This window comes from Salvia splendens, chromosome 4, assembly GCF_004379255.2.
Source record: "Salvia splendens isolate huo1 chromosome 4, SspV2, whole genome shotgun sequence".
In the NCBI taxonomy this organism is placed as follows: domain Eukaryota; kingdom Viridiplantae; phylum Streptophyta; class Magnoliopsida; order Lamiales; family Lamiaceae; genus Salvia; species Salvia splendens.
The window spans coordinates 27430346-27502434 of record NC_056035.1 but is presented as its reverse complement, the minus strand read 5'-3'; the positions used below and the strand labels follow the sequence as shown (position 1 = coordinate 27502434).

Sequence of the window (72089 nt, the reverse complement as noted above, 5' to 3'; positions counted from 1 at the left end):
GTGCCTATCTGATGTGGCTTTATGCCATTATTATATAAATCGAATTCGGGTCCTCGTAGGGCCGCAAACCCTACTTGGATTAGTGTACACCTATGGTAGATCGTGTGCTAGCGTACGGGCTGGCCGGTCTAGTGGCTTGGTTTGTGGCCACATTACAAGTCATGTATTGGCAGATATGGCTAACGTCTATGTGAAAATGACTCATCAGTCGACTTTTACAATGGGAAATGATTTTGAGTGCCTCGGCCTTTCTAAAGCTAAACCCCGATGGTTACTTATGTATGGCATGATAAATAATATTTTTATTGAAAATGTTTTCGGCATGAGCCCACTGAGTATATTAAGTACTCAGCCCTGCATGTGTTTTCCCTATGTGCAGGTTGAGCGGCGACGAGGAATTGGTGGTGTTGAGAAATTTAAAAGTGAAGCATGGTTTGGTTAGTTGTGAACTACGAGTGTCGTTGTGTCTTCACACATGACGTCACTCTTTCTCTTGAACGCTTCCGCTGAGACATTGTTTTTACTCATAAATCTTTTAGCTTTGAACCTAATTATTTGGATAATGTCAACCTCTTGGCCCTTTTTTATTAAATATTAATTATTGGTCAAACTCTTTATTGAAACCCTAGTTTCCTTCGTGTGTTTACTAAGTTCTTTTAATCACGATCGCCCGTATTTCTTAACCCTAAAGGGCGGTCGTGACATCGCGGTAATGATCCAGCTCCTCGGCTCTCACCTTTGCACGTAATTCCTCCAACTTTGCATCACGTCGCTGGGCTTCTATGAGCTTGGTTCTCAAATCTGGCTCAATCACTATCGTCGCCAATCTTGCACCTACTGTCTCGGGCGCTTTCACTAATTCCAAACTCATCTTGTCGAACTCGTGAATCAACGCTTCCTCTTGCGTTAGGAAATAAGCCAGTTGAGGTTGGTTCTTCCTACTCAAGGCATCGGCGACCACGTTCGCCTTGCCCGGATGATAGTTAATACCACAGTCATAGTCCTTCACGACCTCTAACCAACGTCGTTGTCGCATGTTTAGCTCCCTCTGCTCGAAGAAATACTTGAGACTCTTGTGGTCTGTATAGATTTCGCATCTCACTCCATAGAGATGGTGTCTCCAAATTTTCAATGCATGCACCACTGCTGCTAACTCCAAATCATGGGTCAGAAAATTCAATTCATTCGGTCTCAATTGTCGGGAAGCATACGCTATCACCTTCCCATCTTGCATTAACACACATCCTAGTCCTACTTTCGACGCGTCCGTATAGATGGAGAAGTCCTTGTCGGGTTCGGGTACTGCTAGGACTGGTGCTGTAGTCAACTTCTCCTTCAATAGTTGGAAACTCGCTTCGCACTCTGGCGTCCAAACCACCTTAATTCCTTTCTTTAGTAGTTGCGTCATCGGTCTCGCAATCTTAGAGAATCATTCAATGAATCGTCGATAATATCCTGCCAATCCCAAGAAACTGCGGATTTCACTTGGCGTTTTCGATGAATTCCAATTCTGCACGGCCTCGACCTTTGCTGGGTCTACTTTGAAGGGGCTGGCAGCGGAAGCGTGCGTAACAAAACGGATCACATGAATTTGATCTATTTAGCAGATTATTTAGACAAAATCTATTCGCGTAATTATCACATGTATCATGCTCATAACTTGAATTAAAACATGCTTTAGCACATTAAATTCCTAAAACATGCTTACTACGGAATTAGCCAATTTACCTCGTTGATTCAATCAAGAATCGATGATGGCTTGCTCCGTCTCCACGTGAAGATCTTCAATACAAGACCTCGGATCTTCTGACTGGTGTCCCGGACTATACGCTGATATTTGTGTGGGCAAATCTCACCAACGTACTAGGACTCGAATAATGGAAGACAGAACTCAGCTCACGGAAGAGAGCACAATTTTTGAAAATTCTCTTAAAGGAGGGGGACAAAAATTTTATGAATAAATTGTTGTGTTTTCTGTCTCCTTTATTCTCCTATTTATATAAGTCACATATTGGGCCCAGTCAGGGATCTAAGGAAGAATCTGGAACAGGCCTCACCCAATTAGCTTTTTACTAATTAAATTGAACCCACAATTTAATATAAGCTTATATTGGAATATTACGAGCAGCCACTACAGAAGTAATATTGCACTGCCTTCCAAATCCGAAATTACAAGTATTCCGGGTTTCCTTTAATTGTGTTTGATTTATTTCCCCCGCTTAAGATGGAAACATCCATTAATTAATTAATGTCTGCTATAGACTTAATTAATTAACATATTTCGAATTCCAAGAGTGGACTTAGCAAGAAACTCTTATTTATTATTCATAGAGTAATCAAACTCCAACTAGCTAGGTTCCGAATAATAAAACCTCGTTTCGAGCTCCTCTTGTGGATGTTATCAAACGAGACTCTCCTCGCGCACGTTTCAACATAATAGCAATCCTAGCACCTCTAGATAATGATCACCACTACCCAATATACCTGGATCGTTGGGTTACGAAAAACCCGCACCTTTGGTAAGTCAAAGTAGTGGATACTCAATATCGTATGCTCAATGCTAACGTACATTGATTAAGAAATTAATTCTCAAGACCTCGTCTTTCAGTAGATAGCATAAAGACTCATCTTGCTGTTAGATCCATTCAGTGCTATACCACACCAACGTCATCTTATTTCAATAAGGTTTAGAAATAATCGGACTAACATTGCAACCTTTCGCAATAGGTAGTCTAGGCCTATCTAGGTTGTGAAATTCTTATTTTTCTTTGTTTAGAACTGACCGTGTTACCTTAAATTGGACGACGCCCACAACCGGTCTACTAAAACAAAGACTTAGACTTTGTTACGTTTGCTCATACATTTAAATATGCAATAAACAACCATTAAATGTAAAACATAACAACATTATGACAAAAATAATCTGTTGCATTTATTGGAAAATAACCATTAGAGTTTTATAGTATGCAATCACTCGAAAGGTGATTTCTAGTATACAAAACCCTAACAATCTCACACTTATACTCAAAACAGCTTTCGAGTATACAAAATGGTAGTGCACACGTCTTAAATATCTCCCACTTATACTGAAAGTGAGTTGAGGTCTTGAATGAGTCGAACTCCCATCCCTTCTACGTGGCACTCGAACGGTTTTACCGCCAAAGCCTTTGTAAAAGGATCTGCCAGGTTGTTCTCTGACGCAATCTTGACCACTTTTATGTCTCATCTCTGCACTATATCTCTAATGATATGATACTTCCGCTCTATGTGTTTGCTCGCTTTGTGAGCTCTTGGTTCCTTCGAGTTTGCCACAGCACCAGAATTGTCACAATAAATGGTGATGCTCTTGGGCAGATTCGAAACCACACCTAAATCCATAAGGAAGTTCTTGAACCATACAGCCTCTTTTGCAGCCTCTGAAGCGGCCACATACTCGGCTTCCATGGTTGAGTCCGCGATGCATTTCTGCTTCACACTCTTCCAAATTACGGCTCCACCTCCTAAGGTGAACACATATCCTGAAGTAGATTTTCTCGAGTCCTGATCAGCTTGAAAGTCTGAGTCAGTATATCCCAAAGGACAGAGCTCGACTGCATTATAAACTAGAGCATAGTCCTTAGTCCGTTTAAGGTACTTGAGTATGTTCTTTACGGCAGTCCAATGTCCTTGGCCCGGATTCGACTGATATCTTGCCACCATGCCAACAGCAAAGCAAATATCTGGTCTAGTACAAAGCATAGCATACATGAGACTTCCAACTGCCGAAGCATATGGAATCCTTCTCATTGCTTGTATCTCAGACGGCGTTTTAGGGCACATCTCTTGAGATAAATGGATGCCATGTCTAAAAGGTAAGAAACCTTTCTTGGCGTCCTGCATGCTAAAACGACTAAGTACTGTTTCGATGTAAGATTCTTGAGATAAGCACAACATCTTCTTATCTCGATTCCGAAAAACCTTGATCCCGAGGATGTGTCCCGCGTCTCCCATATCCTTCATCTCGAACTGGTTTGACAACCATGTTCGAACTGATAACAACATCTTTTTATTGTTTCCAATTAGAAGAATGTCATCTACATATAAAACTAAGAACACCACATTCCCCTTATCAACTTTCTTATACACGCAGCTTTCACTTGGGCACTTTTCGAATCCAAACTTGCAAACAGTTTGATCGAAACATTGGTTCCACGATCTAGATGCTTGCTTGAGGCCATAAATGGCCTTCTTAAGCTTCCAAACCATGTGTTCTTTGCCCCTTATGGCATATCCTTTGGGTTGTTCCATGTAGATGGTCTCCTCAAGACTGTCGTTTAGAAATGCAGTCTTAACGTCCATCTGCCATACATCCCAATCCATATAAGCTGCAATAGACAACAGTATCCGGATCGATTTGAGCATGGCCACTGGGGAGAAGGTCTCATCATAATCGATGCCTTCCGTTTGGGTATACCCCTTGGCCACTAGTCTTGCTTTGAAGACTTTAACTCGTCCATCGGGTCCACGTTTACGTTTATATATCCACTTGCTCCCAATGGCAGTACAACCTTCGGGTAGGACGGACAAATCGTAGACGTCTTTGTCTATCATAGATTGTAGTTCCGAATCCATTGCTTTTACCCATTCGCAATGATCGATATCTGCCTGCGCCTCCGCAAAGTTCCAGGGATCTAATACATTGCTGTCCGATGAGTGATCCATAGATTCTCCCAAACCAATGTATCTGTCAGGCTCATGTGAGACCCTCCCACTGCGGCGCGGCACTACAATATTTTGAGTAGAAGTTGAAGTTTCGGGAATTGTTTGTACACTTGGTACTTGTTCTTGGTTAATGGAACTTGTGACTGAAGTTAGCTCATCAAGAGCCACTTCACTGCTGGGTTTATGATTCATTACATAGTCTTCCTCTAAGAATGCCGCGTGAGTGCTCACAATGACTTTCTTGTCTCGGAGACTAAAGAATTCATACCCTTTCGTTCCTTTGGGGTATCCTATAAACAAACATACCTCCGTCCTAGATCCTAGCTTAGTTGGATCCTTTTCCAATACATGAGTCGGACAACCCCAAACCTTGAGATGTGCTAGATTGGGCTTACGCCCAGTCCACAACTCATATGGAGTTTTAGGTACGGATTTTGATGGTAAATTGTCTAAAATGTGACTTGCGGAAAGCAAGGCATGTCCCCAAAACGAAATAGGCAGACGTGCATAACTCATCATCGATCGAACCATGTTTAATAAGGTCCTGTTCCTTCTTTCAGCCACGCCGTTCTGCTGGGGCGTGCCCGGCACAGTCAGTTGGGATTGAATTCTCACTTCTGATAAGTAGTCCAAGAATTCGGCACTGAGGTATTCGCCTCCACGATCAAATCGTAGGCATTTGATATTCTTCTCATGATACTTCTCCACAAGAGTCTTAAAGTCTTTAAACTTGTCAAAAGACTCTGACTTGTGACGCATCAAGTAGACATGTCCAATTTTCGAGAAGTCATCAATAAATGTGATGAAGTATAGAAAACCACCTCTTGCCTCAGTTGACATTGGTCCACATACATCGGAATGAACGAGCTCAAGTACTTCCTTGGACCTATTGCCCTTAGCCTTAAAAGGCCTCTTGGTCATCTTGCCTTCTAAGCATGACTCACACTTATGAAAAGGTTCCTCCTCTAGACCTTTGATAAGATCTTGTTGAACAAGAGAATGGATCCTCCTTTCATTGGCATGACCAAGTCTAAGGTGCCACAAGAACGTTTCGTTTATTGAACTTGAAGGTTCTTTTCGTTTCTTTGAAATTTTCAATGTTGTATTGAGTTCTGATTTGCGATTATTAAACTGTGTAGAAGTGATTGTGTACAGATTGTTTTCCATGATACCACGACAGATATAAGAACCATCTTTCTTAATAACGCAGTTGTCATTAAAAGAAATCGAATATCCATCATAAACCAATTTAGAAACTGAAATTAAATTTCTTCTAAAAGAAGGTATCAACAAAACATTCTTCAAAATAAAAAATCTATCACTACTAAAACGCAAATAAATGTCTCCCACTGCAACGGCCGCCACTTTGGTAGCGTCGCCCAGCTGGACTTCGATCTCACGATCATGTAGCCATCTTGTCACCTGCAATAAGTCAGGATCAAAACAAATATGATCAGTGGCTCCTGTGTCAATAACCCAAGTGCAAATTGATGTCGAAGTCAAACAAGACTCGACAACTAGAGCCTGGTGCATACCTGTAGCCTTGCCCCGTTTAGGACAGTCTGGCTTCCAATGCCCCTTTTCTCCACACTTGAAACACTTCCCCGTGGGCTTCTTGTTAGCCCTCTTTTTCTTTTAGCTATCTTGGCCGGTCCTGAGTTCGGTGCCTGCCTTTTTCCTGCTCTAGGCTTCAAGCCAGAGGAACGAGGCGCCGAAATCATCATGGCCGCCTTAGCCTGGACCATAAGGTCCTCTGCCGACTGAAGTTCAGTCAACAGCTCTGCCAAGGTGTAATTCCTTTTGTTCATCTCAAAGTTGAGCTTGAACTGTTGGAAGCTAGGGGTAAGACTTTGAAGGATGATAGTTACCTGGGACTCGGGATCGATTGTCCCTCCCAAGACCTCAATTTGGTTGAGGTGGCCCATCATCTCGAGGACGTGGTCCCTCACAGACGAGCCTTCCTTCATTGTCTTCGACATGATACTCTGAAAGGCTTGAGACTTAGCCGTTCGATTCTGAGTACCAAAAAGATTTTTGAGATTCTGCATGATCTCGGCGGTTGTTTCCATGGCTGAATGCTGATGCTTGAGTACTGAAGACATAGATGCCAACATGTAGCACTTAGCCATCTCATTCGCCTTATGCCACCGTCTGTGTGCATCTCTGACTCCTGCTGCAGCGGTAGCCGCCGACACTGGAGGTCGCGGGGTGGTGAGCACAAAGATGTACTCATCGGCTGTGAGAACGATGTCCAAATTTTGTTTCCATTCTATGTAATTTTGGCCCTCAAGTTTATTTTCTTTGAGAATTGCGGAAAGAGGATTGAATGACATATTGACGATTTGATTTGCACTGCAAAACAAAGTATTTTACTATTGTCATAAACTTATGTAAGAAGTTTGATTAGATTAACCATAAAACTTTTCAAAATCTTACAACTGTAAAATTAAAATTTTGTACCCTCCAGAGGAAGTCAATACGCATTAAAATCTTACAATTTTACTGGTCACAACACCGACGAATAGTCCTGAGACCACAGAGTGGCATGGCCGCCTAATGTTTCCTAAGAAAGACCATCTCTTTAGGATTACAGAGTCTCATTTCTACAACACACTCCCATAACAATGCTTATGTGCTGCTAACAAGATCAAGCTATCTTATAAATTCTGTGTGAACTTCTGAATCTCGCAGTTTCTTAGGATTATTGTCCCCACAGAGCAGGTGGCGATAATATTCGAAAGTACATTCTAGTTCATACTATTTATATTTGAGAAGTCCGCCCTCATGAACTTGCTATTTTCTTAGGATTATTGTCCCCACAGAGCAGGTGGCGATAATATTAGAAAAAGGCTTCATGAATTGCAGACCAATTGATGGAGACCATATACAAACGTTGAGTTCATAATTATAGCTTAGATTTTTGGGTTATGGTTTTTCTTTAATTATCCTTAGCCTTGAGGCAGTTGAAGGATTAATTAAATTTTGTTGGTATTTAATCTACCGGATAATTAAATCTTTTATTAATTGGTATCTTCCATTAGGAATTATTGTTCTAGAATATAATTCTTATTCATGTCTACTATAAGATATATTTAAAATAATTAAATTACTTAATTCTTAATAAGACATGAAAATTTAAATTCAAATTATTTCCATGTTCAAGATTAGGAAGAGATATTATATTATTTAACGTATTGATACATATCTATCCTTATTAGGATCTTAGATATATAAACATTAGGAAACTATTATATTATTCTTATCTATATCATCTAGGAATCAAAATAATATTATTTATTTCCATAGATATAGAAAATAATAAGATATTCCTTAAATCTAGATAAAATATTAGGAAACTATTAAATTATTCTCATCCATATCTTCTAGGAATAAAATAATATTATTTAATTCCATAGATATAGATAATAATCAAAATATTCCTAAAATCTAGATAAATCTTCCAAAAAGATTTTATTTCCATTAAATAATAATATTTTAATGATATCTTCTAATAAAATAATTAAATAATCATTAAAATAATTCTTCATCGTTATCTCATCGTACGAGGTTCGCACGAACGATGAACGACGAAAATCCGACGAGTTCGTCGTTGGATCACGACGCGCATGGCGTCTCGGCCACATGCGCGCAGGTGGCGCGCCATCGTCTCGGCCAGCGGGTCGTCGCTGTTCACCATGCATAATAAATTAAACAAAACACCAAGAACATGTTTCGCAATCAAATAATACATGCATACATGAATTTCGCGAAATTTAAATCCAAATAATCAGAGCCAAAGACTGGCTCTGATACCAACTGAAGGGGCTGGCAGCGGAAGTGTGCGTAACAAAACGGATCACATGAATTTGATCTATTTAGCAGATTATTTAGACAAAATCTATTCGCGTAATTATCACATGTATCATGCTCATAACTTGAATTAAAACATGCTTTAGCACATTAAATTCCTAAAACAAGCTTACTACGGAATTAGCCAATTTACCTCGTTGATTCAATCAAGAATCGATGATGGCTTGCTCTGTCTCCACGTGAAGATCTTCAATACAAGACCTCGGATCTTCTGACTGGTGTCCCGGACTATACGCTGATATTTGTGTGGGTAAATCTCACCAACGTACTAGGACTCGAATAATGGAAGACAGAACTCAGCTCACGGAAGAGAGCACAATTTTTGAAAATTCTCTTAAAGGAGGGGGACGAAAATTTTATGAATAAATTGTTGTGTTTTCTGTCTCCTTTATTCTCCTATTTATATAAGTCACATATTGGGCCCAGTCAGGGATCTAAGGAAGAATCTGGAACAGGCCTCACCCAATTAGCTTTTTACTAATTAAATTGAACCCACAATTTAATATAAGCTTATATTGGAATATTACGAGCAGCCACTACAGAAGTAATATTGCACTGCCTTCCAAATCCGAAATTACAAGTATTCCGGGTTTCCTTTAATTGTATTTGATTTATTTCCCGCGCTTAAGATGGAAACATCCATTAATTAATTAATGTCTGCTATAGACTTAATTAATTAACATATTTCGAATTCCAAGAGTGGACTTAGCAAGAAACTCTTATTTATTATTCATAGAGTAATCAAACTCCAACTAGCTAGGTTCCGAATAATAAAACCTCGTTTCGAGCTCCTCTTGTGGATGTTATCAAACGAGACTCTCCTCGCGCACGTTTCAACATAATAGCAATCCTAGCACCTCTAGATAATGATCACCACCACCCAATATACCTGGATCGTTGGGTTACGAAAAACCCGCACCTTTGGTAAGTCAAAGTAGTGGATACTCAATATCGTATGCTCAATGCTAACGTACATTGATTAAGAAATTAATTCTCAAGACCTCGTCTTTCAGTAGATAGCATAAAGACTCGTCTTGCTGTTAGATCCATTCAGTGCTATACCACACCAACGTCATCTTATTTCAATAAGGTTTAGAAATAATCAGACTGACATTGCAACCTTTCGCGATAGGTAGTCTAGGCCTATCTAGGTTGTGAAATTCTTATTTTTCTTTGTCTAGAATTGACCGTGTTACCTTAAATTGGACGACGCCCACAACCGGTCTACTAAAACAAAGACTTAGACTTTGTTACGTTTGCTCATACATTTAAATATGCAATAAACAACCATTAAATGTAAAACATAACAACATTATGACAAAAATAATCTGTTGCATTTATTGGAAAATAACCATTAGAGTTTTACAGTATGCAATCACTCGAAAGGTGATTTCTAGTATACAAAACCCTAACATACTTGAATTCCATTTGCCGTCACAATATGACCAAGAAAGTTCACTCGAGTCAACCAGAACTCACACTTACTGAACTTGGCATAAAACTTCTCCTTTCGCAACGTTTCCAACACTGTTTGTAGATGACATCTATGTTCTTCCTCGTTCTTCGAGTATACCAACACGTCGTCGATGAAGACTAACACAAACTTGTCAAGATACTCGTGGAAAACTCGGTTCATCAAGTCCATGAAAACGGCTGGGGCGTTGGTCAGCCCAAAAGGCATCACGACAAATTCATAATGGCCATAACGAGTGCGAAAAGCAGTCTTAGGCACATCCTCTCGTCGGACCTTTAGTTGATGATACCCTGATCTCAAGTCCATTTTCGAGAATACGCCCGCTCCTCGAAGTTGGTCAAACAAATCATCAATCCTTGGCAATGGGTACTTATTCTTTAAGGTCATCTTGTTGAGCTCACGATAGTCGATGCACATCCTCATCGTTTCATCCTTCTTCTTAACGAACAAAACTGGCGCTCCCCATGGTGACACACTGGATCGAATAAAACCCAAGTCTAACAGTTCTTGCAACTGAACCTTTAACTCGGCCAACTCCTTAGGGGCCATTCGGTATGGCGCCTTTGATACTGGCGCAGACCCTGGTGCTAAATCAATTGTGAACTCCACCTGTCTGTCGGGTGGCGGTCCTGGCAAAGCTTCGGGAAACACATCGGGGAAATCTCGCACTACTGCCACGTCTTCCACTTTCAAGTCCTTCTTTTCTTCCCAATTCAAGTACACTAGATACGCAGGACGTCCTTTTCTTATCATCGTAGTTGCTTGCAAAGCGGAGATTATGGAGGTTCGTCGATTCATGGAGATCCCGTACAAGATAGTCGGTTCTTCGCCCGGGGCTTGAAAAGAAATTTGTCTCTCTTTACAGTGAATTGTTGCGTGGTTCTCGGTAAGCCAATCCATTCCCAAGATTATGTCTACATTCTCCAAAGGCATAACGTGCAAAAGTTGGGCCACTACTCCTAGTTCTCCTAACACAAACTCTATGTTCGAGCAAGTTCTCACAATGTCAATCAATCCTCCAACTGGTGAAAACACATTCAAATTCGATTCAAGCTTAGCAGTAGGGAGTTCTAAGGCATTCACACGTGGCAGTTGTTGGAGCTTTCCCATACCTGCCAAATTATCCTTTCCCTTGATGGCTTGGGGCCTGTCCTTGATTTCCCCTTAGCGCATATGCCCTCGCTTGCTGTGGGGCCACTTGTCGGATTGGTTGTGGCTGTTGGGGTTGCCTCTGTCCTTGCCCATTCTTCACTCCACCTTTGTTGTTATTTGGGCACTCTCGAGACATGTGCCCATTCCCGCCGCAGGCATAACACTGAATGCCTCCAACTCGGCACTCCCCAACATGATGCTTGGAGCACCGACTACAGTAGGGTGTCCTCTGCGGGTTTCCCCTCTGCTGTGGCACAATTTGGCGCCCATGATTCTGTGGTTGCCGAAAAGTGGGAAAACGCCTCTTGTTGTCAAAAGGAGCTCGGTTCCCCTCCCACTTCCTCTTGTCTCTAAAGTTCGATGGGAGTGCAGATGGTGTAGGATTTGTTATCCTCTCATTCTTGGGCAGCGCTTCTTCCACGTCTAGCGCGCAACCCAATACCTCAGAATAAGGAATTCCCCTGCGACTAGCCACAGCTACCCTTATCTCGGGCCTAAGGCCGGAACGGAACTTCGCAGCCATCTTCTCGTCGGTGTCCACCAATTCTGGCGCATAACGAGTCATCTCACATAAGGCGCGGTCGTACTCCATGACCGTCACGTTTCCTTGTTTTAGAGTGTGAAACTCCACTACTTTCGCCCACTGATAACTTATGGGAACATATTTGTTGTAGACTTCTTCCTTAAACTCTTCCCAAGTAAGCGCCTCACGGCGAGCGGGGTCCATGGTTCTCTTCTTGGTTTCCCACCAAAAATCAGCGGGTCCTGTCAGCTGATAAGTCACGCAGGCCAGGCGTTCCCTATCTGTGCATCCCATAAACTCAAAGATACGCTCAAGGTCGCGTACCCATGCCTCCGCCTTAGGGGGCTCTCCCAATCCATCGAACTTGGGTGGGTTCTCTTTCCGGAAGGCTTTGATGTACTCCCTTTCGTTTGGTTGGGGTAGAGGTGGTGGTGGAGGCGGTCTGTTCCCCCACGTTGTTCTCCACACGCGGACCACGTCTACGTCTTGGGGGCATGTTGATCTAAAACACAGGTTAGCATCGTTGTGAGAACATCGTTATTAAAACATCACCACTTTCATGCACGCGTGCGATACGATAAAAAACAAGCACGTAAAGTTATGCGAAAAGTGGAACTTCCATAGATAACGTGGAAAGGGAAAACATAGCATTCGTTCTAAAAACAAAAAGGTACTACTTCCATCGTCTTAACAACTTAAGAAAAAGAAAAAAAAAACACTCAGCTATCTAGCGATAAAATTCTTCCTCTTCCGGGTCCTTTTCCTCTTCCGGGTCTTCTTCCTCTTCCGGGTCTTCTTCTTCTTCGGGGTCCTCTTCTACGTGGTACTCGTCAACCATACGGAGAGCTTCTTTGACATCCATACTATCATCCACATAGTCACCCTCGAAACCCAGGACCATGCCTTCTTGTGGTACGGCTTCTCCTACTGCCGTGGGTTTAACCTCGATCACATCTTTGTCTTCCCATATTGTTTTATCTTCCACTTCCTCTGTCGACGGTGGTCGCTCAGAACGGGAGTCAATCAAGGCACACGCTAAGGCCTTTAGAAAACCATTTATGTCGCCAGCCATCCTCTGGTTTCTTGGTTCGTACCACGTGAACCGAATGGCTGTTGCTTCCATCCAAGACTCCTAATTTTCGGGCATCAACTCGATTAGTCTTCTTATGCCTCCATAGGCCGATACATGGTACCTGCTGGCGTCTCGCCATAAGGTTTCAAAACGGGCGACAACCTCTCTCAAGGGTTTTCCTTCTTCTCTCTCAAAGTGATCGTAATCGTATATTGCTTGTCGTTGTTTGGCACTGTATTGACTGCTCTTAAGCGCGGTTTGTTTCGTTCGTGCCATCTACGCGAAGACGAAAAGTTTCTTTTTCAAAACACATTTTATCGTTGTATGTTTGTGATGCGTCTTAAGTTTGTCACGTAGTTTGATGTTAAATTTTATCTTACGGTCTCATATCTTTTTATGCTAACGTCGTGGTAATCTCGCGCATAACACACATCTAGAAACATCACTAACTTCATGCTCACACATATTCATACCATATCAATATCACGTTTGTACATACAAGGCATGTTTTATTTATCATGTCAATCATTCTCGTATTCCATGCAATCATGATATTATAACATCATATTTACGCACATAGTATATGCTTAAGTTATCAATCCAATCATGCTCATATATTCATTCCATAACAACTCATCCTTATGCATCTCATATCATCATACATTTCATACATCAATCTCGCGTACTTCCAACGATTTAAACATACCTCACTTTCAATGGTTGAGCGTGATGCTTTGGATGTTGAGCCTTCGTGACACTTCTGGTCAATAAGGGTTCACTAACTTAGACTCAAAGTAAAAGAAGACTCTCGGACCAGAGCGAAAGAATAAGGCTCTGATACCACTCTGTCACGACCGCCCATACAAAGGGGTACCACAACCGCGGCGATCGTGACCGACATGCATGGATAACAGTTTAAAAGAAGACTTAATTAACTTAGGAAAGGAAAACAACCTAGTTTTAAGAAGTTTAAGGTTATAAAATTTTTTTAGAAGACTTAAGGTAAAATGCTTTTAAAAGAGCAACGGGAAAAATTAGACTTATGAAATAAAACAATTAATAACTAAGGTCAAACAAACATTTAACTTAAATCTCGGAGAACACCATTTTCAAAAGACAACGTAAATACTTGTTTGAAACCTAACACCACCATACATGTTCAAACAAAAAATATAAAGAGAAGGTTAAAATCTTGAGACATAGTTCAAATTATAGCAGCGGAAAAATAAGGTTTAAGGAGAGTCAAGGATAACGCCTATGTATGAAGACACAACGCATCCTAGGTACTTAAGCCAGCTCAACATCCACCACAACATCCCGCTCAACCTGCACATAAGAAAAATAATATGCAGGGCTGAGTACTTGTTGTACTCAATGGGCTCATGCCGAAAACATTTTAATAAGTTATATCATCCATACCAGTGTTCTCGAGTTTTATATAGTAAGAAATATCACGAGAAACACAAAAATTAAAGTCTGGCCAGATAATTTATCTCCCCACTTTTCACATCAATCCATCAATCACAATCACAGTGCGACGAAAGTGTGGCCACACTATTCGCCCACGAGACCGGCCGACTAGCAAGGACGGCTCACGATCCCACCAGTGTACACAGCCTGATAGGGTTAGCGGTCCTACTCAGACCCGAATTCGTTTCACAACACAGCCATATAGCCTAACGGAGTAAACTCAAACGAACTACGCATCAGGCACACAATCTCATAACAAAAACAACATGGCATGACATAACAAGTTAAACCACCCTTATAACTTCACATAGTATTTTCAGAAAAATAAAGAGGTTTGAAAAGAAAGCCCACCTCGTTCGCCTAACAATTCACACCCCAACTTATAGCAACTCTCGATCCTCGAGTTCACGAATACACAACACCCTTGTCAACGACAACACAAGTCAGCCTTCCACAACAACATTTTACTATGCATGTCCTAGCGCTTCTCTCTCGTCATTTTTCTCAAATTCCCCAACCCAACATACGTCACAAAGGTGTAAAGACACACGTAACACATTCCAACCTATCCCAAGTGATTACACAATTTAAACACGTTCCTTGGACATACATGCATCATATAATACTTTTAAACTTGAAACTAGACATCATTTTAACAAGGCAGAAAACTGGCTAAATTTTGGTCACAATACAGAGGACACATTCAAGTTCATCCATGAAAATTTTCACACCGAACTCACGTCATTTAGTCAGTCATATCACATATTAAACTCTCTGGTCGGAACATACAATTTCTGACAGCACTGCGCAGTTCATTTGAAAAATTCACCATAAATTCATCCAATTCCCAAAAAGGCTGAAAATTTAACACGACTCAGAAGACACTTCAAAATATCATATAGTTCAAGAATCTCATCAATCGGATGTCATTTAGTTAGTCGAACAGAAAACGAAACATTCCTGGCGAGAACACGAGTTTCTGGCAGATTTGCGCAGTCAACTTCAAACATTTATTAAAAATTCATTTTTCAATAAAAAGGGCTGAAATTCACACGAGACACAGAAAACACCTTGAAGTTTACTCAGTAAAAATTTCATGTCAAAATTCGTTAGTTTGTTGGGTCAATTACAGATCATAAGTTACTGGTCGTGCACCACAGATTTCAGGTTCATAGTTCGAAAATAGGGTTTTCATCTTCCATCAAACAAACACCAATTTTTCATGCTTGAAAACACATAACCATCCAAGTTCTTACGAAAACACACTTTTCCCCCGTTAAATCTTGCGATCTATCAATCCTACACCCACTACATGCATGTAGGACTCAAGAACATGGTTCAAACGCAAAGGATGAGGAAAAGTGAGCAAATATACCTTCTTTGACAAAATAAAACGGTAGGAGCAAAGAACGATGCGATCCGTCGGAGACTCTTGAAAATAATTTCAATGGTTGCAAGAATAAAGCTTGAATGGAAGATTTTTGGTGAGAAAGAGTGGGAGAGGAGGAGAAAACGTGTGAGGAGAGAATGAGGGAGAGGGAGGCGTGTGAAAAATAGTGGCTAGGGTTAGGGTTTAGTCTATTTTATGTACTAAGCTTAATTCACACCCAATTAATAATTAAACTGTGGGAGGAATAAAATAAATAAAAATCCCACAATCATGGAGCAAAGTAGGCGTGTGGTTTTGAAGGTGAGGAAGTCAAAATTTGTTGATTTAATTACAAGGAAATATAGCAATATTTACTTGGAGAGAATATATTCATAATTTAGGAAATAAAGGTGAATATTCCATAAACAATGGAACAAAATAAATTAAATCTCCAAGTAGTAAATATGGTGAGCGGGCCGAAAATTTAAGGGGGGTGTGCACAAGGAATTTATTTAAATCCTCAATTAAATAGAATAGGATTTAAACTTGGTAATTTCTTTTACAGGAAAAAGGCTCCCATCAAATAGGTAACAAATAATTATATTCCCACAAGGAAAAATAAGGCATATGGGCGTGTGGCATAGATGGGGAATAAAGGAAATATTCGCATCCCCAATTAATTAGACCTAGGTATTAGGATGGTATTTCATTGAATAAAAAGGGATTCCACAATTTAGGAAACAAATAAATTATCCTCCAAAAATTAGTGAAGGGGCCGAAAATTATTAGGCTTAAATAGCCAAGGAAATATTCCAACTCTCTCTTTATTTTGGGTGAAGAAATAAAATGTGACATGATTTAATTGGATTTAATTCAAAAGAGGGGGGGTCAATAAAGCACCAATTAAATCAACGGAAAATTAAATCATTCTCCTATTTTAAATAGGGGACTTTCGAAACTCCCAAGGGTAATAGAATAGAGTTTGAAATTCACGTAATACCATTTAGGAACCAATTGGTTTGGATTTAGTTTGGATAGAAGTCCCAAAGCAATTTATTAAATCCAAGAAATGAAATACTATTTCAATAATTAGCAGGGGCCAAAAATTTCAAATGAATTGACTCGGAAAATATAAATGCATGATCCTATTAATTATTTCCCCACATTGGAAAATATAAACTATTAAGCACTTCATTCCACATCACTCACGACAATTATTTCACGCAAATCACTTTAATCACATAGAAACAAAAGTTTCATAATCAACATTTCAAAAGCATAAATAAAAGAGTCACAAAAGTTTAGGATGTTACACTGTCTTTCGGTTGATGTGTCAACTGAATGTTCTGTTGTGGGGGTGGTTGGTTCGGATCATTGTCAGACCATCTAAAATTGGGATGGTTCCTCCAGGGTGCATCCCTCTGTCTCCCCGGATTCCAACTTCCATCTAGGTTCCAACTTCCCATCGCATTAACTTGGGCCTGGTAATCTCCCTCTTGAGGGCCATAGTATTGCTGGGATGAAATTTCTCCTGGACCTGGAGGTTTTTCTTTCTCTTGTGAGGCAGTTGCATTAGTCTTCTCGATTGCATTCAGGAGTGCCTTCTCAAGCCTATCTATTCTCTCCTCAACTCTTTCATCATCTTGCTCTCTCAGCGCATTTGCTGACCCTCTCTCATAGCATTCATCGGGCTGTCGTATGCCTTTTTAGCTTTAATCAACTTTCCCAAGATCTCTCTGGCTTCACTCCCCTTTTTCTTTGTGAAATTTCCCCCACTCGAGGAATTCATCAAATCCTTCGACTCGGGGTTTGCCCCTTCATAGAACAGATAATAAATCTCTGCCTCGATCATTCTGTGATTCGGGTAGGCATCCAACAATCCCTTAAACCGCGACCAATACTGACTCAGAGACTCCTCATACTCTTGCTTACACTCCACGATTTCATTTTTGAGGGCGTTCGCCTTGTTCGACGGGAAAAAGTAATCCAGGAATTCCAACTTGAAATCTCTGCATGTACGAATGGAATCCGAAGGTAACCTTAGTAACCAGGTATTGGCCTCTCCTTTCAAGGCGAACGGAATCGCACGTAGGCGGTAATCCTCCTCTGTTGTGTCGTTGGGCCTTTTCTGAATACTGCACAACTTGCTGAACTCATTTAAGAACTCATACGGACACTCGTTCCTCCGTCCAGAGAATGTTGGTAAAATGTCTAACACATTTGTTTTGATATCTATGGCTCTCTGACGCGGGTTCATCACTATAGCCTGGGCTGGCTCACCATCTAGATGGGCAGTGAGCGAACCAATCTCCGGATCAGGGTCGACTACGTGTGTCATGTCCCCGATTTCTGCCTCCTCTGTACTAGTTTCTGAAGACGACTTAACGGAAATGGATCTCCCATAGATAACCCTGATCTGGTGGTGACCGTAGATGTTGTGTCCTTGACTTGCCAAATAAACTGATCGTTCCTCCACTCAGACGAGTTACCCCAGTATCCAAACCATGAGCTGCTGCTCTTAAACTGAATGCTGAAAAAGAAAGAAAAGAACAAATCAAAACTATGTACGTCAAAATCTCTAAACACAATCACAAATTACGCCTTCCATCCCCGGCAATGGTGCCATTTTGAAGGTAGCTTAAGAGTGTGTTGCGTTCTATTGTTCTAGGTCGAGCTACTAAGTCCAATGAATCCACTAGATCACTCGGTCTAGGAATTCAAGGGAATATAGAAGACTCGGTCGTTGGACACACAACTCTCTCGTTTCAAAGATCCCTCAACCCGTTATACTATAGACTAGTATAGAGATGCAAGGGGTCGATCCCATGAAGATGGATGCGTAAGAAAGCATTTAGAAGATTCTGATTAGAAAGCGGCTGCTGCCACGCAAATTTGGGTTGAGGTGTAACTACTACTAGACCTAGGAACGAAGTAAACACCGGACCTAGGAAACTGAAAACATCATGCCGACATTAAACTTTCTTATAACTGCGAGACATTAAACTAACTTCTTAGACTGAACAATTAACTTCCTAATTTGACTAGACAGAAAGTAGAAAAACGGTGGAGACTATTTTTCGCAAACAGAAAGTACGGTATTAAAGCTGCAAATAACAACTAAAAGATTAACCAACACTGTCGCACATCTCATTACCTGTATCAAATGCGAACATGAAGAAAACAGAGCACAAACCAAGATTCAAACAGAATGTAAAAGTGTGGACGTCAGAAACTTGCAATTAGCCGGAAATAAAACAGATCTACATACGCTAGACGGAATGAAATGAAAACACGAAAATCTGGCATCAACTCCGATCACCCTGTTTCAGATCCAAATGTCAGATGCTTAATCCACTCCGGATCTAAGCATTTCGAACCCATCAATCAACAAATTAAACTCCATAACTTCTGATTCAACCGATCTATCCCGATCAACACAAGCCTTCAACAATTCTGCCCAAACTCAGTAGAACATCGCAAAAATCAAAGTACCTCGACAAACTTGCATCCATGCTCGAAATTAACAGTAACTCAAATACGGAAACAGAAACTTCAATGACCAACGGAAATTCAACGGAAAACAAAGTCGAGCTTCGAACAGCGAAGCTTGGTGAAATTCACGACGGAAATTAAAATGAAAGCGATTAAATTGTTTTTTCGCCCTCTGTGAGGACGGTGTTGCCCAACTACGAAGTAGCACAAAATAACCCGAAAACTACCCTACGATTTCCCGAACATTTCCCCCAAGTGTGTAAAAGTGAGTAAGCTACGAGCCACAGTCTGGTCACAAGTCCTCCACTCTCCGATCTTTTTCTTTTTGCATGCTCTCCTCCTTATATAGGTACGGAGTTGATCTTCTAGAAGCCTTCGTAGAAATCTTCATTCTACCCTTTTTTTAAAAATCAATTATGTATACAGTTAATTATATATATATTTTTTAAATTAACTCCTATATAAAGGAGGAAATTACAAATAAACTCCTATACTATAGATAGGAGGAAATTACAACTCATGTCAAGAGGGCTCGAACTCGGCACCTCATGCAATAATGTATAAGCTCCTTGCCGCTACGACAAAGGCTCTTGACAATCTCCATTCTACCCTTCAGCTTCGTTATCTCCTCCGTCTAGTCATTTTTTCTCCAAAGTGCTCACTTATTCGCCAGTTCCTTGGACCATGTAATTGTCCTCTTCTTTCCTGGATCTGGTAAAAACCTTCTACACACCTGGCTTAAAATATGCGTTAGAACCCCGCAAACAAATGAATTTTTCCCTTTAACCAATGCATGAAATTAGCTTTATCAAAGATCATCAAGGCTACAAAGATTCAACCTTTGGGTTTTATTGCTTTAGTTCTTATGTTTTCATTGTCTTCCCTTCAATCTATGTTTTTAGCTTATTATATAACGTGTAACTAAATTCATAGGATTCTAGGATGTGTTAGTAACTTTTATTGGTTTATACAATTCCTATTTCTATTTAACATATATTTCTACTTACTTTGTTTCTTCCCTAAGCTATTCCATAATACTTCACGTCTGAGTGACACATTCGGTGATGATTTAATATAACTTGCTACATAATCGTGAGAGGAGGTTGGCCAGTTAGATCCACTTAATAGACACTACAATTAGCTTCCTTTAAAATGGCACTGTTAATTGAGAGTGAGGAATGTACAAAGGTCTTAGGAGCTTCTAGGAGTTACGTATTTAGGATTGACAACCCTAATGTTTGTAATCAACGTTTGCATCGCATGAGCATAAACTAGGTGACTCGTTCTATCAAAGTAAGAATTGTGCTAAGGTGTTGTAGTTGGAATTTGTATAACCATAATTGTGAAAGCACATCCCTGGAATTCCCTTATCTCTATACTTTTATATCCGTGACTTATTTGCAATTAGTTGTTTCTTTGCTTTTTATTGTTCTTTGTTTTCAAAAATTCCCAAAACTTTCGGTTATCCAAATAGTAATTGAGTTTTAGTAGAAGATAGACAATCTGTGTTTGTTTTCCCATGATGGATATCCGGTACTAACCTTTAGCTACACTATTCCTATTTTGTATACTTGCAGGTGTTTATAGTGCTAATAAAAAGTACATCACTAAGTCTACATAGTGTTTAAATGATAAAAGAGGACATTAGGACACCCTTCTTAGCTACTTATATATCTATTTTAATGACCTTATTTCAAAATATTCTTCCTAATTAGTCACTTTGAGCCTTTAAAGCCTTTTTCTTTGTAAGCTAAATAAACGGGTAATATCCAGACACTCTTGGCGAATTTTAGTTTATATTTTGTGAAAAGAGTTGAAGAGATAGGGTACAAAGAAAAAGTGCATAGACATATGTGGTTTGAATGGAATACTTTGTTGTGCATAAAGAAAAAAAAGTATGTACAAAAGAGAAAAAAAATGAAAATAAAAAAAATCAAGAAAAAAAAGGAATTTGGGAAGTGAGAAGAAATCTGGACAAAGTCTAGAATTTACTGAGATTTGAATTGTTGGTTGGGTGCTATGCTTGATGTAGTAGAAATTGATCACTTTTGCTATAATTGGGTTTAGTCACTTTTTAGCCAAATATTTCTTCACCTTACGAAAGAACCTACATTATAACCTAAAACAATGACCTTTCGGATTTTTTATTTTAACCACATAAAGTAGAGGAGGGATTAGACGTTGAGCAAGTCTATGGTAAACTTTTCATGTTGCATGATCTGAGAGCGTAAACTTTTTCCTATATACACTTTGTGAGTGAGTGATAAACACACTTCTAAACACTTGTGAGTGCATGTATTTCAAGGCGATCAACGAGCTAGTAATGAAAGTGCAACAATAAACTTTGCATGATTTGATTTGTATTCTTGTCAAACTCTTTATTTTTATTGTAACTTTTGAAGACTATTATGAACATGTTTTGATTTATTGAATTGAACTTTTTCCTAGCTCTTATGATTGTTTTGCTTGTTCTTGTGCTTTTATTGTTCTTTTGTTTGGCCAACCTTAGAACTATGTCCGTTTAGCTAGATTAATCGAGAGATAGGTAGTTTTACGTGGTAAAAGGAACGAATACAACACATAGATTTTTCTGCACTCAAGAGAGGGGACCCTTTGTGAGGGCTTGAGTCTTAGGAACTTAAGGAGTTAGAATCTATTATATGGGAAGGAGACTTTGATAGTTAGAGTCTAATCTACTAGATAGGTGCACACGACAGAGCGCATATCCTAGAATCACGAATTTCCTAATAATCCTAGAGACATATAAAGATAAAGGTTCTGTGAGATTAATCATCATTAGGTCGTAGTAGTTGGATCGTAAAACTCTACATTCTTTAGCCTTAGCCTGCTTTGTATTATTTTGTTTTTATACTTTCTTTTATTTGTTTATATTTTTCTCTATTTTAATCAATCAAATCCAAAACTCCATGTCTCTAAATAGTATATGACGCTTAGTATATGATAGCTAGTTGCAATCTTATTCCATGTGTTCGATATTCCGGTACTGACCTTTAGCTACACTAGAACTACCCTGTAAACTTGCAGGTATTTTTAGTGCTAATAAATAGTGCATCACTTTACGGGGCTATAACTTGGAGTTTAAAGAAACAAGACACGATAGCACTATCATCCTCTGAAGCCGAGTATGCAGCAGCTACAACAGCAGCACGCCAGGCTTTGTGGCTCTAAAAATTGATTATTGATTTTCTCCTTGATCAGCTAATGTTATATATTGTGACAACAGATGAGCAGTCTGCTGATATTTTTACTAAATCGCCTTATCACAATGAAGCTACTGTTATATATTGTGACAACAGATGAGCAGTCTGCTGATATTTTTACTAAATCGCTTCGATAAGCCAAACATCAATTTTTCACATATCAGCTAGGATTATGTGAGTCTCAATCAAGGGGGAGTGTTGAATGGTTATTCAATTATTTATGTAAATATTGGATAAGTTAGGAGTTGGTTATTACTCTCTTCCTCTGCGAATATGAATCTCATATCTTTTTGGCACGAGTTTTAAGAAATGTTAAGAAAAGTTGGTGGAAGAGTTAGTGGACTATGGGTCCCACTTGTATATACTCCCTCCGTCCCAGCCTAAGCGAGACATATCTATTTTGGTACAAGAATTTAGGTAGTGGTGTTTAGTGAATTAAATTATTAATAGTAAAGTAAGAGAAGGAGCAAAGTAAGAAAGAGAAAGAGAGAAGATAAAGTAAGAAAGAGAAAGAGAAAGAGAGAAAAGGTAAAAGAGAGATAGAGTAAGAAAGAGAAAGAGAAAATAAAGTAAGAGAGATGATAAAGTAGGAGAGGTAAGAGGATAAAGTAGGAGATAGGAGTTAGTTGATTGTTGCCAAAAAAGGAAACGTCTCATTAGGTTGGGACGTATAAAAAAGGAATACGTCTCACTTAGGCTGAGACGGAGGGAGTATTAGTTTTAAATGATATGCGAGTGGAATGAGTTAGTGGAATGTGGGGTCTCTTTACCAGTTATGGTAATTATGAACCGGGACTCCTATTCGCTGACGGAAGGAGTACTAGATTAGGATAATGTTAGTTATGGAAGTTATGGATATCAGTTATGGATGGAAGTTAGGAAAAGTAGTTATTCTTAGTATTATAAAAGTGTGGATGTATACTACGTTTATACATATGTTTTATCAATAATAGAACCAAAGGTTTAAGCCTAATTTTTACTTTGATAAGATTATACCACAATAGCCTAGTCGCCGCCCTTGCGACCCACCCCCAGCAGCGGCAGTCTCTCCCTTTCCCAGTGAAGGTAGTATTATTTTTGTATTTCTTTTCTTTGGATTATTTATGTTTGAAAATAATACTATATGATTCTATATGTGTTTAGTGTATATTGGTGTGTATGATTTTAAAAAAATTAAAATTAAAATCAAAATTGGAATTGGATACCTGAAAGCATACATGGATCGGATAGCGGGTATTGGGTTTGGGGAAGTTCGGGATAGGTACCCGTAATTTTCGGACTGGGTATCCGTGGGTACCCGACCTGACAAGCTGAAGCCCCAAATTCTACTAACCTTATTTCACTCACATTTTATTATAAAACTAATAGCAGTATGTAAATATGAGATCCACATTCCAATATCTATTTTAACCAACTTTCCTTTACATTTCTTAAAATTTGTGTTGAACGTAATTGGGACTGCTAAAGTGGGACAGAGGAAATAATATTATTTCTTACCACCATTTAAAGAGTCATTTTAACGCATTGTGGAGGAAGATGCGATAACGAAAATTTTTTGGATTAAGTAAAGTAAAGAGTAGTTGATGAAACCATACTAAACAGTGAATTATCCAACAAAAATTATGGGATACATACATTGAGATGATGCTAAATTCAGCTAACTTTCAGTCTCTAGAATATATACATTGTGATAACCATAGACAAAGTAGCACAAATCACAATTAGAGAACGAATCATTAAATAACAAGTAGATAAAATTCGATAGTTGGTCCTGAAGCTTCTCATCTTCTCTGTCCTTGATCACAACTCTAAGATGGATGATGGAAGATGGATGGAAGAATAAGAAATATGAATTTGAATTTGTGAAACTGGAACCTGCAACGCTCCGTCCCTTAACCGTCCCTTAAATTACTATTCATTCAATTTCATTTTTTATTTTTATATCCAACTCAATTCAATTAAAACAAACACATTTCATTAAAATTAAAATAACATTACAACATAAAACAAAAATACAACTTAAAATTCAAAAAAATAAAAAAAGACATAATTAAAATCCTAAAAAATAAAAATGACATAATTTAAAATACAATTTTATAGAGACATCCTTGAATGTTTTATGTTTCACTTTCGATGCGGGACAAAATCATTCAATGATGTCTCTATAAAAGAGAAACAACCAAGAATGAGTTTGTCCCACATCGAAAGTGATACATAAAACATTCAATGATGTCTCTATAAAAGAGAAACAACCAATAATGATTTTGTCCTCTATAAAAGAGAAACAACCAAGAATGATTTTGTCCCACATTGAAGGTGAAACATAAAACATTCAAGGATGTCTCTATAAAAGAGAAACAACCAAGAATGAGTTTGTCCCACATCGAAAGTGAGACATAAAACATTCAAGGATGTCTCTATAAAAGAGAAACAACCAAAAATGATTTCATAAATTCGCAAGCCCATCAAATATATGGGGTATTACGAATTTCTTGTATTCATTTATTTGTAAAAATTGTTTTTAAAAAGTATTTTAAAAGTATTTTTTTTTATAAATTCGCAAGCCTATCAAATATAAAAACAATTTTTATAAATAAAAAGTATTTTTTTTAAAATTCATTTTTTTAAAAAAAAATTGATTTATTGCGTCAGCGTGACGACGCCCACTCGCGGGCCGGCGAGTGGGCGTCACGCATAGCGCAGGGGCGCGCCACGTCGCCACGGAGCGTGGCATGACAGCCCGTCCCGTGTCTCGCATGCACGGGTCGCGGGACGGGACGATGTGCCGCAACGCGTCGCGTGAGCGTTCCGTCCCTCCGCGACGGAACGCGGGACGGTGGCGCGCCGCGTTGCGGGTGCCCTGAGCCATACGCAGCAGCTTAAACAGTCCTATGAACAAAGGTCGATTTTCAATGCCAACTTCTACCTACTGCACAATAAACCTAAAAATAAAAGCATTGGTTATCGGAACTTGACCAGAAAGCATTAGCTTTGTTAACAAGTTGAAAAATGCAAAGAAAGCAAGTGAGTTTGAGCGGTGGAAATTTAGAGAGAACTTGAACGGAATTCGAGAGCTTCATTAACTATGCACAACATGTAAAGAAAGCTGTAAAACAAAGCAATTAAATCTAAACTAAACTACCAACTATAATGTGAGCACAAGCTCTCCATTTGTAGACAAAAATGCTGCTGCAACTGTTCTCATTCACTTGAGTTGCACATCTAAGTGAATGGCGGGCATGTTTCGATCTCATAGGACGATTTCCGAAAAATTTATGTTTAAATTTAAGAAATAAAATCAATTCTTGAACACATGTTGATAGACAATTTATATGTAAAAGGATCTTAAGCACATTCCTAAGAATTACAGAATATATCAAACTCTAAATCTAGAAAAGAGAAAATAACATAACTTGAGAAGTTTATTATTTTTTGATGTGTTGCACTTAGGATTTTTGAACCCCACTTATAGAAATAATGGGGATCAAATTTTCTCTTCAACCTGGATGTAACTATTCCGTGAATTATACTCCCTCCGTCCCGGACTACTCGCACATTTCCTTTTCGGCACAGAGATTAAGGAATGAGTGTATAGCAAAGTCAACAATTGCGGCTGTAGGTGATAATTTTTACTAAAAATGGAAAGAGTGCAAATAACTTGGGACGCCCAGAAAGGAAATAAGTGCAAGTAGTCCGGGACGGAGGGAGTATATACTATGATGATGCATATCGTATACCATATGTATACGAATAGAAACGATAAAACGTAACTCTGGTAAGAGCATCTCCAGTGGGCGGACATCCCACTCGGACATCCACTAGGACATCCCAAAAACACCTCCTGCCACGTCACTAGGACATCCCACCCCACTGCCACATCACTAGGACATCCCCTGCATATCCGCCCTTCCCATCGCCCTTCCCACTAGGACATCCCGCAATTAAAAAAATCACAATAATTTAATTTTAACATAAACAAAAAGTACGGGAAAGCAAAATACGGAAAAATTACGGGAAATACTTGAAAAGGGCAAACATACAAAGTCATAAAACATAAAAAAAAAAAAACAAATTTAGGAAAAAAAGAAAAATACATAATCATGAAAAAAAAAATACATAGTCCAACATCCCCGGCTCACTCCGCACTGTCCTCGTCGTCCGTGCAAATGAAATGAAGTTCAACGAGCCGTATATATAGAATTTAAAAAAAAAAAAAAAATCAAATATCGGACGTCCGACCGGGACGTCCGACCTTCGCCACAGTGGCGCCCGTCCACCCGCCCGTCCCCGGGACGTCCGAGGACACCCGACGTCCTCACGGGACGTCCGTATCCGACCTCCGACCTCCCAACGGCGGACGTCCCGTCGCCCTTCCCGGTGTCCGACCGGACGTCCTACCGGAGGGGCGCCATAGGAGATGCTCTAAGAAGCTTCTCTTTCAACTATATCTTATGCGATAAAATTATTTTCATAAATTTAGAAGGTATTTAATGAGCTTAGCTAGAGATATAAGGATATTTGGATTGGCCTTATCATAATAGACTTCTCTTTAATTGAACAAGCCCAATTTGATTAATTTTTTTTAACAAATATTAGTAAGTGTCACTCTAGTTTTAATTTATGCAAAACTATATTTAAATACAGAAACGCAAAACAATATCATGCGTAGGGCATTTTTAGGTCATTGTTAGTTTATTTTTAGGTCATACTAACAAAGCATAACCTAAAATGATCTTAACATGACATTAAACTCAAATCTTATAATATGACTTAAATCTGCTTAATTATGACCTTCCGTGTTTTTGGTTAATTATTGACCATTAGATCATCTAATCCTAGGGCCAAGATTTGAGTTGCATTTCTGGATTTAAACACATACTTATTTTGATCATCTCCCGTGCCACTATTGTGATTAATATTGATTTACCACCTAAATCTAGATTACATAATCTAATCTCCTATTTTAATAGTTCATTTGTCACGACCGCACTTTCTAGGGATAGAAAGCCCGGTTGATCGTGACTAGGGGAGGATGAAAGAAACGGGGAAGAAAGGGGAAAACCGTGGCACAACTGAAACTTGAACCGAAATAACTCAAATAATATATATCAGAGTGCACGATAGAAAGAGCGCAAACTCGACTTTTACATTGCAGCGGAAGAGTCAAGAGCACATAACGTCATGTATGGAGACACGTCGCATCCGAGTACTATTCTATCGAAGGATCTTCATTGTCTATGCTCAACACCGCCCGCTGTCATCACTGCTCAACCTGCACATTTTTAAAACATATGCAGGGCTGAGTACTTGGTGTACTCAATGGACACATGCCGAAATATATTTTACTGAAAAACTAGTTTTGTCAAGCCACTCTTTGAGTGAACTCGGGGTTTTAGGAAAAGGTCCGAGAACACTTAAACATTTTCCTTTTTTTTTCCTTTTTCAAAAGTGATCTGTCGATCTATTTTCCTAGAACATATGTCGTATCTAACTAACTCCTGGGGAACAGAAGCCCACTAACCTCCTAGTGAACAGAATTCACGAATCTCCTGGTGAACCGGAATGCATGGGCTTATCCCACTTACAAACCCGAATTCACTAACTCCTGGTGAAACGGAATGTATGGGCTCATTCCACTTACAAACCCGAATTCACAAAACTGAATCTCCTGGTATAGTAGGGACATCGCCTTGCTAGTCAATCAGATAGGCAATGTTCAAAATAAAACATGGCTTGACATAACTTTCGCAACTTTATTTTCCTCGTAAACATATTTGGAACAAACTCATTTCTATCGGTCAAAGCCGAACTCAAAACTTTCAAAACTTCATTTTCCTCGTAAACATATTTGGAACAAACTCATTTCTATCGGTCAAAGCCGAACTCAAAACTTTCAAAACATCATTTTCCTCGTAAACATATTTGGAACAAACTCATTTCTATCGGTCAAAGCTGTGACGACCCAAGAACTTGGGTCAAGAAATTATTAGTCCTAAATGACCTTTGGTTTATGCCTATATTAGTAATAAGTATTTTTTTATGTATTTAAACTAGATTTATTAAAATATTAGAGAAGAAAAATAAGGGGAAAGCCACTAAGTGAGCCTAGTTGGGGATAATTACAAAAAAAAAGAGCCCAATTCTTCTCTTTTAAGAGAAGAATCGAGAAACACACACACATTGAAAAATTTAGCTCTTGAAGTAAAATAGAAGCTCTCTCTCTCGGTATCAACCTTCTGCTGTGAACGGACTACCAATTCGCTCACCGCCGTGCACTCTAGGGTCCAAGACTCCTTGATTAGACTGCCCCCTTCTAATCTCCTCACTTTTTCCTCCATGGAAGTAAAAACCTAGAGCTTGAAGGCAACACCAATGTTAAGTTGGCATAATAAGGTAGGAGCTCAACTTTTGCTTAATTCGCCTTGTAGACACGAAATTAATCATAGAAACTCTCTTACTTTTCGATTTTGTGTTGTTTCCTTTAATTGCCTTTGAGTGGAGTATTTTTACATGTTATTGGAGACAATGTTTATCCTTGTTTCATTTTATGAACTCTTGCTTATTTCATAAATATTGGTGACTTGTGGAAGACTAAATATGTTTGAATTAGTTTCTGCATTGCCTATTATAGTTATGGAAATGGAGATGGAAATTTCCACAGTGGGAATATGAGTTTTGAAAATTACAATTGTACCTTCGAATTTGTTGAATTTATTACACTGATGGATTGAGAATTCCATAATATTTTACGTTGTACTTCCTTGTTATTGTATAGTGGTGGATGAAATGTTATAGCCTTGGGATTCTGTGGAATGGCACATAGATAGTCCGTAGGATGCCAGTCCTATCCTATGGAATGATTAGCCTCCCTTCTATAATATTCTATGGATGGCATAACTTCCATTCTGAATCTATCCCAAAGGCTCAAGTGGTCTCCATCTCGGCCTGTTATATAGCTTCTGTGATGAAATATGAAGTATTTGAGAGTCTTGTTTCAAGGCCTTTTGTATAAAGATTTAATATTCAAATAGTTTGTGTGCGTTAGCTACAAAGTGCACATTTGATTTAATTATTGGAGTGTGTCTGATATTGCACTCTGTTATTTATGTTGTTGCAATCCCACTAATTTAACCAATAACTTAATCTTCTATTGCTTGCATTCTTGTAGATTCAACAAGGGAAAAGTAGATTGGGGGAAATTCGGCACGATAGCACACATGCCTCTGTTCCTTCAATGCTGCTTGTATATACTTTTGAACTTAAACGCTAGTGGCATATACTTAAGCTTTTGGAGTGTAATTATTTTGTTTGCCTGTAACTGACTTTTGGTGATAAAGTTTAATTAGCTATGATCTTAGTTAAATGTTTACATTAGAATTTTTCATGAGCCTTATCCTCTATGTTGGGTTTGGGGGGTTACAAAAGCCGAACATAAATATCAACAAAAGCTACACTTCACAAGCACTCATAAGGCAACACATAACATCATATAAATCACATCACTTTCACTTTAGGTAAATAGCACTTTTCATAATACCTCACATTAAATAGCAAGCTCGCACTTAACATCACATCTTAAATAGAAGCACATGTAAGCATACTTTAAACAGAAAGCCTTAAAAATATCTTAGTTCGAAAGCTCACATAAAAACACTTTAGTTCGACAGCCCACATAAAAACACTTTAGTTCGAAAGCCCACCTCGTTCGCTTAAAACTCCTTAACTTGAATTTTCCTGACTCCACACTTAACTTGCAGAGATAGCCTTTTGAAAACATACAACGTACTAATAAGACTCGAGAAATTCTTAAACTTTAATTAGAATGCATGCCCCTAATTAATCATGGCCCAAGAACTTAATTAGAATTCCAGCTCAAAACCAAATTAATTTCAGCCCAGACTTCCTTGTGAATTAATTCCATCCGACATATCTTCAATTTCCTATTTCTTGGCCCGATTCTCTTCAAATGGGGCAGCCCATTTCGATCCAAACAAAAAAATAGTCCATCTTGTTAAATTCCAGCCCAGCTCTTGGACTAAAATATATTGGTAACACTACTTATTTAATTCCTTTAGCCCAAACTTATCACAATAAAAACTCTTGGCCCCAATTCGAAAGCCCGATCTAATTGTTGGTGGCCCAATGATTTCTCCTTTACTATTTCCATCGTATCCTCCTCCCTCTCTCTTCTCAACTTAAATCAAAATCCTTAGAACAGTAGACTCCATTCACTCTCTTCTTCTTACCGACAAAACGCAACACCGCCGCCGGCGGACACGCACAGGCGGCGGTCTCGCCGCTCCGGCTTCCCCTCGTCAAACTCTCATCTCTCTCTTTCTCACTTCCGTCGGCTCTGTTGAGCTCCCTCTCATCTCTCAATTCGAAATTTCTCCCAATTTTAGAGACCCAATTTGCGGACCTCCGCCGTCAGCTTAGGGCCGCCATCATCGGCTCCGGCTACTTGGTTCTATCAGCCGAGGCTCCGATTCTCCTCTGTACTCACAACAGCGTCAGCTCTCCGCCGCTGCTTCTTGGTGAAACAGAGCCGTCGCCACCGATCGAAGCTGCCACGGTGATGCCCCCTCTGTTAGGTTCGAGTTTGAGTAGCCCCTTTCTCGGCCTCTGCCCCTGCTGATGCCTCGCACGAGCAGCTACTGCCTCATCGCTGTCAAGTGCCGTTGCTGCCCCGATGAGTCAGTGTGTCTGCCTTCGTGGCCTCGCCGTCGCCGGTAGTCATTGTGCAGCCCTTCCGGCCCTAAAGCTAAGTTCGTTTTGCCTTAACACACTTTGATTGATTGTGAATTTTGGGCAGTAGCTATATGGTTTTGAAGGTCTTGGCTATGCGTGCTAAAGCTTTGTTCTTCGTTGGTAGCCATGATAATTTATTACTGATCTTGGGCTAAATGCAACTTATGATATTTCTTGTTCCAAGTTGTGTGATTTGGAAATCCTAAAGCTCTTAAGTTCTTGAGCATTAAACATGATTTTCTATACTTGCTACTGTTACGAGGTTTCTATTTCCATGTCTCTATGTTCTTGAGCCTAGCATGATGTCTTGAAACAAAAGCAGAGGTGTGCTAGTGTTTTACCTCTTTCTCGATGACTCCTTCGAACACCGGACTGCCCTTAAGCTCGCCGCCACTCCTTCCTCTCTTGCTGCACATCTTGTGATTTGTGAACGTTGAGAGGTGTGAGGAAGGAGATGGTGGTGGGGCTGGTATTTATAGCCAAAATTCCTTGGCATTTTGTGTCTAATTTGGGTTAAAGATTCTCTCTTCTTTTTTATTTTGGGCTTAAAGCTTCACTACTAAATTGGTGTAAGGCATTGGAGAGCTCCAATTTCTAATTTGAGCTAACAACTAACCTCTCTTTTGAGCTGAGCTAAAAAGCCTTTTCGCCTAGTTTGTGCAACCTTTGGGGAACTCACTAATTGATAATTCATTGTTATTTTATTCTTGGGAGTCGGATATGTTTTTTCCTTTTTGACAACATGATGAGCTCTACGTTTTTATTTTATGCCTCCTTGTCCTTACTTTAAACCTTGAAGATAGTATTGCAGAGGTTCTCCTTAGGATTTATTTGATACTTTTCCATTTGTGTACAAGTCTTTTCTTCTTGAACTTGGGTTATATGGCTTCTTGCCAAATTTGTGTAATTCTTTGCCTTAAAATTGGTTGATCTAATGAGTCCTCTTTTGGTGATTGACTTGCAGGGATTGGCTGTCATTTTTTTTTGGAGCTTTGTGTAGGTTGGATCGAGAGAGAAGATAGTAGAACATGCTGACCTCATCTTCCATGTCCATTTCTCAAAGTAGCAAACTATAACTCCTTGATTCTTGTGTTTGCCAAAATATGATTGTATATGGTTACTGTATGGTTAGAGTGGGTAGGACCTGTAGAGTAGTGTTGTCTATTTGCACTTGTAGGCATATGTATGTATTTCAAAAGTTGTACTCTCAACCATAACTCTTGTATTTCTATTTTTTCCAACAACTTGTAATTCAAAACTTAAATTTCCTTGCACTTTAATTTCCCATCGTCTCTTCATCCTAAATTTTTTTATACTCCGAAATATGTGCACGAAAAACTCGGGGTGTTACATTCTACCCATCTTAACAAAAAATTTCATCCCAAAATTTGGTTAAGTCCTTTACACCGTTCTCATTTTATTCCAATTGTTTCTTCATTTTATTCCAATTGTCATGTTTCCTTTTCTTAATCGTGGTGTTTTCTTAACACATTTTAACTGAAGGAATTGACCAATTCCTCAACTGTTGAGCCCCTCTGCTAAAATCAATTCAGGCTTCTCTTCATAGCTCCAATATGGTTTTCTTATCCTTTCCTTTTGTGTTCTTTCTCATATTCTACTCCTTCTGATATTCTCATTCTTTTTATCGCTCGAGAAAGCAATAGTGATCTTGGAAATTATTCCATTAAGTTCGAGGTCGTACCATGTTCTAGAAGGCATGCATCCTAAAGCACACTATGTTCTGAGAGAAGCGTCTAAGTTCTCTACTCTACAGGTCTCGCTGTTTGAAAACTCAACTCATAAAAGATATCATGTTCTCTTTCAAAAAAAAATTTCTAACTAACAGTAAACATCACTGTGGAAAGATTTTCTGACTTTCACTTTGAAAAAATAAACTATTTTCTCACTTCAAAACTCACTTTTTGTAAAACACAACAAAGTACTTTTCTCCTTTTTAAACTGAAACTGTTCCACAAAGGGAATATACTTTCTCTACTACACAATACTTTTCCAATATCCCCTCTTTTTTTGAAAATAAAAAGTTACCTCTTTTCCTGGTTGAGCTTGACGAGTAGGGGTGTTGAGCCTTCGACGTTTAACATGTTAGTCTAGAGGTACGATTCTAGACTAAGATTGAAAGAAGACTCTTGGGTCCAGAGCAGAAAGAAAATTGCTCTGATACCACTCTGTCACGACCACACTTTATAGGGATAGAAAGCTCGGTTGATCGCGACTAGGGGAGGATGAAAGAAGTGGGGAAGAAAGGGGAAAACCGTGGCAGAACTAAAACTTGAACCGAAATAACTCAAATAATATATATCAGAGTGCACGATACAAAGAGCACAAACTCAACTTTTACATTGCAGCGGAAGAGTCAAGAGCAGATAACGTCGTGTATGGAGACACGTCGCATCCGAGTACTATCTTATCGAAGGATCTTCATCGTCTATGGTCAACACCGCCCGCCGCCATCACTGCTCAACCTGCACATTTTTAAAACATATGCAGGGCTGAGTACTTGGTGTACTCAGCGGACACGTGCCGAAATATATTTTACTAAAAAACTAGTTTTGTCAAGCCACTCTTTGAGTGAACATGAGGTTTTAGAAAAAGGTCCGAGAACACTAAAACATTTTCCTTTTTTTTTCCTTTTTCAAAAGCGATATATCGATCTATTTTCTTAGAACATATGCCTTATCTGACTAACTCCTGGGGAACAGAAGCCCACTAACCTCCTAGTGAACAGAATTCACGAATCTCCTGGTGAACCGGAATGTATGGGCTTATCCCACTTACAAACCCGAATTCACTAACTCATGGTGAAACGGAATGTATGGGCTCATCCCACTTAAACCCGAATTCACAAAACTGAAACTCCTGGTCTAGTAGGGACATCACCTTGCTATTCAATCAGATAGGCAAAGTTCAAAACAAAACATGGCTTGACATAACTTTCGCAACTTTATTTTCCTCGTAAACATATTTGGAACAAATTCATTTCTATCGGTCAAAGCCGAACTCAAAACTTTCAAAATTTCATTTTCCTCGTAAACATATTTGGAACAAACTCATTTCTATCGGTCAAAGCCGAACACAAATATCAACAAAAGCTACACTTAACAAGCACTCATAAGGAAACACATAACATCATATAAATCACATCACTCTCACTTTAGGTAAATAGCACTTTTCATAATACCTCACATTAAATAGCAAGCTCGCACTTAACATCACATCTTAAATAGGAGCACACGAAAATACTTTTCGTAAAAACTGTAAACAAACATTAAACAGAAAGCCTTAAAATTATCTATCTTAGTTCGAAAGCTCACATAAAAACACTTTAGTTCGAAATCCCACATAAAAACACTTTAGTTCGAAAGCCCACATAAAAACACTTTAGTTCGAAAGCCCACCTCGTTCGCTTAAAACTCCTTAACTTGAATTTTCCTGACTCCACTCTTAACTTGCGGAGATAGCCTTTTGAAAACAAACAACGTACTAATAAGGCTCGAGAAATTCCTAAACTTTAATTAGAATGCATGCCCCTAATTAATCATGGCCCAAGAACTTAATTAGAATTCCGGCTCAAAACCAAATTAATTTCAGCCCAAACTTCCTTGTGAATTAATTCCATCCGACAAATCTTCAATTTCCTATTCTCCGGCCCAACCAATGAAAATTCCAGCCCAGCTCTTGGACTAAAATATAATGGGTACACTACTTATTTAATTCCTTTAGCCCAAACTTATCACAATAAAAACTCTTGGCCCCAATTCGAAAGCCTAATCTAATGGTTGGTGGCCTAATGATTTCTCCTTTACTATTTCCATCGTATCCTCCTCCCTCTCTCTTCTCAACTTAAATCAAAATCCTTAGAACAGTAGACTCCATTCACTCTCTTCTTCTTACCAACAAAACGCAACACCGCCGCTGGTGGACACGCACAGGCGGCGGTCTCTCCGCTGCGGCTTCCCCTCGGCAAACTCTCATCTCTCTCTTTCTCACTTTCGTCGGCTCTGTTGATCTCCCTCTCATCTCTCAATTCGAAATTTCTCCCAATTTTAGAGACCCAATTTGCTGACCTCCGCCGTCAGCTTAGGGCCGCCATCATCGGCTCCGGCTACTTGGTTCTATCAGCCCTTACTCCTCACTCGTCGGCTGCGAGGCTCCGATTCTCCTCTGTACTCACAACAGCGTCTGCTCTCCGCCGCTGCTTCTTGGTGAAACAGAGCCGTCGCCACCGATCGAAGCTGCCACGGTGACGCCCCCTCTGTCAGGTTCGAGTTTGAGTAGCCCTTTCTCGGCCTCTGCCCCTACTGATGCCTCGCACGAACAGCTACTGCCTCACCGCTGTCAAGTGCCGTTGCTGCCCCGATGAGTCCGTGTGTGTAGCACCCCGGAAAATTTTGACTTTTTTTTATTATTATTTTTTATTTGATGGCTTATTTTCGTTTTATTAATGTGGATGTTGATTTGGAAATGCATTTTTGTGAATTGATTTCTATGTGGTTGTGTTAACGATGTGAAATTAATGGTTGAGAGTTATTTTGAATAATATAATATGTTTTCCAAGGGGGCGGATTTAATTAAGTGGGCTTTCTTTTCAAACCTCTTTATTTTCCAAAAATATTACGTGGTGTTATAAGGATGGTTTAACTGTTATGTCATGCCATGTTTTTGTTTGTGAGATTGTTGCATGATGCCTAGTTCGTCTGAGCTTGCTCCGTTAGGCTATAGGGTTGTGTTGTGAAACGAATTCGGATCTGAGTAGGGCCGCAAACCCTATCAGGCTGTGTACACTGGTGGGATCGTGAGCCGTCCTTGCTAGTCGGCCGGTCTCGTGGGCGAATAGTGTGGCCACACTTTCGTCGCACTGTGATATGATGATTGTGATTGATGGAATGATGTGAAAAGTGGGGAGATAAATTGTCTGGCCAGACTTGAAATGTTTCTGTGTTCTCGTGATATTTCTTACTACATATAAAACTCGAGATCACTGGTATGGATGGCATAACTAATATAAAATGTTTTCGGCATGAGCCCATTGAGTACAACATGTACTCAGCCCTGCATATTATTTTTCTTATGTGCAGGTTGAGCGGGATGTTGCGGAGGATGTTGAGTTGGCCTTAGGATGCGATGTGTCTTCATACATAGACGTTATCCTTGACTCTCTTTAAACCTTATTTCCGCTGCTATGTTTTTTTTTAACTATGTTTCACTACTTTAATCTTTTCCGTACTATGTTTGAGTATGTTTTAGTTGTGTCAGGCTTGAAACGAGTATTTACAATGTTACTTGAAAATGATGTCTCTCGCTCTTTAAACTAAATGTTTTCTTAGGAGTTGATTGAGTTTTAATATTTATTGTTTCTCCGCTGCTTCTTTTAAAAGTGTTTATCATAAGTCGTTTTTTTAATAGTAAAATTATAACTTTAAGCTACTTTAAAACAAAAAAAAAGTTTTTTCATCCTTTAAGTTAATTAAGTTTTCATAAAAGTTTATCACAGAGTGGTATCAGAGCACTCTGTCACGACCGCCCATACTAGGGATACTACAAACGCGGCGATCGTGATACAACATGCAAGGGTAGCTTTTTTGAAAACTTAATTAACTTAAAGGATGAAAAACATTTTGGTTTAAAGAAGTTTAAAGTTATAACTTTTCTATTAAATAAAAACGACTCATAATAAATACCTTGAAAAGAAAGCAGCGGAGGAAAATAAATGCCTTCGTGGCCTCGCCGTCGCCGGTAGGCATTGGGCAGCCCTTCCGGCCCTAAAGCTAAGTTCTTTTTGCCTTAACACACTTTGATTGATTGTGAATTTTGGGCAGTAGCTATATGGTTTTGAAGGTCTTGGCTATGCGTGCTAAAGCTTTGTTCTTCGTTGGTAGCCATGATAATTTATTACTGATCTTGGGCTTAATGCAACTTATGATATTTCTTGTTCCAAGTTGTGTGATTTGGAAATCCTAAAGCTCTTAAGTTCTTGAGCATTAAACATGATTTTCTATACTTGCTACTGTTACGAGGTTTCTATTGCCATGATTCTATGTTCTTGAGCGTAGGATGATGTCTTGAAACAAAAGCAGAGGTGTGCTAGTGTTTAACTCTTTCTCGATGACTCCTTCGAACACCGGATTGCCCTTAAGCTCGCCGCCACTCCTTCCTCTCTTGTTGCACTTCTTGTGATTTGTGAACGTTGAGAGGTGTGAGGAAGGAGATGGTGGTGGGGCTGGTATTTATAGCCAAAACTCCTTGGCATTTTGTGTCTAATTTGGGTTAAAGATTCTCTCTTCTTTTTTATTTTGGGCTTAAAGCTTCACTACTAAATTGGTGTAAGGCATTGGAGAGCTCCAATTTCTATTTTGAGCTAACAACTAACCTCTCTTTTGAGCTGAGCTAAAAAGCCTTTTCGCCTAGTTTGTGCAACCTTTGGGGAACTCACTAATTGATGATTCATTGTTATTTGATTCTTGGGAGCCAGATATGTTTTTCCCTTTTTGACAACATGATGAGCTCTACGTTTTTATGCCTCCTTGTCCACTCCTTACTTTAAACCTTGAAGATAGTATTGTAGAGGCTCTCCTTAGGATTTATTTGATACTTTTCCATTTGTGTACAAGTCTTTTCTTCTTGAACTTGGGTTATATGGCTTCTTGCCAAATTTGTGTAATTCTTGGGTGACTTAAAATTAGTTGATCTCATGAGTCCTCTTTTGGTGATTGACTTGCAGGGATAGGCTGCCATTTTTTTTGGAGCTTTGTGGAGGTTGGATCGAGAGAGAAGATAGTAGAACATGCTCACCTCATCTTCCATGTCCATTTCTCAAAATAGCAAACTACAACTCCTTGATTCTTGTGTTTGCCAAAAGATGATTGTATATGATTACTGTATGGTTAGACTGGGTAGGACCTGTAGAGTAGTATTGTCTATTTGCACTTGTAGGCATATGTATGTATTTCAAAAGTTGTACCCTCAACTATAACTCTTGTATTTCTATTTTTTCCAACAATTTGTAATTCAAAACTTAAATTTCCTTGCACTTTAATTTCCAATCGTCTCTTCATCCTAATTTTTTTTATACTCTGAAATCTGTGCACGAAAAACTCGGGGTGTTACATCATTTCACTTTTTTAAAATTTCCTATATCCGTTACTTAATTACGCTTAGTGACTAGCTTAATACTCTAATACATTTTTTTTTCTAAAGTGGTCTAAGAGTTCCATAATTACCTTATATTATTCTAATGAAATAAATTTTAACTAGCTAGGTAGGTTTATATTAGACATAACTTGATAAGAACATCTCTTGATCAACTGTCTTTTCTATATTTTTCTCTTTGTTACTTTACTTTTCTCCACTTTAACTATTTATTATTATTATTTTTTCAAAATGAGTGCAGAAAACGAAACGCCTCTATTAACATGGAACGGAGGAAGCATTTCTTATGTTGTTCCCTTGCACTTTAGGAGAAATTTTAGGACATTTATTACTTATTTGAGATTATTTGTGCTTATGTTTTATGCCTCATACAAGGTTTTTGGATCCGCTGAGAATGCAAAAACCTTGAGATGGTAAAGGCTTCAAAGTTCAATTTTATCGAGCACTTTGCATGTTGCATTTTTGGTTTCCTTTTATTTTGTTTTTTGTGGAGTGGATGATATTGATCAAACCTTACAATTTAGGAGAGGGGCTGCTCACCCGCGCACCCAGAATGAAGTTTTGTCACGAGTGAAAAGAGATTTTTAATTTCGTTTCCTATTTATTTTTGTTTACCATTTTGATGGAAATGTAGATTTTTAATTTCGTTTCCTATTTATTTTTGTTTAGTAAATTGATGGAAATGTAGAATTTAAGTTTGGTTGTAACTTTGTGTTAATGTTTGTTTATAAAATGATATGATGTTGTTGATATTTTTAGTTTATGATTAATTGGTAAAATAATAAAATTATTTGTAATTTATGTGAAAACAATGATATACTATAAAATTATTTGTAATCTACTCCACTCGTTTTAAATCAATGAGTTCACTTCCACGAGAACATTAATTGTTTTTTCATATATGTGAATAAAATTATAAATTTTGTAGTAATTCCTATAATATTTTAATTTTCATAAACTTTGGTGAAAACAGGACGAGTGCAGTTTTTCCATATTTTTGTATCTTCGAAGCAACTTTTCATATACAGCTGTACAACTTTATTCAAAGTTTTATATCTGTTGAAACAATGGTGATTGATCGAACAAGAACTAGAGAGAAAATAGAAAGTAGGGTTTTGGGAGAAAAATTGTAGAGTCTTTTATTGCTTCAAGAATGTGATGAACAAAATGAATTAATTGCTAACTACTCTACATCAGCTATTTATATACATCAGCAAACTAATGAAGTGATCGAAACTTCACTTCTTGAACAGCAGTTACAACAGTCGAGCTTCAACCGAGAGCTCAACAACAGTCACTAACAGCTAGTAGCCGCTTCTAACTACTTTTTGAATCATGCACTTCTTGATTTGGTGTGATGCATCTCCACACTAATCTCCCATGCACATGCGTCGCTTCTTCATCCATCCTTTGTAACAATCTCCACCTTGGATGAAGAAGCAACACTCAAAATACCATCTGATGCATACTCACTAATCTGCAGCAATATCTAAACTTTTCCTTACTCAAAGGCTTTGTCAACATGTCTGCGGGATTGTGAGTTGTGCCTATCTTCACCAGCTTCACTTTCCCACTTTCGACTTCATCACGTATAAAATGCAGCCTAACATCGATGTGTTTGCTGCGCTCGTGGAACATCTGGTGTTTGGCTAAACACAATGCTCCATTATTGTCACAATGTATGGTGACTCCAGTCTGCTGCACATTGAACTCTCCAACGAGACCGAGCAACCATTTGCCTTCTTTCACTGCTGAGGTCAGTGCTATATACTCAGCTTCAGTGGTGGATAAAGCAACCACATTCTGCAAACTCGACTTCCAACATATAGCAGCACCAAACAAAGTGAATATGTAGCCAGTCTGCGATCTTCTTGTATCAATGCTCGCGGCATAATCTGAGTCGCAATAACCTTGCAAAGCTTCTTCCTCAGCTCTACCTTGATCAGTAAACAAAATTCCCAGGTTACTAGCACCTCCCAAATACCTCAAAGTCCACTTGAGAGCACTCCAGTGCTGTCTGCCATAGTCTGCCATGTAACGACTTGTTGCATTTATAGCATGAGCCATGTCGGGTCTTGTGCATATCATCAGGTACATCAAACTCCCAATGATGTTAGAATATGGAATTGCATCCATTTCCTTCCTTTCTTCATCACCTTTGGCTGCCTGCTCCTTTGACAGTTTGAAGTGCATAGGCATTGGAGTTGAAGTATTCTTCATGTTATCAACTCTAAACTTCTTCAATACTTTCTGAATATACTCAGACTAAAACAACCATAGCTTCTTCTCACTTTTCTTTCTGACTATATCCATTCCGAGTATCCTCCTTGCATTACCAAGATCTTTCATTTCAAACACTGTCATGAGCTGCTCCTTTACCTTCCTGATCTCCATTGAATCTGCCCCAGATATGAGCATATCATCCACATAGAGGAGAAGGTAGATGGGGGTCTTGTTCCTTTGCCTCTTGATGAACATACAACTGTCATACAACGATCTAGCAAATCCCAGATCAGCCAAGCTCTCTCCAAACTTGAGATACCACTGCCGGCTGCTTTGCTTGAGGCCATACAAACTTTTCTTGAGCAAACACACTTTCTCTTCTGACCCAGGGACCTCGAAGCCTTGTGGCTGAGCCATGTATATTGTCTCTTCAAGTTCCCCATTCAAGAAAGCAGTCTTGACATCCAATTGCTCAAAATCCCAGTTTCTCTTTGCTGCCACTACCATGAGCACTCTAATGGAATTGTGCTTCACAACTGGAGAGTAGACTTCATTAAAGTCTATCCCTTCTTCTTGGTTGAAGCCTTTAGCAACGAGCCTAGCCTTAAATCTGACCTTCTCTGCCGCTGCGGTCTCAATTTTCTTTTTGAACACCCATTTGCATCCAATAACTTTTCTGAGCTCAGCATTGTCAACCAATATCCATGTTTTGTTGTTGATTAGGGACTCCACCTCTTCCTCCATAGCTTGAAGCTACTGACTCTTCTCTGGTCCATTCATAGCTTCATGATAGGAATTAGGTTCTGATGTCTCTAGCTGTTCTGCCACACTCAGAGCATAATAGAGCATCTCATAATCATTGAATCGGGCCGGTGCTCTCACAACTCTTCTTGGCCTGTCCCTTGCAATCTGATGCTCTGGTGTTGTGACTTGCTGATCATTCACTCTAGTGTTTTGATCATCTGAAACTCCAACTGCTTCCTCATCTTCCATATTCATATCATCAGATGGAGCATCAACATCCTTGAATGTGAAAGGAGCAGTGTCTTCAGCAATTTTTCTTGGAGATTTCTGCATCAGAAATGGCATATCATTTTCAATGAAGACAACATCTCTACTAATAACTATCTTGTGACTCTGAGGCTCAATACACCAGAGCCTATACCTCTTCACTCTCTTTGGATAGCCTAGCATGATGCATTTCAAGGCTCTTGCACTGAGCTTTCCCTGATTCAAGTGAGCAAATGCCTTACACCCAAAAGGCTTTAGCCTTGAATAATCTGATTTTGATCCATACCACTTCTCATCTGGGATGGACCCCTTTATGGCTGAAGAGGGACACTTGTTGATGAGGTAGGCCGTTGTAGTCACCGCTTCTCCCCAGAACTCTTTACCCACACCAGAGGATGAGAGAAGGCACCTCACCCTCTCAAGAAGAGTGCGGTTGAGCGTCTCTGCCACCCCATTTTATTGGGGGTTGGCAGGCACGGTCTTGTGTCTTCTAATACATTTCTCCTTACAAAAGACATCAAAATCCTTGGACAAATACTCTAGCCCGTTGTCTGTCCTCAGCACCTTAGGACAAGAACCCTTCTCAGTCTGCATTTCTGTGCACCAGCTTTTTAAAGTCCCAAATGCCTCTGACTTATCTTTCAAGATGAACACCCACACTTTCCTAGAGAAGTCATCTATGATGGACATGTAATACTTGCCCCCACCATGGCTCTTGACAAGAGATGGACCCCAAAGATCCGAATGAACATAGTCTAGATGTGAAGTAGAAGTATGAGTACCTACTGGATATGGCAGTTTCTTTGATTTTCCAAGCAAGCAATCTTCACACTTCATCATTTTTTCTTGATTGCTTGCCTCTATCACCCCCTTCTTTATCATCTCCTTCAAGGTCCCTTCTGCTGGATGTCCCAATTTTAGATGCCAAGCATTGATATCCGCATGAACAACAGCATGGGTTTCACCAGTAACCACTGCAACATCCAAGTAATAGAGACTGCCTTTCCTGTGAGCAATCATTTTGATTTGTTGTCCCTTGCATACTCTCATTTCTCCACCCTCAGAAAGAAAGCTGAATCCCTTCCTTTCAAGAGTTCCAAGTGATACAAGATTTCTTTTAACCTCAGGAATATACCTGACATCCGTGAGGATCTTGACAGATCCATCACTTAATCTCAGCTTAATGCTGCCTATGCCTCTGATGCTACATGCCTTGTTGTTGCCTAGCAAGACTGATCCATCACACTCCTTCAATTCAGAAAACCAGTCCAGATTTGGACATATATGGAATGAGCAACTGGAGTCCATTATCCAAGATCCTTGCTCAATCCTATCATCAACATTCAGCACCTCAGCAGGCTCTTCACCTTCACTGCTGACAAGATTTGTATGAGGCTTGTTTTCTTCAGCCATCTTCTTCTTCCAGCCATAGCAATCTTTCTTTAAATGGCCAGGCTTCTTGCACCAATGGCAAGATCTTGTCTCCTTGGATCCAGAGGCTTGAGATCTAGGCTGCTCGAACTTCTTTGTGAACTTCTTCTTGTTCCATTTCTTGACATTGAGAGATTCAGCCTGAGATTCTGATTTCCTTGTGCCATTATTCTGCAACTCTTTGGCCATTAGTGCAGAATAAACCTCATTGTAGGTTATATATGTGTCTCTCCCATAAAGAATCGCATCTCTCAACTGGTCATAGGAACTGGGCAAGGCATTCAAGACCAGAATCGCCTTGTCCTCATCTTTCATCTTCACATCCACTGTCTCCAGATCATCTACGGCCTTGCAAAAGTCCTCTAGCTGCTCAACTATTGATCTATCTTCAGTATAAACGATTGGCCAGGGACTTTGCAAGGTAAACTTCATCGAGCTTCTTCAAGATACCCAAAGCCGTATTCTCCCCTTGAACCTCTCTCAATACTTTGTCTCCCAAACACAGAATGACTGCACTATGAGCCTTCATCTGCATCTCATCGAACTTAGCATGTGCTTTCTCATCCAACGCAGGAGCCTTCGCCTTCCCATCTGATTCAGTCGAAGTCAGAACCGACGCAAGACCCTGCTGAACAAGAACTGCCCTCATCTTCATCTTCCACAAGCCGTAGTCATTATTGCCCGAGAACTTCTCCGCCTCGAGCCTAGCTGCCATTCTTCAAACTCTTGATCGATCAATCGACTTCCCACAGACGCCGCCAATTGTTGAAACAATGGTGATTGATCGACAAGAACAAGAACTAGAGAGAAAATAGAAAGTAGGGTTTTGGGAGAAAAATTGTAGAGTCTTTTATTGCTTCAAGTATGTGATGAACAAAATGAATTAATTGCTAACTACTCTACATCAGCTATTTATATACATCAGCAAACTAATGAAGTGATCGAGACTTCACTTCTTGAACAGCAGTTACAATAGTCGAGCTTCAATCGAGAGCTCAACAACAGTCACTAACGGCTAGTAGCCGCTTCTAACTACTTTTTGAATCTTGCACTTCTTGATTTGGTGTGATGCATGTCCACACTAATCTCCCATGCACATGCGTTGCTTCTTCATCCATCCTATGTAACAATATCAAAGTCCAAAAGGGCTTACTTAAGAAACTAATGAGCACGACAATTATTTGACTATTCGGTTTATATTTGCGAGCAGTGTTAGTTAAATTTGAATCTTCGAAATCTGTCAAACCCTGTTTTTTTTTCTCATATAAAAATCAGCTTCATGTACGACCTATGCTTTTTTAAATATTTGAAAAGTTCGAACTCGACATTCACTATATGTCATTTTCAAATGGTCGATGATATTTACGACTTATCATACATAATGTATATACATTGCATAGTTGTATTAACATATTCAAACTATTGCATCGTGAAGTGCCAATAGCTTATAAATAAAATATAGGTATACTAAGAGAGGTAATTAAATGCAAATTAAAAATACTATACAAACTTCAAACTATAATTTGGACGGTTAGAAAATGTCAAAATATGACAAAATAATAGCAACAAAAAATATCAATACACTCTCAATGGTTGATGTTGCGTTGACATTGTGTTGAAACTGTGTTAACATTTTTTATTCTTGTTATTTTGTCATCTGTTGACATTTTATAACGGTTCAAATTATAGTTTGGATTTTATACAATATTTAGAGATTACATTTTATCACTACCCACTATACTAATAATTAAGAATTAAGATTAAATGTTATCCAAAGCTTACATACTAATTTATACCAAATGATTAAGATTACAATTATATGTTATGGATGGTCTTGGTATGAAATGGATTAATGATAACATAAAAGATATTTAATGAGAAATATAACTCAATCAAACAAAGCATGAACTAAAAAGAATTTCAAATCTTGCTTTGTGCTTAAAGGGTGTACCTCTTTTTATTTCACGGGCTTTATAGATAATCTTCTTTTGTTTGCACGCTTTTTACCATAAAAAAGAGTTGAATTTTATATTCAACGTTACATGCTTCCTCCGTCACACGCTCTATTTCCTCTTTGGAATATCGCACTATAAATAATACTTCTTCCGTTCTATAGTAGTGAAGTCATTTTATCATTTTTGTACGTTCCATGATAGTAGAGTCATTTCCCTTTGAAAGGAAGGAATTTTGCACGCGTGTCGTAGGCGCATGTCCCTTCCTATTCAACAAGATTTATAAGTTCTCACTTCCCAAAATACTATTAATTAGTATGTGGTAAGTCGGATGTCGATCCCACGAGGAACAGTCGTATCCGTTATGTATTTCAACACTTAAGAGTTTGGCGATGCCGCCACGCTTTAATTTAGAAGGGAAAGAAAATTAAACTACAGAAATTAAACCATACTTACGAACATGATGGGAACTAAGTAGAAAATAAAGTAAAAGTAAGCAAACAATGAACTTGAGACAAAGCAAATAAACTGATACGTAAATTGGGCAAGTAAGTAAATTGGGCAACTTAGCAGCAAAATCAGAACAGTGGCGAGAAAAATGACAACACTTTGTAGAATAGCACTTTCGGGAATAAAAGGAACAAGGGGAAAGGAACCAGCTTTTGTCACGAAAATTACTAAGTAAAAAAAAGCAAAAAGAACTAAGTAAATGCTGCTAAATAAATTCTAAGTGTTCACACCTAAATGAAAGCTAGAGAAGCTATTTTTACTAGGAAATAGACATTTAAAAGGTAAAACCTAAAGCCTACTTGACTAGCTACTTTGGAGACTTCCTAGGGTGGCTAAGCTAACATGAAAAGCATGAGAGAGAGAGTTTAAAGCTGATTTTGGAGGCTCCATGTCAAAGAGTGAAAAGACATTGTACTAGTTGCTTGCTATTGGCTATTATCCAATGGTCAAAAGTAGTAAACAACTATACTAAACAAAGGATAAAATGATTATCAATTTGAACTCAGATTTTTGGGTTCCTAAATACACTAAGGCACAAAAATATGAGTAAAGAAAAGACTAAATGGCTGCTACACACTTAACTATGCAAGAGAAACATCAAATCAACAAGTAAGCTACCTAAATATGCCTTGAAAACACCAAATGAAAAGCTGAAAACTTTAAGACTCATTGAAGATGATAAAGAAAGCTTAAGAACACTTAAACATGGTGCAAGAACAACCAAGAACCGAGTTCATCAAACTCATGCAAAATCATACGAAAATGACACCCGACGAGGCGCCGAAAACACACAACACCATGGCTGATTTTTTTGAAACTTTTCCAACTCTTTGTCCACGTTTTTTAACTAAAAACTAACTAAGAAAAAGCTTGAGAAACTGATTTAAAAGCTTGGAAAGAAATTTTAACTAAACAAGAACATAACCAACACTAAAACTAAACAACAAGCTAAAATCGGAAATCAAACAAGAGCTAAACTTAAAGCACATTAAACACAAACACTTAGAGAAATTACTACTTGAAAATGAGCTTTTAAAACAAGAACAACAATAACTAAGTGTGAGATTGATGCAAAAGAACTCCAAAAGTTCAGAACAGACAACTAGAGAAAATAAATACTACAACTAAATTACTACTACTTCAACCCATGGTGAACCATGATCTTGGCAGCCTTGAGTTTGAAATCTCTCTTCTTAAGGAAGAGAGAAAAGTTCCTAGAGAGAGAAATAAAACTAAACTAAACTAAACTAAACTACTAAGTGGTGAGTGACCAGTTGTTGGTGGTTCTTGGAAAGTTAAGTACCTTTAATACATATATCCAATAAAAGATAATTCCCCTTCTTTTTTACTCCCCAAGGGCTGATATGGGTGTGTTTAGCAAGTGAGAATTGTCCTTGATAAGTGTGTGGAAGTAAGTGGCTTTAACTATTTTCCCGTCGGGCTCAAACTGGTCAGTCCAACAGCTTGGGCAGTTTGGGTCTTCTTTGCCTTCTTCCTTCACTTTCTTCCATTCCTTGTCATTTTGCCCTCTTTCTTGCATGTTTTCCTCTTTGTGCCTTCATTAAGCAGCTTCCGAACTTAATGATTCATTCCCTGCCAAAATAGCATCTTCCCATGCAAATACTCAACTAATAAGTACGAAAAGTGATCGTTTCCGAGTGACGAAAACTAGCCTATCACCATTTTTAATAAAAATCAACACATTTCTTCTCATTTATTTTTCTCTATCTCTTACTACTTTATTATCTCTACTTTTTCTTGTCTCTTACTTTATTATCTTTTATTTAATACATTACACTCATTTTCTCAATCTCTGTGCCGGAAAGAAATTCCTACACTACTATTGATACGGAGGGAGTACATTTCTTGATATAAAAATATCATTCTCTCTACTTTATTATCTCTTACATTATTCTCTTTTCTTTACTCACAAACAATACTATAAAAAATGCCGAATTAGAAATGCTCTACTTGAATAATATTTTAATTAATATTTGGTAGTTGCCTGAGTATAAAGTTTTATACTTGGGCAACTATATAATCCTTCTGTTCAACATGTTTGTATGGAATATGAGAACTTCATTTTGAGTTTCAAACAAAATTTATAATTATAAAAGAAATAAAGTCGTTGGTATAGTGATTGTACGAGCCAAATTAATGGACAAGAACCGAGGCGAGAACAGTTGGGTCTAGGCACATATTAAAATTCTTAATATTTTGTTCCACATCGACTTGGTAACGATAATAACTCACCTATAAAAGTATGGATAACCCTCTTCCTTATAAGGCCTTTTAAGGGGTGAGTGACTCATTTCTAATACTCCCTCCGTCCCGCACTACTCGCACTTATTTCCTTTTTGGGCGTCCCAAGTTATTTGCACTCTTTCCATTTTTAGTAAAAAATTTCACCTACAGCCGTCATTTTTGACTTTCCTATACACTCATTCCTTAATCTCCGAGCCGAAAAGGAAATGAGCGAGTAGCCCGGGACGGAGGGAGTATGATATCAGAGCGGGCTCAAGTCGACGATGGATTTTATCTCTTTATCTCTTCTTTTGCCTACCCACGTGATGGAAGTCCGATGTGTCATTCCGGCCCACACGTGAGGGGGCGTGTTAAAATTCTTAATATCTTATCCCACATCGACTTGGTAACGATCTTAGCTCACCTATAAAAGTATGGATATCCCACTTCTTTTAAGGGGTGAGTGGTTCATTTCTAATAGCCCCTACCCGGACTGAGCGATACAGATCCAAATCCTTTAATATAATCCGTAACGGTCATGCCTATTAAATTCCATACAATTTTATCTTCAGTAATTAAAATTAAAATACAAAATAGTTAATGCAGTAAGGCTCTTTCTTTTATAGTGCAACTGTTTGTTATTCTATTTTAGGAGATTAAATTGTGTTCTTCTGTACATCGATTTATGAATGCTGTTAATTTAAATAGTTTACTGTACTTATTTAATATAAGCTCTATATATTTGAAGGACAGCATTAGGGGTCGCCTAATCATTATGTCACCACATAAAAACACAGATGGGATATTACTTTTTTTGAAATAAACAAAAGGGTGGATTCTAGTATCAGATAATTGACTCAAGTGGGAATTATTTTACATTAAAGTTAACACAACTACTTTGGGATTTTTTATCAATTAATGAAAGAAAAGGAAGAAAGCCAAGTGCGAATGAGATGATTCTTATCCACACAATTTTTATTAATTTGTAATTTGTTACCCGATTACAATTTGTTTAAAATTTGAATTTTGTTTTATTCTTTTTTAATTCTTTATTCGTGACTCATTGTACCAAACATCTAAATAATATAACTCACAATTGTCATTAGCTACCAATCACAAAATAAAAATAAATTAACTAGTCTAAGGTATAATAACTGTCGATAGTTATATCATGTTTAGTCAAAATCTAATATAGACACCAAACCATGCCTTAGATTTTAAAATCCAAACCAAACCATATCAAAGGATCACCTATGATATTTTTAAAATTCAGAGACCATAAAGTTGCAAATTGCAAAGTCCATGAATATTTTTTAACAACAACAACAACCATGTTATAGAAAATGCACGGGTCATACGGTTTAGGCGTGTTGCAAGTAAGAGAAAATGCATGAGTCAAACGTTTTTTGAGCGAAAAAACGCTCGGTCAATCAAAATTTGTACTCCTTTCGTCCCAAGATAAGCGAGTTACATTTATTTTTAGAACGTCCAAGATAAGTGAGTCATTTCCTTTTTCGGCATTCCCTCTCTTACTTTTTCTCTCTACTTATCACTCTCTTACTTTATTAATTTTCCACTTGACTAACAAAACCCATTTTCTTAAATCCGTGCCGAAAAGTTTTGTCTCACTTATCTTGGGACGGAGGGAGTATGTGCTTATTTTCAAGCCCTAGCTAGGGGCACAATTCCCAACATAACTTTTGCCGGTTCAACTTATTTTTGAGACAAAATATAGCTTGGAATGGCATCTCTAGAGAGGGGGAGCAAGATTAAAGCTTCGTCTACCTAAGCCTTGTTCATTATGGTATTGGGATTACTTCTAGTTTGTAGTAGGTAGCTTAAAACATGTTTTCCTTTATTGAATGACTTAAGTTTTCATGAGTTATTTAATTTCATTCAATTATGCTTGATTTAATCTATGTTACTTTGCTTTGGAGCATTAATATAACTAGTACTCGCCTACAATTTGACCTTTCTTTAATTTTGATTTAGGAACATTGCGCATTTTGAAAACTCTAAGAACTAGAAGTAAGAGAGGTTAGGGTGGATCGTTGAATTGTGTTAGATGTTAATTGTATGCGTAACCTAGGAGACGTGATCAACTAATCATAATTGTGCCAATCCCCTATAAGTGAGTTAGCGTAAAACAACGTGGGATCGGATCCTAAATAACTTAGAAACTCAACCAAGATATTGGAAATATTTTTTAATGTAATTGCACCCTAAAATAAAATACACAGTATTGAGCCGATGACGGTGGTTTTGGGTTTAGACTCATTCTCCCTAGACTGTTACTCCCTCTGCTTCCCGTTAAAAGTCTCATTTTGCCATATTCGTCCGGTCCCCATTAGAAGTCTCATTTCACTTTTACTATTTTTAGCAAATAGACCCCACATTCCAGTAACTTACTCAACTCATATTTTATTATAAAATTTATATATAATGATAGAAAACATATTCCACTAACGTTTTTCTATCGCTTTCATTTACAAAGTCAAACAATTTCTTAATACTCGCGTCATTCAGAAATGAGACTTTTAAAGAGGTATTATAATTGAAAATAAAAAATATTATAAACTATGTCGTTTTGGTAGAGTATAAGTATGATGAATTCTGTTGAATTATGCTGGAAAAATTAGGGCTAAGTTTGGTTGGAAAATTACACAAAATACCAAGGCACCAAATATCAAACTGCAGAAATTAATCTGCTAAGAACGTAGGATAATTATCATGTCAGCCCAAATGTCCTAGTTTATGTAACGAGGGTCAGTAGAGTAAGTCCTCATCTAATGTAACGATAATCCGTCAATCACGCTTTATTTAAAACAGGGATTACCAATATTTTAAATAAGTGATATGTAAATATTTTACATAAAAGAAAAAAAATGAAAAATCACATGATGGAGATTAAAATTAGTCGAGGCGAAGATGAATAAAATCAAACCAAATCTGTTTGAAGACATTAATAATAAGGTGATGATGCTCATCGGAATTGAGCAAGAGATAGGAAGCAAGCAATTCCTCAAGATCATTCGACTCTCTGATGTTGTACTGCGAAATCATCTCCACCATCGATTCTCTAAAATCTTGCCGTGGATCCTTCGACGCCTTCACCACCGCCATGCTCCGCCGCCCGCCGCGGCGAAGAATTCACGCGGAGCTTTATTCTGATACATGATACTTGTAGCTGGGAAGAATGATACTTGTAACTGGGAAGAATGATACATGTAGTTGGGAGGAATGATACTTATAGCTGGGAGGAATGATGTATCATTAAGGCTATCCACAATGGCGCCTAGCGCACCGCCTAGCCGAGCACCGGCGCTAGGCGGTCTGTTAAGAGCCTCCTGCTCCTAACGTCGATAACTCCGATCGACAAACGTCCGGCGCCCTTAGCACAGGGTCGGCGGAATCCCGAAGGGGCTGTGCGCGAGTTCTACTCGTCGGGCAGCGCAGCTTCTGGGTTTTCTTGATAGTGAAGCAACGAAAATAGGCCAAGCAATATTCTTATTATTGAACGAGATGATTTCCAATAATACAAATCTAAGCCTATTTATAATACTAGGATATATGATAGGATATGGTGAATCCCTAATATTTCTAAACTACCCTAATATATCTAAACTAAATAATATAATAGAAGAGGCTCGTATCAACTCTCCCCCGGTTAAAATCCACCTTGTCCTCAAGGTGGAAACTACGAAGCAACAAAGTGTCGAACGCAAAAGCTTTGACGAGGTATCTCTGCCTGGATCAAAAACCCACCGAACAGTTGGATGTGTTACTTCACCTTTTCCATCAAAAATCATCAAGGTAAGATCCAAACAGTCGTCAAAATTCAGCGCTAATACGTGGAGCTTGTCAACACATCCATGAATTCCCAAACAAGTCGTGTAATTTCGCGGCGGGATCATCCGTGCGTCGATGGCAAGCAACGTAGGTCGATGAATCATTATTGCAACATCACTATCACGCAAATCTCCAATTTCACCCAAACCATTCTCAATAACCTCTTGGGATGTCACTCGAGCAACGACAACCTTCTTTACTTCCCCCATGGAATCACCCTCTTCTTCGTCATCTAACGGTGATTCGTCCTCACCCATGATATAGGGGCTGCACGGCGAAGAGATCACGATGGGTGGAGGAGGTTCATCTAACAATCCACCCTCTTTTCCAGCGTCGTCGTCGGGGCTGCAAGACGGGGCTGGTTGGGGAAGATTCGAAGATAGGACAGCAGTTGTAGAGGGCGGTGGCGCTACTGAACGGCAGTGGCTCGTCATGCTCGAGCGTTGTGGTGATTGGAAATCCGACCTGCGATTGGTGTACTCGATGGTGCGTTGTCGTGGTGGAGCCGATGAGATGTTGGGGGGTAAACCCAACGGCACAAAAGGGACCATGGTATTTCTCGATGGATGATACGTCATCTTTCGGAGTGGTGCCGAAACATTGGGCTGATCAAGATCGGGCTCGGGCTGCAGTGATCGGTATGTAGGCTGCTTGGCGCGGCTATTATGAAGATGTTGGTGTCGTCTCGGATACTCCTCAAAACCCTGTCGCTGACGGTGGTCTATGCGATCGTCCCACCCCCCTTGATCCCAATTGTTAGCAATGGTTCGCGGATGGGGTTGGTCGTGAAAGCGCCCCCGATACCTCGCGTTAGGATGTCGTGGAGGAGTTGGTCCCTCTGCGAGCGGGAGCGGCGATGGGTCTCGCCATGGTTGTCTTGTACTTCGATGTTCTCCCCGGTCGGAAACTGGCTCAGGTCGTGGCGGAGCATATGATCTTCCGATACGACGATCCGTGGCATCCCACTTGTTCTCCCACTTATCAAAAACAGCCAGGATATGATCCAGCTTGGCATGAATCTCTTGGTCGTGTGCGGTCTCTGCTGTTCTAGGAATCGTCGAGAAGCTGTACCTGTACGGCTGGTCGAGCGGCTGCTGTGGGTGGCCGAATTGCGAAGGCTCTCCTCCCTCGGCCTTCCAGGCTGCTGGAACCCGTTTGGGGGGCGGTTGAAAGCTGTTAAACCCGCGTGGCAACGCCTTGCGATAGTGAAACTCTAAATCGGGCAGCGGCTGTGTATGCTTGTGAACGAAATGGTGATGGTGATTGTGTGTCATGATGACAGACCGAGGCGTTGCTGTGCGCGGAATGTTTTCCGTCGGGCAGCGGTGTCGCTTCGGTTCGAGATGGTGGGAGGGTCAGCTCTCAATGAAAGCACCAGTTATTAAGAGCCTCCTGCTCCTAACGTCGATAACTCCGATCGACAAACGTCCGGCGCCCTTAGCACAGGGTCGGCGGAATCCCGAAGGGGCTGTGCGCGAGTTCTACTCGTCGGGCAGCGCAGCTTCTGGGTTTTCTTGATAGTGAAGCAACGAAAATAGGCCAAGCAATATTCTTATTATTGAACGAGATGATTTCCAATAATACAAATCTAAGCCTATTTATAATACTAGGATATATGATAGGATATGGTGAATCCCTAATATTTCTAAACTACCCTAATATATCTAAACTAAATAATATAATAGAAGAGGCTCGTATCACGGTCGCTAGGTGAACCATTGCAGCTTCCGAAAACCGCCGAGCGGTTTTTCGGAATTAAAAATCGCCTAGCGCTAGGCGGTCGACGGGCGCTGGGCGATCCGCTCGGCGCCATTGCAGCGTCGGGATCGCCCAGCGCATCGCCCAGCGGTTTTTTTGTTTTTTTTTTTAAATTTTCGAGACACTATATATACGCGATTTGCACTTCATTTTCATTCGCACCACTTGTATTAACGAGTACTCTCTCTATCTTAATTTCTATACAAGATCAACACCGAGAAGATGAGTAACGCGGGTGATGGTAGTGAAGGTAGTGGGGGGGACCCTGAGGAGTACGAACGTCGAATGGCCGAAGCGTTTGAGGCATATACCAACCGCGGGATAGACCAATGGATGCAAAGAGCCTTGCAGCCGGCGGTATCTCGACCTCGGCCAGTTGTCCATCGCCGACAAGCGATTGATCGTGATCACGTAGCTGCACATCAGCGCCTATACGAAGACTACTTCGCAGAGGAGCCGCGGTTCAACGCCAACATTTTCAGGCGACGTTTTAGGATGAGCAGAGCCATGTTTATGCGTATTGTTAACGCCTTGGAGCAACGATATCTGTATTTCCGCTTCAGGCACGATGCTGCTGGCAAACCCAGCCACATACCAATTTAAAAGTGCACTGCGGCAATCCGGCAGTTGGCTTACGGAGGCGCGGCAGACATGTGGGACGAGTACCTCCACATCGGTGAGACGACTTCCCTGGAATGTTTGAAGTATTTCTGTCATGCCGTGATTGAAGTATTCGGTGATCAGTATCTCCGAAAGCCTACCCGCGAAGATTGTCGGGATCTGCTGAGGATGCATGGGGAGCAGCATGGGTTCCCGGGAATGTTAGGCAACATAGATTGTATGCATTGGGAGTGGAGGAACTGTCCCGCTGCCTGGAAGGGGTTCTACACGACCGGCTACAAGGGAAAGAATCTCACGATGATCCTCGAGGCCGTAGCTGATTACCGGCTGTGGATTTGGCATGCGTATTTTGGGATAGCCGGTTCGAACAACGACCTAAACGTCCTCAACTCGTCGCCCCTATTCAACAAGCAGTGCCAGGGCGTCGGTCCGGCCATCAGTTTTGTCGCCAACGGCAACCGGCATGATATGGGCTACTACTTGGCGGATGGGATATACCCTAGGTGGCCCGTCTTTGTGAAGACGATCCGATGCCCAGGAGATGAGAAGGCCTACTTTGCGGCACGGCAGGAGCCCGCATTTGGTGTGCTCCAGGCTCGATGGGCGGCGGTTAGGGGTCCAACGCGTTTGTGGCACGTCGACTGCATTGCTGATACAATGTACGCCTGTATTATCATGCACAACATGATTGTCGAAGATGAAGGTGTACAACTGACGGATTGGGCCAACGACGATAATAAAGCCGGTCCAAGCCACGGCGTGGCCGTCCCCAAAGCACGGAGTGGGGTACCTCACCATGAAGCCGGCCTCCTCCAAGCACATGCCGACATGCGCCAAACGCAAGCTCATATTCGACTCCAAAAGGATTTAATTGAAGAGTTATGGGCGCGGAGGACTGCTCGGAGTTAGTTTTTTTTATTTATGTAATTTTGTAAAATGTACTTTTTTTAATGTAATTTTTATTATTAATGTACTTTTTTAAAATTTAGTACTTTTTTAAATTTATTGTACTTTTTTAATTTATTGTACTTTTTTTAAAATTAAAATAGTATTATTAATGTTTCCCGTATATGTCTCGTAAATTAAATTCCGTATATTGTGTTATTAGTGATGTGGCTATTGATGTGGCTGGGCTATTTATGATATGGCTAGGCTATGGCTGGGCTATTTCTGATGTGGCAGGAGGATTTTTAGTATTGATGATGTGGCAGGAGGAGTTTGTGGCTGGGCTATGGCTGGGCAATATCTGGGCTATCACCACTGTGGATACCCTAATAATACATGATAAATGTAATGCTAATAAAGCTGACGTGTGCATGCAAGCATGCACACGAGTGTGTAGTTGAGAGTTAGTTGAGTTGAAATCAAGTTAGTTAGAGGCGGTTAGAGCTGTTAACTGTCGATTAGTTACACATTCAGCTATATAAGCTGATCTCTTCCTCATTTGTACTCATTCAATTCAAATATTAATGCAAAACTCTTCTCCTCTCAATCTATCTTCCCTCTCGCCGAGTTCTATTTGTATAGGTGCGATTCCGGTAGCCGTTCTCAGCTCCGGCAGCCCCAATTCTGCACCAAGTGGTATCAGTCGTAACGATCCTTCGCCTAGCATGGTGGAAACTCGCTCCGGCGACATGCGTCGCTTGGAGGAGATGCTAGCAGCCACCTCTCCGCAAAAGTCTCTGAATCGGATAGCGCAAGAGATACAGAGATGAAGGAGCTGCGCGAAGCAATCCTCGCTCTGCAGCTTCAACATACTGAGATTCTCAATCGATTTGTGCCGAATCCAACTGCTGCTACTAGAAATCAATTTGTTGGAGGTATTCCTCACAATCAATTTGGAGGAAATGGACCTCAACGCCAACCGTACTTCGCTACTCGCCAATCGAAGGTCGGATTCCCTATCTTCTCCGGCGAGGATCTGGCCGGCTGGATCCTTAGATGCGATCATTTCTTCACCGTCGATCTAACGCCGGAGGAATCTAAGGTGCGTTTAGCTGTGATCAATTTTGAGGGCCGAGCACTGCAGTGGTTCCAGAATTGGTCGAGGTATCAGGATCATGCTATGGCTACTCCTTGGCCTCTATTTCTGCAAGCACTTGAAGGAAGATTTGGCGATCAACTCCTTGGCGATCCTATGACCGAGCTACTCGCTCTAAAACAAACAGGTTCCTTCTCTGAATACCATGACCGCTTTGAATTACTCTTAGGTCGTGTGTCTATCTCTGAATCTTATGTTGTGAGTCACTTCATCAATGGCTTGAAACCTTATGTGCAAAAAGCTGTGAGAATGTTTATGCCTCAAACACTTGTGCATGCTTATGCTTTAGCTCGTTTGCAAGACATGTCTACACCAGTTAAGGAAGGAATTAATCAGCCTAGTAGACGATTTAACACTTTTGAGGCTAGACCTTCACAAGCACACAATTCTGCTCCCTTGCTCCCTACTCCTATCACTCCTGCTTTTAAATCTAAACAACTACTCACTGAAGAAGAAATGGCAGATAAGAGAGCTCGAGGTGTGTGTTATGGTTGTGATGAGAAATTTGAAAGAGGCCATAGGTGTGCTAGGAAACAGCTTTATTTGCTTGAGATAGATGATGGTATGCATGCTGTTGATTGTGAATCTGAGGAAATTACTGAGGAATTAGGTGAAGATGAGAATCCTTTAATCTCAATTCATGCTATAAATGGTTCCTCTGCCAGAGGCTTTCGAACTATGAGAGTTACAGGGAGATTTGGGAGAAAAGCTCTGCATATTTTGATAGATTCGGGTAGTACTCATAACTTTCTCGATTTGCAAACAGCCAAGAAGTTGGGATTGTCACTCACTGGAGTGAATCCTGTTTATGTGGATGTGGCGGATGGTAATCGATTGGAATGTAAATCGATGTGTAAAGGCTTGAAATGGTCACTGAGGGGTACTACCTTTGTTACTGATGTACTTCTCTTACCTTTGGGAAGTTGTGATATGGTTTTGGGAATCCAATGGTTAGAGACTCTGGGCGACATTCAATGGAACTTCAAAAACTTAACCATGGATTTTACACTGAATGGCAGAAGACATGTGCTCAGAGGAGGGCATAATGAACATCTGGTACAAGTTGCTTCAGAAAAGGCAATGAATAAAATTCTGAGTCAGGGTGGAGGAGTTCAATTATGTTGTATTCAGATGGATAATTGGAGGAGTTCAATTATGTTGTATTCAGATGGATAATGAAGGACATTCTGAGCTCTTTGCTGTGCAAAGTAATGAAGAACAACAACAAACCCCTCAAGCTATTCAAACATTTCTAGATGAGCATCACTCTGTATTTGCAGAGCCAACCACACTGCCCCCTATGAGGTCTCACAACCACAAGATATCTTTAATACCAGATGCTCCTACAATGAACTCCAGACCCTACAGACATTCTGCTCTCCAGAAAAATATTATTGAAAAGCAAGTGGCTGATCTATTACAGCAAGGTTTTATTCAACCTAGCTCAAGTCCCTTCTCTTCTCCGGTAGTGCTTGTAAAGAAAAAAGATGGCACTTGGAGAACATGTGTGGATTATAGGAGGCTTAACAAACTCACTATCAAAGATAAGTACCCCATTCCTCTCATTGATGAACTATTGGAAGAACTTAGAGGGGCTACAATCTTCTCAAAAATCGACTTAAGAGCTGGTTATCATCAGATTAGAATGGAGGCTCAAGACATTCCTAAAACTGCCTTCAAGACACATGATGGACACTATGAATTTGCTGTCATGCCTTTTGGTCTCACAAATGCTCCAGCTACATTTCAGAGCTTGATGAATGACATATTTAGACCATTCTTAAGGAAATTTGTGTTGGTCTTCTTCGATGATATCTTAGTCTATAGCAAAGACTTAGATTCTCTTCTACAGCAGCTTCAATTGGTCTTCCAGAAATTACATGAGAATTCCTTGTTTGCTGAAGCTAGCAAATGTGAGTTTGCCAAATCTCAGATAGAATATTTGGGACATATAATCTCTAAAGATGGGGTTTCTACTGATCCAAAAAAGGTCCAAGCTATGCAAGAGTGGCCTACACCTATGGATGTTTCTAAATTACGGGGCTTCCTTGGTCTTACTGGATATTACAGGAAATTTGTGAGGAATTATGGGATCATATGTAAACCCCTTACAGATCTTCTACGCAAAGATGCCTTTCATTGGGATGCCTCTGCTGATGAAGCTTTTCTGGCATTAAAACAAGCTATGGTCTCCCCACCGGTGTTGGCTCTACCTAATTTTTCTAGGCCTTTTGTGATAGAAACTGATGCTTGTAGCTATGGTATTGGTGCCGTGCTCATGCAAGATAACCATCCTATTGCTTTCATAAGCAAGGCACTTTCACCCAAAAATAGAGCCCTCTCGGTTTATGACAAGGAACTCTTGGCTATTGTGTTTGCTGTCACCTATTGGAGTCACTATCTGAGTTTAATGCCATTTGAAGTAAGAACTGATCACAAAACATTGAGCCACCTAATGAAACAGAAGCTAACTACCCCGGGTCAGCTCAATTGGCTCTCTAAACTAATGGCTTTTGATTTTGAAATCACCTACAAGAAAGGTGTTGAAAATGTGGTTGCTGATGCATTATCTAGAGTGCATTCCTCTGAAACATTGTGTATGGCTATTACTACAGTGGCTACCGATATCTACCCATTGATTCAAGCTTTATGGAAGACTGATCCAGCGTTACAACTCATCATTAAGGAGTTACAATTGAATCCTACATCAGCATCTAAGTATTCCTGGATGGGAGATCAACTAAGAAGAAAAGGGCGTTTGGTAGTAGGCAATGATGAGGCTCTTCGTTTAAAAATCATCAACCTATTTCATAACTCAAGCTGTGGTGGGCATTCAGGAGTCCTTGCTACATATAAAAGATTATCTGCTCTATTTTACTGGTCTAATATGGAGAAACAAATCAGGAATTTCTTACGAGAGTGCGATACATGCCAACGTTTTAAATATGATAACAGTGCCTCACCAGGGCTGCTACAACCATTGCCTATTCCTGAAGCCGCATGGTCACAAGTCAGCCTTGACTTCATTGAAGGCCTCCCATTATCCCGAGGGAAATCAACTATACTAGTCGTGGTAGATCGGCTTACTAAATATGCTCATATCATGCCACTCACTCATCCATATTCTGCTCTATCAGTAGCTCAGGCTTTCCTTGATCAAGTGTTTAAGCTCCATGGTCTACCGACCATTCTCATCAGTGACCGAGATAAAGTTTTCCTTAGCCAATTTTGGCCCGATTTCTTCAAATTGCAGGGTGTAGAACTCCATATGTCTACTGCTTATCACCCTCAATCCGACGGCCAAACTGAAGTAGTGAACCGGTGCCTTGAGACTTACTTGCGATGTATGTGTGGAGATCAACCTGCGAACTGGAGTAAATGGCTAAGCTTAGCTGAATTTTGGTATAACACCTCATTTCACTCGGCCATTGAGACTACTCCCTTTGAAGCTTTATACGGGTATCCACCTCCACTTCACATTCCCTATTTCAGAGGTGATTCAACAGTACATGATGTAAACGAGAACCTTTTGGCCAGAGAAGCTATGATGGAGGTGCTTAAATTCCATTTGGTCAGAGCCCAACGTCGCATGAAACAACAACACGACAAGCACCGATCGGACCGACATTTTGCTATAGGTGATTGGGTGTATTTGAAGCTTCAGCCTTATCGTCAAAATACCTTGCGTGATAGACAATTTCACAAGCTCAGTCCTCATTTCTTTGGACCTTTCAAGATCATCGACAAGTTTGGGGAGGTGGCGTATAAACTAACCTTGCCGGCTGATGCGAAAATCCACCCTGTTTTTCACGTCTCTCAATTAAAAAAGAAGGTAGGTCCTCTATCGCAACTTCACGGCACCCTCCCAGTCATTGGTAACTCTACCTTTCTAGAACCAGTTCAAATTCTTGATCGTCGATTAGTAAAAAGGGGGAATCAACCGGCTACTCAAGTCTTGATCCATTGGTCCAACTCTTTTCCGGAAGATGCAACATGGGAATTCTTGCACGATATTCAAGAGAGATTTCCTCAATTCCAACCTTGAGGGCAAGGTTATTTGAGGGGGGGACGTTTGATACATGATACTTGTAGTTGGGAGGAATGATACTTATAGCTGGGAGGAATGATGTATCATTAATAATACATGATAAATGTAATGCTAATAAAGCTGACGTGTGCATGCAAGCATGCACACGAGTGTGTAGTTGAGAGTTAGTTGAGCTGAAATCAAGTTAGTTAGAGGCGGTTAGAGTTGTTAACTGTCGATTAGTTACACATTCAGCTATATAAGCTGATCTCTTCCTCATTTGTACTCATTCAATTCAAATATTAATGCAAAACTCTTCTCCTCTCAATCTATCTTCCCTCCCGCCGAGTTCTATTTGTATAGGTGCGATTCCAGTAGCCGTTCTCAGCTCCGGCAGCCCCAATTCTGCACCATATTCCCGCCGGCGGCAGCCTCCTAACAGAGGGTGCCGTCTTTCTCGTGATGATGGGCGGGAGGCGGCGGAACTGGTCGTCGCTTTTGCAATTGCCGGTATCGGTTACGGTTACAATGTCATTGGCGGGCCCACATTTGCCGGGGTCTCTATCCGAACGGCGGGAATCCTCAGCCCCTGTTGTTCCTAATACCCGAATAGAAAATGGATAAATGTACAAATAAATACTCCATCAGTCGTGAAATGTTGTTCAGTTTTGCTATTTCGGTCCATCCACGCAATATTGTCCACTTTTTTTTTCATTTTTGGTAAATAGACCTCACTTACTTTCAACTAACTCATTACATTCACATCCTATTATAAAAACAGAGTATAAAAATGTGGGACTAACTTTTTCCACTCACTTTTCTTCACATTTTTTAGCACTTATGTCAAGTCAAACTTGAACAACATTTTATGGACGAATGGAGTAAAATGAAAGAAATTATGAGCATACCTGGCTGTATTAGGAACAACAGAAGATCCAAATCCCTATCTGAACCGTATTCTGTCAGTACAGAATCAGGCTCGGATAACAAACTCTGGAATGGACCAGAGTTCGTACATTCTGAGGAGTCGGCGGCGGCTGTGGCTAGGCAGCTGCAGCCGGCTGGGCCGGAGGTGGAGAATTGGCGGGGTGGTGTTGGCCGGCGGTGATGGTGGCGGTGGCGGCGGCCGCTCGGCTTAGATTGGGAGATAGGTTGGACAAGGGCAAGGTCTCTAATGAACAGGGACGGAACTAGAAATACAATTAGCCGGTGCTAAAATTTAATTAAATAATAATAATATTATAAAAAATTTATTGTAATATATATATTTATTATATTTATTTAATTCGATTTGTTATTCCGATAGATTTGTAATAAATCAAACAAACTAAAAATTAATAATATGCAATCAAATTAGAAAAATCTGATACTCCTATGTTGTTTGACATATGAAAACAATCATAAATGTTGAGGAATAAAAAATTAAGAGTAATGAGGTATTAGATCGAAATACATTTATAAAAAGAGGTATTAGAATAAAAACTAATTTAGTTGTTGTAATTTTGTTATTTGGTCTTTAATTTGATGTTATGTATTTCAAATAGTATTCAAATAACTATTTTTAATTTGATGTGATATATATACTAGATGTATAATTTAGGTGAATCCAATTAAATATAATAAGGCATTAATTAAATAATGTTATGTACTAATTATTTTAATAAAATAAAGTAATTAGTCTCAAAACCAAACTCGTTCATTAACTTTTCGAATAGTAACAAGTTAATGAACCAAATTATTTACTCCATTTAAACTGGGTCATTTGATAAAATTTATCAAAAGTCAAAACCCATTTAAGAAAAGCCCAATTGATCCAAACATAAAAACGTGCGCCACATCTTCTTCTTCCCTACTCTGGTAAAAGCTATTCCCATCTGCATTTTTATCTTTCTTTTTCGCCGATGCAGTTTTATTCTTTCTCTAATCCCAAAATACAACAAAAAGATTAAGTCTTTCATAAATATAAATGGGTCCGGCTCCGGCCAAGCCCCCGCTGGAGCGGTGGCTTGGCCAACGCTATCTCCGTCCCTGCTAGTGAAGTAGTAAGAGTTTCGGTGGTTGGAATTGGTGAATTCCGGTGAAGGCAGTGATGAGTGTTTCTGTTTGGATTGGTTTAAGGTTTTGGTGGTGTTGTTGATGTTCTTAAGCTTGTGGAACCAGGCGTTTGGGATCATGTTGGAGTATTTGAATTTGTAATTACCCATTTGTTTAAGATCATAAATTTTGGTGTTGGGAATGGAATGTTAGGAAAAAAGATGGGAGAAAAGTCTATGCATTGCTGTAAGTGTGCGTGTTTGTGACAATTGAGATGATAGATAAATAGAAAAAGGATGTGGTGTCGGGTCTACACAATGAAGAAATTTTGCACTCATGCGCGTCCATTAATACAAGGCCAAGTTTAATCGAATAGGAGAATAGGATTTTTAAGAAATTTAGTAAAAAATGGATGAAAAAAATTTAATAGGAGATGAGTCCTATTTTTATGTAGTATTAATTTTATAGTAAAATTTGAGTAAATTAAAGTTAGGGGAATGTGGATTATCAAAAGATGTAAAAAAAATAAATGAGACATATATTGGAGGACGGACTAATGTGAATCTTAGGGATTCAAGACACATATGTTTACCCCGGATTTGCTCTTGCAAATATTCAAGTAACCAAATAACCCAACAAGAAATGAAACAATAAAGAAATGTGGAAAAGGAAAAGATATGAAGGTGTTATGATTTAAATAGATGCTTAGAACCTATAGACCTTCTACAAAACAGTAAAGACAATCAAGACAACTTTCACCAAAGTAAGAATGTAATGGCACCACAAAACTAGCAACACAAGAACTAGAATTGCATACCTTAACATTTAATCTAAGCCCAACAATAGATTAAAATGCAACCACAAGGGATTTTAGATAAAATCTTTAAAGATGATGATGAATGCTCAATGTTACAATGTTCAAAATATGACCGAGAACAAATCGTAGTGTAGTATTTATATTAGGGTGGAAAAATAGTTCAAAAAAGCCAAAATACGCAAAGTTGGCAACTCACTGGTGAACTGCTTCAAAATCCCTTAGGCGGCTGGTGAGTCGCCAGGTTCGCACTGTTCCGTGCAGCCTGTTGGATAAAATTGGGAAAATTCCCGAGCCGTTTACAGGCAGTACTCTAACTATTACAACCGAAGAGCAATGCAAATACAAGTGAAATGGAAATTACAACAAAAATATAAAATAAACGTACTAACTATAAGTCGAGTCGAGGAAAGCCCTCTTTCCGCAAGACAAATTACGCCCCGGCTAGTGCTCACGGATTGGCGTAGTGTCCCCAAAGATAAAACGGCTTCGTCCTAGTGAGTAGAAACACCTCAAACTCACTAGGCACCGGCGCACTTTCGGAGTTTCGAGAAAATGAGGAGACGATGCTCCTAAAGTGGCTATATGTGAATGAGAGAATTAGTTTAGAGAATGAAAGGAGAGCTTGTGATGTTGATGTGTTTATGAATAATTCTCCTTTCAACCTCCTCACATATTTATAGGCTTAGGGAATAAAGTAGTGATCATGTTGAATTTTTCTTCCAACAAAAGAAGATCATCTTGATTTTGTCTTCTTTGCAAGTTGTCCCAACTTGATCTATAAGAAGCTTCTAACTTGATCTTCTAGAGATCATTTTGGATTTCTCTACCATCATGTGCGATAGGAAGCTTCCACCAAGTGGGATATCTCTACAAGGAGATCATTTTTATTTTTTCTTCCAACATGTAGTAGTCATCTTGGAGTTCTTCTCCTCCAAGTTGCTATCCAAGTTGATCTTTTCGTGATCAATTTGGATTCTACTTTTCACAAGTAGCTATCAACTTGATCACCTCCAACAATCCCCTATATTGGTTAGAGCTTCACAAGCTCAAACCAACATCTAAGTCACACCTCCATCGGAGGAATTCATATGCATGTATGTAGACACTAGCCTCAATTCTCAAGAAATAATATTGCATTTGAAATGGTAGCTTGGGGCTTTGAACCTTCCATAGTCAATACGATCGGGCATACCGGCAGCCTGGTGGACGTGATGCCTTGAACCATTCTTCCTTAGTGTATACCGAGACAATAATATTAACACAATATTATTTACAAACTCGTTAGTTCTCACATTTGTGTCCTTTTCTGGCCATGGAACACCACTTTGGATTCATAAGCGATTTACTCATTCTGAAGTGGCCCTCACTTTTCACTTACATAGGTGATTCTTTCTCGAGTATTCTGCTATACTCTACCTCCTAGAGGTTTCCAAGAATCATTAAAAGTCAAAGACGTAAGATCTCCAATCGTATGGTTGGGTTACCACTATAATCATCTTTTAGATGTGGTTTTCAACCCCATTCCTTCTAGCAGCTTAAGCAATTGATCACGACATAACCCTTTGGTTAATGGATCCGCTAAGTTATCTTTTAACTTTACATAATCAACTGAGATAACACCACTTGTGATCAATTGCCTCACGGTATTGTGCCTTCGACGTATATGTCGAGACTTTCCGTTATACAAACTATTATGTGCTCTCCCTATAGCCGCTTGGCTATCACAGTGTATCACTACTGTGGGCATTGGCTTCTTCCAACATGGGATGTCTTCTAGGAAGTTTCTAAGCCACTCGGCTTCTTCCCCTGCTTTATCTAGAGCGATAAATTCAGATTACATGGTGGATCGAGCTATACAGGTTTGTTTTGTTGACTTCCACGAAACAGCACCACCATCCACAGTGAACACATACCCACTTGTTCAAAATGAGTCTTTTGAATCAAAAATCCAATTTGCGTCACAGTACCCTTCAAGTACTTGGGGATATTTGGTGTAATGCAGCCCAAAGTTGAGAGTATACTTTAAGTATCTCAAAACTCTACGAAGAGCTTTCCAATGTTCGTTACTTGGATTGCTCGTAAATCGGCTCAACTTGTTCACTGGACATGCAGGATCAGGTCGGGTGCAGTTTGTGATAAACATCATACTCCCTATGATCCTTGCATATTCTTCTTGAGCAATAGGCTCACCCGTGTGCATGCTCAAATGTACATTTGGGTCCAATGGAGTCTTAGCTGGCTGATAGAGGGAAAAGATGAGACTATGACTCTGTGTGTGTGTGTCAACTGGCCAGGAGGGTACCTAGACCTAGCTGTGTCGTTGGGTCTGTGTCTATCTTCCCTATCAACAAAAAAATACCTCAACCCACTTCTACTGGCTAGTATAGTGGAGTAAGGGTCGAATCCTACAAAGATGGATGTAGACGAGATACACTTGCGATAATATTCTGGGAGCGGTTGGTTAGCTACCACGCTTTTTTGGGGTTGAGTTTTACCTAGTCTGGAAAATGAAATGGAACCTATACCCCTCTTGACCAGTAGGTCAGGGTGGGCTCTAAATGCTGCGTGCTAAAAGAAATTAAAGTGCGTGTGTAAATTAGGGTACGAGTGTGCATGTGAGAAGCTACTAGACGAAACTTACTAAAAATGGCTAGACAAAAGGTAAAGAGAATCAAAGGACATGCTGACAGACTGTCTCCTAGGTGTGCAGAAAAGCTGAAAAAGTGCAAGTACAAAAGCAACACAAGTGGTCCCATTCTTTGATTGTGACATTATCTTTTTCACCAAGCAAAACAAACAAGATCTAACAAACTCCATTGATGAATGATCAAGCTTGAAAATTTGTAAATGCAATATTTAACTTGAAATCGAGAACGAAAGCTAAGAAAACTGAGATCTACGCAAACTGGTCAGCGGGACAAAGTGACAGAAACAAGTAGAAACGATTCCCATGCATTTTTGAGGAACTTAACCTGATTAAAACTTGTAAACACTCCAAGAAAACCTAGATCTAACTAAGCAAAGCAGATTCAAGCACTTAAACAACAGAAATCAACGTAAAACTACCAGATCTAGCTACTAGGCAGAAAGAAATAATAAGCAAGTTGAAACACAAAATAAAACCACAATAAACTTCATTGCATTCAAGATTATCACCCAAAAGATGTTCCAACTAAGTAGGTACTGGAATCCAAGGCAAAGGCAAGCAAAAACAAGTACTTAAACTAAGAAATCTTAAAAACAAAGCAAGTAAAAGATTGTTTGGCTCATCGGAAACTGAAACTGGAGGAATTTCTGGAACTACGGTGGCTGGAATGAATCAGGCATGATGCTCCTCGCCGGCAGGTGGCCGGACTCTTCAAGTCAGGCTGTTGGATTTAGATAGAACTAAGAGCTAGGTGAGCTATTCTCCTCAAAAGTGATGTAGTAGTGATGATAAGTCCTAAGTGAAGTGGTGTAAAAATTTCTTTTTTTTTCTTTATGTTCAGCTCCTATTTATAAGGTGGCTTGCCCTAATTTCTAGGGCTCTCTTCATGTGGAATGACAATTTTGCCCTTCTTTAGATAGGTGATTATTCCAAGCAAGTCCTTCCTTCTCGTGTCCAGTTCTGTAGCATCCATCCTTACCAGTTTGAGTATTTTCTGCTCATACTAACCAGTTTGCACACTTTTCGCAGTTTTTTCACTCAAATTCCTTCTGAACCTTTCCTCCTGATTTAGTACTTCAACCTGCACACTTTAGCAGCTATTTTGCAGATATTATCCAATAAAGCACCTTATACTGACCAGTAACCAAGGCAGAGAACGAGACTCATCACTGGCTCACAATCAAATGAGCGGAACTTCTTGAGCACTTTCTCAACGTAGTGACATTGTGTCAAAGTAATTGCCTCGTGATCTCTTACAATCTTGATTCCAAGGATCACATCAGCTAGACCCATATCTTTCATGTCGAAATTTCTTTTCAACAGATTTTTCGTCTCGTTGACAATGCGATTATTACTGTCCATAATCAACATAGCGTCTACATAAAGACACACAATAACAAACCCATTATCTATGTTTTTAATGTAAACACACTTATCATACTCGTTGATAATAAATCCATTTGACAACATCACTTTGTCAAACTTCAAGTGTCATTGCAATGGTGCTTGCTTTAATCGATATAGAGAACTTACTAGTTTGCATACCTTCCTTTCTTGGCCAGGTACAACAAACCCTTCATGTTGCTCCATATATATCTCTTCTTCCAATTCACCGTTCAGAGATGCAGTTTTCACATCCATTTGATGAATCTCAAGATTGTGCAATGAAGCAATCGCAAGAAGCATCCGAATAGAAGTGATTCTCGTAACCGGTGAATAGGTATCAAAGAAGTTATATCATTCTTTCTGCTTAAAGCCTTTTACGACTAAGCGAGCTTTGTACTTATCAATGGTACCATCAGCTTTATATTTCCTTCTCAGGATCTACTTGCACCCTAAAGGCTTACAACCTTCTGGCAAGTCCACTAACACCCATGTGTTATTTCTCATGATCGATTCAATTTCACTATTGATCGCTTCTAGCCAGAATGGTGCATCTGTGACTTTGGCTCATCATCCAACATAAAAGTAATAAAGTCGGAACCAAAGGTCTTTGCTACTCTGGCTCTTTTGCTACGTCTTGGTTCTTCATTCTCAGGACTTGGCTTCGTCCTTTCCAGAGAATGAGAACTAGTAGCTTCATCCACCATTCTTTCACTAGAATGGTCCTCTTGTTTCTTGCAAGGATAAACATTCTCAAAGAATATATCATTCCTTGATTCCATGGTCGTTCCTTCAGCTTTGTCAGGCACAACAGACTTATGGACCAAGAAACGATAGGCGTAGCTATTAAGTGCATAACCAATAAAGATACAATCGACAGTTTTGGGGCCAATTGCAACTTGTTTTGGAAGAAGCACTTCCACCTTCGCTAAACATCCCCAGACTTTGAGGTATGAATACGATGGTTTCTTTCCTTTCCACAACTCGTAAGGAGTCACATCCCTACCTTTAAGTGGAATTTTATTTGAGTTATAATTCGCTGTTAACACAGCATCCCCCCACATGTTCTGGGGTAACCCTGAATTAATCAAAAGAGCATTCATCATCTCTTTCAATGTTCGATTTTTGCGTTCAGCAACGCCATTCGACTGGAGAGAATAAGGAGCCGTAATTTGGTGAATTATACCACTCGCATGACATAATTCTGCAAACAGGGCTACATATTCGCCACCTCTATCACTTCGAACACACTTAATTTGACAACTAAGTTGATTTTCGGCTTCATTTTTGAAGTCTTTAAACGCTTCAATTGCCTCATCTTTACCTCTTAAAAGATAAAGGTAACAATACCTTGAGCAATCATCAATAAATGTAATAAAATATTTTTTACCACCTCTAGTTTGCACAACTTTCAAATCACATACATCTGTATGGATCAACTCTAGAGGTTTCGTGCTCCGTTCTACCGAGTGAAACAACAGCTTAGTCATTTTAGCTTTAATAGATACCTCACATCTTTCAGGTGAGTTGAATTTGTTGACTTTTAGTAAATCGAGATTCACTAATCTTTTTATAGCATTTAAATTTACATGTCCTAATCTACAATGCCACAAATCGGAGCACTCAAGCAAGTAAAAAGAAGATGCATCATTTTCATTACTTGATAATTTCGGAGTGCGGCTCACAACAGTTACATTTAGTTTGAACAGACCATTGGAAAGATAACCTTTTCCAAGGAAAGTACCAAACTTAGTCAATACAAACTTGTAAGACATAAAAACTAACTTGAAACCATGACTAACAAGTAGGCTACCCGAAACTAGGTTCTTCCGGATGTCTGGGACATGCAGCACATCCTTCAGTTTCAGCTCATGACCTGACGTCATCTTGAGCTTCACTTCTCCCAAGCCGATAGCTTCAGATGAGTTTTGGTTGCCCATGTGAAGCTTCTTCCCTTCGACTTGTTTGTATGTTGAAAACTGATTTCGATATGAGCAGACATGTACAGTCGCTCCAGTGTCGATAAACCAAGACTTTGGGTTATCTACATGGTTCACTTCAGAGACCACGGCTGCCACATCATCCTCATCAAAGTTCTTCTCGACCAGGTGCAAGTCTTTCTTGGCTTTCTTTTTCTTAGGTTTTCGGCAGTCCTTTGCCATATGACCCGATTTGTCACAGTTATAGCAGTTTCCTTCAAACTTTCGGGCAACTGCCTTCCCTTCCCCTTTATCTTTCTCATTCGGGCGGGGATGTTTTGAGGATCTTCCTCTTTTATCAGATTTGCCTTTGAGTCTTCCGAGCTTCCTGGCTTCTGATGATAACGCTTGTTGTCCTCTTCGACACAAAGACGAACAATCAGGTCTTCAAGCTTCATCTCCTTTCGTTTGTGCGTCAGATAATTTTAAAAATATGTCCAGCACGGATGAAGTTTCTCAATCATTGCCGCAACAATGAACTAATCTGGTAAGACCATTCCTTCAGCGTGGACATCATGGATTATGATTTACAGCTCTTAGGCTTGCGCCACCACTGGACGAGAGTCCACCATCTTTTAGTCCAAAAATTTTGCAACTACATACTTTTTGTACCGGCGTCCTCGACGCGGTACTTCTTGTCAAGAGCCTCCCACAATTCTTTTGAGGTCTTAGTCACTGCGAAGATAGAATAAAGACTATCCTCTAAGCAGTTCAGGACGTAATTCTTGCACAAGAAATCGCCTTGATGCCAAACATCATAGGCATTCCGGACATGGAAGTCTGTCTCTTCCTCAGATACGACTGGCGCATCTTCCGTGAGGAAGTTGGCAACACCTAACGTAGTTAGGTAGAAAAACATCTTTTGTTGCCAACGTTTAAATTCAGAGCCCATAAATTTCTCTGGCTTATCGGCCTGAGGCATCACCCTCGAGGTCGAAACGGGTGTCAACACCGATATTTTGGCAGCAGAAAAAGTAGATCCATTTTGTTGGTGTTCGTTTCCTCTAGCTCCATTGTTTCCGTTCATCGTAACTTCGGTCGACATCACCTAGAGTACGACTAATTTGTCTTGCCACTGTTGAATAAAATTAGGAAAATTCCCGAGCCGTTTACAGGCAATACTCTAACTATTACAACCGAAGAGCAATACAAATACAAGTGAAATGGAAATTACAACAAAAATAGAAAATAACCGTACTAACTATAAGTCGAGTCGAGGAAAGCCCTCTTTCCGCAAAACAAATTACGCTCCGGCTAGTGCTCACGGATTGGCGTAGTGTCCCCAAAGATAAAACGACTTCGTCCTAGTGAGTAGAAGCACCTCAAACTCACTAGGCACTGGCGAACTTTTGGAGTTTCGAGAAAATGAGGAGACGATGCTCCTAAAGTGGCTATATGTGAATGAGAGAATTAGTTTAGAGAGTGAAAGGAGAGCTTGTGATGTTGATGTGTTTATGAATAATTCTCCTTTCAACCTCCTCACATATTTATAGACTTAGGGGATAAAGTAGTGATCATGTTGAATTTTTCTTCCAACAAGAGAAGATCATCTTGACTTTGGCTTCTTTGCATGTTGTTCCAACTTGATCTATAAGAAGCTTCTAACTTGATCTTCTAGAGATCATTTTGGATTTCTCTACCATCATGTGCGATAGGAAGCTTCCACCAAGTGGGATATCTCTACAAGGAGATCATTTTTATTTTTTCTTCCAACATGTAGTAGTCATCTTGGAGTTCTTCACCTCCAAGTTGCTATCCAAGTTGATCTTTTAGTGATCAATTTGGATTCTACTTTTCACAAGTAGCTATCAACTTGATCACCTCCAACACAGCCTTCGTCAAACGGCCATAACTCCTTCAAATGGCTCCGACTGAGGCGTACAAGGTACCCACGCAAAGCTCTTTCAAAGATAAAGATAATTGTAGTAAGCTAAGAGAATTTGCACACCGTCTTAACAGGCAACAAACGGTTTAAATCAGACTCTAGCTACGGTTTGGTTCAATGTATGCTTTCACTCCTATTGAATTAACGCTTCCCAGATTCACATCACGGATGGAAATAGAAAATAGGATGATTATTGGTGGACGGACGAGGGAGTATCAAAAAGCAAAATGTTCTTAAGTCATTGATTGTATTTCATATTTATTTTATTAGTTGATATTACTTTCTCCGTCGCCTTAAGGTAGATGCGTTTCTTTTTGGTTCTACAAGCTGAAGAACAAGAAACATCAACACCAAAACCTTATTTAATATTCCCTTCGTCCAATATAGTATGTCATACGTGTGGGTATTACAAGATTTTAGAAGGGTTTCTTTTCATATGTTAAGTGGAGAGGGAAACTATAATTTTTATATTATTGTAAGAAAGAACTTTTTCAAAAAAAATGTAAATGTGGCTTTTATGGGATAAAAAAAATGAAACATCTTTTATTCCATGGAATAAAAGAAGTACAAAATGTTAGAAATAGTGGGAAGAAATTCTCAAGCCGTGTACATGCGGTACTCTAACTATTACAATCTAAAGGAAACTTGCAACAAAAGAGGAATGAAAATTACAACGAAAATAAAGCAAACCAAATTTATAAGTCGAGTCGAGGAAAGCCCTCTTTCTGCAAGACAAATTACGCCCCGGCTAGTGCTCACAGAATGACGTATTGCCCCCAAAGATAAAACGACTTCCTCCTAGCGTGTAGAAGCACCTCAAACCCGCTAGGCACCAGCGAACTTGATGGAGTTCCGAGAATCGAGCTAGACAATGCTCCTAAGATGGACACTATGATGTAGAGACCTTGAGAGAAAAGAGAGAATGTTTGTTGTTGGTGTTCTTCCATTTACAAATCCATGTCTTATATAGGCTAGGAGTGACCATATGAGAGGTCTTGGCATTAGGGATCCCATAATGCATTTGGAGGTTACACCATATGAAAAGCCAAAGGCCTAGCCTTTTGAAATTTCACACGTTTTTTTCCTACAATCCCCCACATTGGTTAGAGCGCTAAGCTCAAACCAAAACCGGACACAAATGCATGTATGCAGACTCTTTAGCTCAATTCTCGAGAAACAATATTGCATTTGGAATAGTAGCTTGTGGCTTTGAACTTTCCATAGTCAACACTATCGGGTATAACGGCGGCCTGGTGGACGTGATGCCCTGAACCATTCCTCCTTAGTGTATACCGAGACAATAATATTGACACAATATTATTTACAAACTCATCAGTTTTCACGTTTGTGTCCTTTACTGGCCATGGAACACCACTTTGGACTCATAAGTGATTCACTTGTTGAAGCGGCCCACACTT

General features: G+C 39.5%; 1 protein-coding gene and 3 long non-coding RNA genes across 4 annotated transcripts; 2 read left to right on the top strand and 2 right to left on the bottom strand.

Annotated features, from left to right (window-relative positions):
* Nucleotides 1-27577: 27577 nt before the first annotated feature.
* On the bottom strand, nt 27578-32062 carry LOC121800239. The gene is made up of 3 exons (XR_006050459.1): nt 31434-32062; nt 28578-28700; nt 27578-27616 (listed from the first exon to the last, which is right to left on the bottom strand). It is a non-coding gene; the product is annotated as an uncharacterized LOC121800239 (long non-coding RNA).
* LOC121800238 lies at nt 30139-32366 on the top strand. The gene is made up of 2 exons (XR_006050458.1): nt 30139-31109; nt 32057-32366. It is a non-coding gene; the product is annotated as an uncharacterized LOC121800238 (long non-coding RNA).
* A 2503-nt stretch (nt 32367-34869) lies between these two features.
* LOC121801264 lies at nt 34870-38146 on the top strand. Its single transcript, XR_006050573.1, has 2 exons — nt 34870-35479; nt 37832-38146. It is a non-coding gene; the product is annotated as an uncharacterized LOC121801264 (long non-coding RNA).
* Nucleotides 38147-39705: 1559 nt separating this feature from the next.
* LOC121800907 (secreted RxLR effector protein 161-like) lies at nt 39706-40479 on the bottom strand. The gene has a single exon (XM_042200397.1). It carries the CDS (start codon nt 40477-40479, stop codon nt 39706-39708), a length of 774 nt encoding a protein of 257 aa, XP_042056331.1.
* Nucleotides 40480-72089: the final 31610 nt, after the last annotated feature.

What these genes read in the sequence shown, in the direction of transcription:
- LOC121800907 (XM_042200397.1), bottom strand. Translation starts at nt 40,479, where the DNA reads ATGAAGAATACTTCAACTCCAATGCCTATGCACTTCAAACTGTCAAAG.